This window comes from Haemaphysalis longicornis, unplaced genomic scaffold (assembly GCF_048455015.1).
Source record: "Haemaphysalis longicornis isolate Haplotype H1 unplaced genomic scaffold, Haemaphysalis longicornis Haplotype H1 scaffold_3, whole genome shotgun sequence".
In the NCBI taxonomy this organism is placed as follows: Eukaryota; Metazoa; Arthropoda; class Arachnida; order Ixodida; family Ixodidae; genus Haemaphysalis; species Haemaphysalis longicornis.
This window is the reverse complement of record NW_027526335.1, coordinates 212,964,367-213,025,314: the sequence shown is the minus strand read 5'-3', so window position 1 is coordinate 213,025,314 and position 60,948 is coordinate 212,964,367. Positions and strand designations below refer to the sequence as shown.

The following is a 60,948-nucleotide window of genomic DNA, read 5'->3' as shown; positions in this document are numbered from 1 at the left end:
AAATTCCTTACATCTTCTGGAGCATGCCTTTTCAACAATAAACAGCCTACATACCATAACATAGGACATAACACATACTCATGTCTTGACTTGGCTATTGGTTCTGCAATTCTCTTTCCATGTCTCGAATGGGGCGTGGGCACAGACCCATATGGTAGTGACCATTTCCCCACTTCATTAACGCATATAGGTACAGGCCCGAGCAGTCCATCTTCCCATAAAAGGTTTAATGAAGCAAGAGCTAACTGGAATACATTTACAGAGACATCCAAACTACACCACACATCCATAGGACACCTACACGTCGAAGAAGCTACCCAACTGCTCACCCCCGCAGGGGGCATCTGCTAAAGCAGATGTTTGCGTGTACTGTGCGACACCACGGACCCCGAGCACCCACGTCTAGCCGTACGTGGCAGCGCCGTGACCGGGGAAAAGAGGGTCCTGGTGGTTGAGCCGACGCCGAGTGCTTGGACCTTTAAGGCCCCTTGGCGAAGGCAACACACCACTTTGGCCTCCGCTTCTCGTAGACGGCACCTCCGGTCTGACCCGCCCGGGGGGAATCGGCAGTCGCCTTTTCCTGTCCTCCCCTTCAACCTTTCACTTTCCTATCTTCTCTCTAACAACTTTCCTGTCGTCTCGTTCTTTCTCAGTTTCCTTTTTTCCTGGCGGCTAGGGTTAACCTTGTGTGGCGGACAACCCTGTGTTCAGCCATATTTGGTTATAGTCGCGGTGTACAGCTGGCGTAGGCATGACTTGGTCACGAGTTCATGTCCCGTCCCCTTGTTGGGCTCCATGGTGGGTGGCTGGCACCATGGCCGAACAGTTTTTTCAATTTATGGCTTCCTTTTTTCGCCCATCTGATCCCTCTCGTAAAAGAGGAGGCACCGATGCAACCGCCCAGTTTTTCACGAAGAACGTTGCCAACTTTCCACGCTTCCACGTAATACACAGCAGTGACGAAGAGAAGACTGCCCGACTTGTATCGCCATTTCTAGTCGCAAAGACCCTAACTGCCACCATTGGGGAAGGCTATAAGATCAAGAAGCTTGCAAATGGAGACCTTCTACTCGAAGTACTTTACAAACATCAGCTCGACAAGCTCTCAGCGTTAACTTCTTTCGGAGAAATTCCTGTAACTGTCAGTGAGCACCGATCACTAAATACAGTCCGCGGAGTCATCTCAGATGACGACCTAAAGTATGTGTCCGAGGAAGAGCTTCTAGAAGGTCTGAAGGAACAAAATGTGACAAATGTCTACCGTATCAAAATCAAAAGAGAAAACAAACAAATTCAGACAAGGCATATCGTCCTCACCTTTGCATCAAGCATCCTCCCAGAATCTGTGGAGGTGGGCTATACCAAAATGAAACTTCGACCCTACATCCCCAACCCACGGCGATGCTACAAATGCCAACGCTATGGCCACGGCTCATTGAACTGCCGGGGCCAACAGACATGTGCGAAATGTGCCTCTCATGAACACCCTCCTGAAAACTGTCAAGCCCAAACATATCTTTGTGTTAACTGTGAGGGCAACCACGCAGCGTACTCACGTGTTTGCCCTGCATGGAAAAAAGAAAAAGAGATAATAACACTCAAAGTAACAGAGAACCTGACATTTCGCGAAGCACGGAGGCGACTCTCCTCGGCGCATACGCGACCCTACTCCGTTGTGGTGCAACAGGGCGCAGCATCACAGCGGTCTTCGGCGCTTGCTGAAGCCACACAGAGTGAGGTTCCAGCAAGGCACCCCGCGCCCCCGGTGGAAACAGCTAGCGCTGCGCCACCACCTCCAAAGCGGGCTGCACGGACCCCTGGTTCGGCAGTCTCCAAGGCCTCACCCCACACGGTGAGGTCAAACAGTTCGACACACGTGCGTTCTGCACGAACCTCCAGCGTCTCCGAAGAGACGATGGACACAACTGAAGGAGGTTCTGCGCCCTCTACGTCGGATGGGCGGCGGAACTCCTTAGACAACATAAAGAGAAACAAGCCCCGAATCACAGGACCGAAAACCTAGTTTTCACCCCACCAAAAAAAGCAGCATGGCATTCATTGTCCACTGGAATTGCAGAGGACTTTTAAATAATTTAAATGACATCAAAGACATCTTCGCCACACACTCTCCTGTAGCCGTTTGTGTTCAGGAAACAAACTTAGGTCCTAAACACCATAATATACTCAAAGGTTACCAGGTCTTTCGCTGCGACCGAGAGCAGGCGAGTAGGCTCTCGGGCGGAGTGGCAATAATTGTCCGAAATGGCATAGCAACTCGTGAAGACAAACTTAAAACTAGGCTAGAAGCAGTGGCGGTCACCCTGCTTGCATTTAAAACAATTACAGTGTGCTGCGTGTACATTGAACCACACCTCACAGTAACACTGCAAGATTTTGAAGACTTGGTAAACCAACTACAGGAGCCTTTTTTAATAGTTGGCGATTTTAATGCCCACTCTTCTTTTTGGGGGAGCGAAAAAACTGACGCAAGGGGGCAGATTTTAGAGGATTTTATTTTATCCAATAATGTTTGTCTTTTAAACACCGGAAAACCTACATACTGCTCTCCAAGCTCAGGGAAAATGAGCTGCATAGATTTATCCTTTAGTTCACCGAGTGTTTTTAGCGATATTAAGTGGGATGTCATTGATAACCCATACGGGAGCGATCATCTACCTGTAATCATTAGCGTAACATCATCATCACCAACCATTATCCCGACAAAACCACGCAGGTGGAAACTTCAGTTTGCCGACTGGGGTCTTTTTACTTCCGAAGCTACTTTAGACCAAGTTTTTTCGGACACACTGAGCATCGACGAATTGAATGAAAGGTTTACATCTTGCATTCTTAAGGCTGCACGCTTAGCTATTCCACAGTCCTCGGGAATGGTGAGACAAAACAACAAAGTATGGTGGACACAAGAGTGTAAGGAAGCCAAAAAGCAGCAAAACAAAGCATGGGGAGTCTTGCGAAGATATCCAACGCAAGAAAATTTATTAGAGTTTAAAAGGAAACGAGCTAAAGCCCGATACATTCGGCGGAATGCCGAGAAAGATTCATGGAAAAATTACGTCTCGTCTATAAACAGCTCAGTCACATCAAAAAAAATGTGGGAGCAAGTTCGGAAACTCAATGGCACGTACTCCCCTTTTACAGTTCCTCTTCTAACAGCACCTGGTGTACAAAGTAGCCTAGAAGAGCAGGCGGATATACTGGGTGAACATTTCTCCAGCGTCTCCAGTTCTGTGCATTATGCAGAAGCATTTTTAAAATACAAACACACTGTAGAGAAACAAAAACTTCCAACACACGGTGGTATAAACGAACCTTATAATAGTTTAATAACGCTCCAAGAATTGAAGAGAGCTCTATCGGCCGGTAAGCAGACTGCACCCGGCCCAGATGATATACATTATGAAATGCTCGCACATCTTTCGGGTCCTTCTGTAGAAGTACTTCTGAAGTTTTTTAATAAAGTTTGGGTATCGGGAAGGATGCCGGTAGCCTGGAAAAAAGCATTCATTGTAGCTTTACTCAAACCCGGAAAGCCGCCAACCTCCCCAAGTAGTTATAGACCAGTAGCCCTCACGAGCTGTCTAGCCAAAACGTTTGAACTTGTCGTGAATACCAGGCTAAGTTTTGTACTACAATCAAACGAACTTCTTGACATTCACCAGTGCGGGTTTAAAAAGGCGTGCTCAACAACTGATCATCTTGTCCGCCTCGAAAATACCGTACGAGAAGCATTCATACACAAACAACACTGTCTTGCTGTCTTTTTTGATCTGGAGAAGGCTTATGACACTACGTGGAGGTTTGGAATAATGCGGGATTTAGTAGAGTTAGGCATCCGTGGAAGAATGTTGAATTGCCTGAATGACTTCATGGCAAACCGTTCATTTCAAGTACGCCTGGGCTCAACCCTCTCGAGAACATTTGTACAGGAGAACGGGGTCCCTCAAGGGTGTATTCTAAGCACAACACTGTTCGTTGTAAAAATGAACTCCATATGCAAAATAATTCCAAAGTCGATTATGTACTCTGTCTATGTTGATGATCTTCAAATTGCTTGTACATCTTCCAATGTAGCAACATGCGAGAGACAAGTACAGTTGACTATAAACAAACTGACAACATGGGCAGACAGAAATGGTTTCCAGTTTTCAGCACGCAAAACAGTGGCTATTCTCTTCTCTCTCAAAAGAGGCTTACAGACCAATCCGACCCTACACCTCAAGGAAACCGACTTACCCATACAAAACGAACACAAATTTCTAGGCATAATGTTCGACAAAAAACTCACTTTCCTGCCCCACATCAATATGCTTAAAAAGAAAGCTTCGCGAGCTGTAAATATACTTAAGGTTCTGTCACGGAAACACTGGGGTTCCGACAGATCATGCCTTCTACAAGTTTATCGCTCCGTTGTTCGCTCCTGCCTAGACAATGGTAGCATTGTTTATGGCTCCGCGAGACAGTCCTACTTGAAACGATTGGATCCCGTTCACAATTTAGGTTTACGTCTCTCGTCTGGGGCGTATAGGACATCCCCAATAAACAGCCTCTACGTAGAAACAAATGAACCACCACTCACATATAGAAGAACAATGCTCACATGCTCATACGTACTAAAGATCCGTTCACTGCCGAAACATCTGTGTTACCCCATAGTTACAAAATGCCCATCTAGAACACTGTTCAATAATAAACCCCAAGCTATCAGACCATTGCTTCTTCGGTTTGAAGAGAGATGCCAAGAATTCACTACGCTGCACACATTACCTCAAATTTCCCATAGACAGAACGAACTACCCCCTTGGTATAGTTTTCCTACAACATGTGACTTCACACTAACACGCCTTCAAAAAAAGCAGACACCGCAAGAACATATTTTGCAGGAATTTTTGGCACTAAACGAAAAATACAAAGACTACACCTCATTTTACACAGACGGTTCCAAAACATCATACTATGTTGGGAGTGCAGTAGTGCAAGGGAAATGGGAAAAGGTGATCAGGCTACCCCAGTGCGCTTCGGTTTACACAGCTGAATGTTATGCCATTGCTGTGGCGGTAGAAAGGATAATGAGGAATAAAATTAAACGCAGTATTATATATACAGACTCTCTCAGCGCAGTCACAGCAGTGCAATACAAAAATGCAGCTCAACCTCTAGTAGGAGAAATAATACACAATTTGGTAACAATCACAACACAAGCACAGGAAATTAAGTTGTGCTGGGTCCCTAGCCATGTGGGAATCAAAGGAAATGAGAGAGCCGACGTATGTGCCGCACAGGCGGGTAATGGAACAATAGAGACAGTACAGATTCCTCACAGCGACTGCATGAAATTTATACAGAGCAAATTGAGGGAAACTTGGCAGTCCTCATGGGATAAAGAAATCGACAACAAACTCCACCTGGTTAAACCCACGATAGAAGAGTGGGAATCAAGCAGACATGAAGAACGCCTCAAAGAAGTGATTTTATGCCGTCTCCGCATTGGACACACACATCTTACACATAACTTTCTTCTTATGAAACAAGACAAACCGAGATGTGAAGATTGTGACCAGGAACTTACAGTAAATCACATCTTATTCTCATGTACGAAATTCGAGGCCTTGAGGAAAAAACATTTTAGGCTGTTCTACAGCGAGCAAATTCCATTTCACCCCAGCCTACTTCTAGGAGAGAATGCTGTTGTCAAACTTCCCTCTGTCTTTAGTTTTTTAAAAGAAGCTACACTTCTAAACAAGCTATAACAAGATAAAGCAATCGGTTATTATCCACAAAAAACACAAAACCTTTTGTTTGGCGCATGATAGCCTTAGTTGCTTATGCGCCATAAAACACAACACAACACAACAACAACTGCTCACGGCGCACATCCTCGACGCCGCCGAAAGGTCCATTCCCCACACCTCTGGTGCCCCGCGCAACCAGCGGAGGCCGTGGTGGAATGAGAACTGTAGGCGGGCACGAGAGGCCCAGAACAAGGCGTGGGGTATCCTTCGTCGGTACCCCACGTCGAGTAACCTCCTCTTGTTCAAACGGGCCAAGGCGTTCGGAAAACGTGTGCGCCGTGAGGCAAAACGCGATAGTTGGCGTACATTCATAACATCAATTAACTCCTACACAGACACACGGAAAGTATGGACACGTATACGCAAGCTAAAAGGACAACAGACACACAGCCTGCCCCTGGTTAGCACAACAGGGGACACTCTGGAAGACCAGGCTGACACACTCGCACAACACTTCCAGCACGTGTCCAGTTCAGCACACTACACGAACACTTTCCTGAAACATAAAGCCTCTTGTGAAAAGAAGTCCCTACACGACAACAACAAATCACAGACTTCTTACAACTCTCTGTTTTCACTACATGAGCTGAGGGCTGCTCTGAGCACGTGTAAACCCTCAGCTCCAGGCCCAGACAACTTTACATATACAATGATACAACACCTGCACGCAGACACTCTTCTAACACTCTTACACCTCTATAACAAGATTTGGCTTTCGGGGCACATTCCAAACTCTTGGAAGGAGGCTATAGTTGTAGCTTTCCTGAAGGAGGGAAAGGACCCGTCGTCCCCCTCAAGTTACCGTCCTATTGCCTTGACGAGCTGCCTGTGCAAGCTCTTCGAGAAGATGATAAACCGCAGGCTCGTGTACTTCCTTGAGTACAACGGTCTTCTCGAGAGCTGCCAGGCAGGCTTCAGGGCGGGGCGATCCACGAATGATCAACTCGTAGCTCTTGAATCTTACATTAAGGATGCCTTCGTGCATAAACAGTATGTCGTGACTGTGTTTTTTGACCTCGAGAAGGCCTACGACACCGCTTGGCGCTACGGGATCCTCAGTGACCTGAAGTCTTTCGGTGTTTCGGGCCATATGCTCAACACTCTGGCTAGTTATCTGTCCCACAGAACGTTTCGCGTGAGAGTTGGTAGCGCACTGTCAAGGATTCATGTGCAAGAAAACGGCGTGCCCCAAGGTGGAGTTTTAAGCTGTACTCTTTTTATAATTAAAATGAACTCTCTTGGGAAGGCATTGCCACCTACCATTTCTTACTCTATGTATGTAGACGACGTACAGATATCTTTTAAATCTTGTAATATGTCAATCTGTGAACGTCAGGTCCAGCTTGGTGTTAAAAAACTTGCCGGCTGGGCAGACAAGAATGGTTTTAAAATTAATCCCGGAAAGAGCTCTTGTGTTGTATTCTCCAGGAAGCGTGGGGTCCACCCGGACCCAGACATCACTCTTGCGAATGTGCCTATTCCTGTGAACAAGGAGCACAAGTTTTTAGGCATTTTATTCGATGAAAAACTTACATTCATCCCTCATATCAAACATCTCAAATGTAAATGCCTAAAATCAATGAACATTCTTAAGGTTCTCTCACATCAATCTTATGGGGCCGACAAACAACTCCTGCTGCGCCTGTACACGGCGTTGGTGGGGTCTCGGCTCGACTACGGCAGCGTCGTGTATGGGTCGGCGACAAAGACCGCACTGAGAATGCTCGACCCAGTGCTGCATCTTGGCCTTCGCCTCTCATGCGGCGCTTTCCGCACTAGCCCTGTCGAAAGCCTTTATGTCGAGTGCGACAAGTGGTGTCTAGGGCATCAGCGGGAGTATGTTGATCTGCTATATGCATCTAAGATTGTATCCCTTACCAACCATCCTTTTAATCCTATCATGAACAATACATCAAACTTGCAACTCTTTTTAAACAGGCCATCCATTTCGTTACCTTTCTCTCTCAGAGTTAGGGAGGAGGCTTCTGCACTCACGGTCCCTCTTTCAGACACGCACAAGACACCCATCCATAATTTAATTCCACCATGGCATCTACATCCTATATCATGCGACTTATCATTCACATTAGTAGAAAAAAATAGGGCACCCAGAAGTGCAATTCTGCAGCACTTCCTGTTCCTGCAGGACAAGTACAGGTGCGCAGAATTCTATAGCGACGCGTCGAAAACTGGTTTTACTGTATCTTGTGCAGCGCACGGACCAAATTTTACCGTAACTAAAACAATGAATTTTCATAGCAGTATTTACACGGCAGAAGCCTATGGCATTTTACTCGTTTCAAACCACATCCTCGAACATAAAATTCCAAAGTCCATCATCTACACAGATTCTCTAAGCGTTGTACAGGCACTGTCATCCGGAAAGTCATCTAAAAACTATGTCATAAATGCTCTTTTCAAGGTACTAATGTCTGCATATGCCTCAAATCTTGAAATAACTATATGCTGGGTACCAGGGCATTGTGGAATCCCTGGCAATGAGGCCGCCGACCAAATGGCTGGTGATGCTGCTCTCATGACTACAGTTGACGTTACAACAGTACCTTACACCGACCTAAAGACACACATCAGACGACAGCTTCGTAACACATGGCAATTACACTGGAGTCAACAAACAGACAACAAACTACACGTAATAAAACCACAACTTGGACGCTACATAACTGACTCACACAACAGATACACTGAAGTCGCCCTGGCTAGGCTGCGGATAGGCCACACACATGCTACGCACTCCCACCTGCTCACTGGAACTTCGGGACCCACGTGTAGCAGGTGTGGAAAGGGCCTATCCGTAGTCCACATACTAATCACATGCAAGGCACTTGACACAACACGACACAAACATTTCCCTGAATTATACAGACGACACATTCCTTTGCACCCATCATACTTTTTAGCCGACGAACCAATGTTTTCTAGTCAACGTGTTTTTAAGTTTTTAGCTGAGGTAAACTTTCTGCAGCTCTTGTCATATCATGTGTAATCACCCTGGCCCTATACACCAGCCATCTCCATTGTCTTTTGTTTTGCATCACCTTTACTTTTAGTCACATGTTTTAGTACTTATGGTCTCATCATAATTCAGTAACTTCTTCTTTGGCGCTCTTTGCCCATAGTCGGCCTTGCGCCAATAAAACCCAACTATCATCATTGAAGGTGTCATCGGCGAATCATATAAAGCCAAAAAACAAAGAACCGGTGAAATCCTTGTTGAAGTCAGTAGCCAGGATCAGGCTGATAAACTACTTGCACAAACCCGCATCGCCGATCTGGCCATCCGAGTCACGCCCCACCGCAGCCTAAACAGCTCCCAGGGCGTGATTTCCGAATATGACCTAATCAATGAATCTGAAGCTGACCTGCTGGAGGGCCTTCGTAGTCAGGGCGTAACAGCGGTCAGGCGCATAACCATCCGTAGAGACGATAAACAAATACCGACAAAGCACCTCATCCTAACCTTCGACAAGGCGACCCTTCCTGAATTCATCAACGCAGGTTACATCCGTTGTTCAGTCCGGCCTTACATCCCGAACCCACGGCGCTGCTTCAAGTGCCAACGGTTCGGGCACGGCACAAACACCTGTCGCGGCCGACTTACCTGCGCAAAATGCGCCCAGCACGATCACCCGGCCGAAAACTGCAACGTGCAACAACTTCTTTGTGTAAACTGCCAGGGTCCACATGCGGCCTACTCCAGAAAATGCGAAAAGTTTCAATTAGAAAAGAAAATCATTAACATCACGGTCACTGAAAACATCACTTTCCCAGAGGCGCGGAAGAGGTTCGCCTCTTTCCCCGCACGGGGCACCTTGAGCAATCTTGGTGACGGTACTGGCGATACCGCGGACCCCGAGCCCCCAAACATAAGCTGGATCCAACCGTGGCGATGTGTTTATAGGTGGAGGGTTAGAAACCACGAACGGTGGCCGTCGGAGCCCAGGTCAAGCTCCGGCGGATGGGCTCCCTGTCTGTTCACCAGGCAGGGAGCTCCGGGACCTCTTTGGCTACCAGGGTAAGGTCAAAGAAGAAAGTACCCCAGTCTCCCTGCTTTTATAGTATGCCCTATGGTACTTACAAACCCCCCCCCCCCAAACGTGATCGGTCCCTGAAAAGGGGCCGCACCGAAGTATCTTTTCCTTCATTGCCATCTTTGACATTTCCAGAACCGGATAATTTCTCTCGATTTCTTGTGATGGAATCGCTCAATCCAACCCACCCTCTAGCATCTCAGTCAGTCTTCTTGATTGCAAAATATCTTGAAGCCATAGTAGGAAAATCATATAAGTGCAAAAAACAAAGGTCTGGTGAACTACTAATCGAGGTAAATGACAAGCAGCACTCCACGAAGCTTCTAGCTCAGACTAGACTGGCTGATCTAGACATCAGGGTCACACCCCATCGGAGCCTCAACAGCTCGCAGGGTGTGATATCCGAGACAGATCTCTTGAATGAAACGGATGCGGATCTCCTTGCCGGCTTGAAGGATCAGGGCGTCACTGCCGTGAGACGCATCACTATTCGCAGAGACGACAAGGAGATTCCCACCAAGCACATTGTCCTCACTTTTGACCGCGCAGTTCTTCCACAACACATACATGCAGGTTTTATCCGTTGCTCCATCCGTCCGTACATCCCGAATCCGCGGCGCTGTTTTAAGTGCCAGCGGTTCGGGCATGGTACAAACTCTTGCCGTGGCCGAACGACGTGTGCAAAATGCGCGGCGCACGATCATCCGACTGACAACTGTCCATCCGACACCCTCTCTTGTGTTAACTGCGGGGGGGCGCATGCAGCCTACTCCCGCAAGTGCGAAAAATTTCAAACTGAAAAAAAGATAATCAACATCAAGGTAACTGAGAACATCACCTTCCCAGAGGCGCGGAAGAGGTTCGCCTCTTTCCCCCTGGGGAGGTACGCCGACGCAGCTCGCCGGGGGGCGGAGCGACGTCTGGTTTCCACAGGGACCCAGTTCAGCGAGTCTGACCTGGTCCCGCCCCCGCCCCCCGCTGGGCTGCCTCACGCAGCCCAACCCGGCACCACGCCGCTTGCTGAGGCAGCAGCGGTTGTGGTGCAAACCACTTCTGTTGGGACCGGTGCCGCTCCCGCCTCTGTCTCCCCGCCCTCCAGTGCGTTGGAGGGTACCGAGGTGATGGACACCACGGGCCCCGCACCGGCTTTCACTGTCACCGCACCGCCCGCGCCACCTCTGGCGCCCACGACGGTGGCGGTGGTGGCGGCTCAAACGAAGGGCTCCCGAAGTGGGGCCAAGTCCGGGGGACCCGGTTCGACGGGCACCCCTCGGACATCCGACGACGATATGGACGTCGCGCCGTTCCTGCCTGCAACGCAGCGCAAGGAGCGGCCTCCGACGGCCAAGCCTACAGATAGGCCGCCCAAAAAGCCCAATCCAAGAGTAACAGCCCCGAAAGACGACACATGAACACACACACACACACTCCAGTCATTCTTAAAAATAAATAATGGGAACAGAAAACATAATTCGATGATGATGATGATGGTTGGGTTTTATTGGCGCAAGGCCGACTACGGGCAAAGAGCGCCAAAGAAGAAGTTACTGAATTGTGATGAGACCGTACATACTAAAACATTTGACTAAAAGTAAAAGTGATGCTAAACAATAGACAATGGAGATGGCTGGTGTATAGGGCCAGGGTGATTATACGTGATATGACAAGAGCTGCAGAAAGTTCACCTCAGCTAAAAACTTAAAAACACGCTGACTAGAAAACATGGGTTCGTCGGCTAAAAAATGTGATGGGTGCAAAGGGATGTGTCGTCTGTATAATTCAGGGAAATGTTTGTGTCGTGTTGTGTCAAGTGCCTTGCATGTGATTAGTATGTGGACTACGGATAGGCCCTTTCCACACCTGCTACACGTGGGTCCCGAAGTTCCAGTGAGCAGGTGGGAGTGCGTCGCATGTGTGTGGCCTATCCGCAGCCTAGCCAGGGCGACTTCAGTGTATCTGTTGTGTGAGTCAGTTATGTAGCGTCCCAGTTGTGGTTTTATTACGTGTAGTTTGTTGTCTGTTTGTTGACTCCAGTGTGATTGCCATGTGTTACGAAGCTGTCGTCTGATGTGTGTCTTTAGGTCGGTGTAAGGTACTGTTGTAATGTCAACCGTAGTCATGAGAGCAGCATCACCAGCCATTTGGTCGGCGGCCTCATTACCAGGGATTCCACAATGCCCTGGTACCCAGCATATAGTTATTTCAAGATTTGAGGCATATGCAGACATTAGTACCTTGAAAAGAGCATTTATAACATAGTTTTTAGATGACCTTCCTAATGACAGTGCCCGTACAACGCTTTGAGAGTCTGTGTACACAATGGACTTGGGAATTTTGTGTCTGATGATGTGGTTTGAAACGAGTAAAATGCCATATGCTTCTGCCGTGTAAATACTGTTATGAAAATTCATTGTTTTGCTGACTCTAAAATTTGGTCCGTGCGCTGCACAAGATACTGTAGAACCAGTTTTCGACGCGTCGCTATAGAATTCTGCACACCTGTACTTGTCCTGCAGGAACAGGAAGTGCTGCAGAATTGCATTCCTGGGTACCCTATTTTTTTCTACAAGAGTGAATGACAAGTCGCATGATACAGAACGAAGATGCCATGGTGCGATGAAATTATGAATGGGTGTCTTGTGCGTGTCAGAAAGGGGGACATTGAGTGCAGAAGCCTCCTCCCTAACTCTGAGAGAGAACGGTAAGGGAATCGATGGCCTGTTTAAAAAGAGTTGTAAATTTGAGATATCGTTCATGGTGGGATTAAAAGGATGGTTAGTCAGAGACACGATCTTGGATGCATACAACAGGTCAACATACTCCCGCTGATGCCCTAGGCACCATTTGTCGCACTCGACATAAAGACTTTCAACAGGGCTAGTGCGGAATGCGCCACATGAGAGGCGAAGGCCAAGATGCAGCACTGGGTCGAGCATTTTCAGTGCTGTTTTTGTAGCAGACCCATACACGACACTGCCATAGTCGAGCCGAGACCCCACCAAGGCCGTGTAAAGGCGCAGCAGGAGTTGTTTGTCGGCCCCATAAGATTGATGTGAGAGGACCTTAAGAATATTCATTGTTTTTAAGCATTTGCATTTGAGCTGTTTGATATGCGGGATGAATGTAAGCTTTTCGTCGAATAAAATGCCTAAAAACTTGTGTTCCTTGTGCACAGGAATCGACACGCTGTTAAGAGTAATGTCTGGGTCTATATGGACCCCGCGCTTCCTAGAGAACACAACGCAGGAGCTTTTTACAGGATTCAATTTAAAACCATTCTTGTCTGCCCAGCCGGCAAGCTTCTTGACGCCGAGCTGGACTTGACGTTCGCAGATGGACATATTACATGATTTAAAAGATATCTGCACGTCATCTACATACATGGAGTAAGAAATTGTAGGCGGCAGTGCCTTCCCAAGGGAGTTCATTTTTACTATGAAGAGAGTGCAGCTTAGAACTCCGCCTTGCGGCACGCCATTTTCTTGCACGTGTACCTTTGACAGTGCAGAACCAACTCTGACGCGAAAGGTTCTCTCCGACAAATAGCTAGCAAGGGTGTTAAACATACTACCAGAAACACCGAATGACTTCAGGTCAGTAAGGATCCCATAACGCCAAGCGGTGTCATAGGCCTTTTCTAGGTCGAAAAACACAGTTAAACAGAACTGTTTATGCACGAAGGCATCCTTAATATACGACTCTAGTGCCACAAGTTGATCATTCGTGGATCGCCCCGCCCTGAAGCCTGCCTGGCAGCTCTCGAGAAGGCCGTTATACTCCAAAAAGTACACGAGCCTCCGGTTTATCATCTTCTCGAGAAGCTTGCACAGGCAGCTGGTGAGGGCAATGGGTCGATAGCTAGCGGGAGAAGAAGGGTCCTTCCCTTCTTTCAAGAATGCTACAACTATGGCATCCCTCCAAGACTTTGGAATGTGCCCCGAAAGCCATATCTTGTTGAAAAGGTGAAGAAGTGTTACAAGAGTGTCTGTGTGTAAGTTCTGTATCATTGTATATGTAATGTTGTCTGGGCCTGGAGCTGAGGGTTTACACGTGCTCAGAGCACCCCTCAGCTCATGAATTGTGAACTCCGAGTTATAAGAAGTGGCTGACGTGTCATTGTCACGTAAAGGCTTCTTTTCGGCCACGAGTTTGTGTTTCATGAAAGTGTTTGTGTAGTGTGCTGAACTCGAAACGTGTTGGAAGTGTTGTGCGAGTGTGTCAGCCTGGTCTTCGAGTGTGTCCCCTGTTGTACTGACCAGAGGCAGGCTGTGTGTTTGATGTCCCTTCAGTTTGCGTATTCGGGTCCATACTTTCCGTGTGTCTGTGTAGGAGTTAATTGATGTTATGAATGTACGCCAACTATCGCGTTTTGCCTCACGGCGCACACGTTTTCCGAACGCCTTGGCCCGTTTGAACAAGAGGAGGTTACTCGACGTGGGGTAACGACGCAGGATACCCCACGCCTTGTTCTGGGCCTCCCGCGCCCGCCTACAGTCCTCATTCCACCACGGCCTCCGCTGGTTGCGCGGGGCACCAGAGGCGTGGGGAATGGACTTTTCGGCGGCGTCGAGGATGTGCGCCGTGAGGAGTTGGGTAGCTTCTTCAACGTGTAGGTGTCCTATGGATGTGTGGTGTAGTTTGGATGTCTCCGTAAATGTATTCCAGTTAGCTCGTGCTTCATTGAACCTATTATGGGAAGATGGACTGCATGGGCCTTTACCTATGTATGTGAGTGAGGTGGGGAAGTGGTCACTACCGTATGGGTCAGTGCCCACACCCCACTCGAGGAGAGGAAAGAGAACTGCGGAGCCAATCGCCAAGTCAAGACATGAGTATGTGTTGTGTCCTATGTTATGGTATGTAGGCTGTTTACTGTTGAAAAGGCATGCTCCTGAAGATGTTAGGAATTTCTCTATAAGGCAACCTCGGGCATCCGTGCGAGAAGAGCCCCAAAGAGTGTTGTGAGCATTAAGGTCGCCTGTCAGGATGTATGGTTCGGGCAGCTGGTCAACCAGCGCCTCGAAGTCAGAGTTTAAAAGTGAAACATCAGGAGGAATGTATATGGAGCATATTGTTATCAACCTATTAAATATTATCGTTCGAATTGCCACAGCCTCAAGGATAGTGTTCAAGGTGACAGGGTGGCATGCTAAGGATTTGCAGGCGATTATGGCCACACCGCCAGAAGAGTGTGTGCAGCCAACCCTGTCCTTTCTGTATACCAGGTAACTATTCAAGAAATTTGTGTTCTTGGAATTCAGGTGCGTTTCCTGAACACACATTACACTTGGCTGATTAGCATGCAGAATCTCATAGACGTCGTCAAGATTATTTAGAAGGCCTCTGCAGTTCCATTGAACGATATTTTCTCTTCCCATTATTATGTATTAGAGCTACTGGAGTGTGACTATTTATGTAGGGTCTTTCGGGGCTTGGACTCTTGGACGGGGTTTCTTTACCTCCTCTGGAGGTTTAGATGGAGGGACCCGTTCCTTCCGCTGCGAAGCAGACAGGAAGGGTCCCACATCCAAGTCATCATCTGATTTGGAAGGGGTACCCGGCGTACCGGACCCCCCGGACCTGGCACCCTTTGCGGTGCCCTTCGTTTTGGCCGCGACCGCCGAGGGCGTCAGGAGCGCCCCAGGTGGCACAGGCGGTGCGGCGGAGGTGGGAACTGCTGCGGTTTCCTCCAGCTCCATCTCCTCCGGGCCCTCGCATGTGCTTCGGGCCGGTGGAGAGGAGGAAACAGAGGGTGCAGCAGCATCCCCAACGGACGTGGATGCCACCACAGCCGCTGCTGACTTAGCAGGCGGTGCGATGGCAGGTTGGGTCGCCAGAGGCAACCCAGGGGGGGGCGGAGGTGGGACCAAGTCCGACTCGTGGTACTGGGTCCCCGCCGAAACAAGACGCCGCTCCGCCCCCCGGCGAGCTGCGTCGGCGTACCTCCCCAAGGGGAAAGAGGCGAACCTCTTTCGCGCCTCGGGGAAGGAGATGTTCTCAGTTACTTTCACGTGGATGATCTTTTTTTCTTGGTGAAACTTCTCACAGCTACGGGAGTATGCCGCGTGCGGCCCCTGACAGTTTGCGCAGGTGAAGGTGGTGGAATCACATTTTTCAGTGGGGTGGTCGTGTGCGGCGCATTTTGCGCAGGTCTGTTTGCCGCGGCAAGAAGTCGTAGCGTGCCCGAACCGCTGGCACTTGTAGCAGCGGCGCGGGTTAGGTATGTACGGACGTACACCACACCTAATGAAACCAGCATTGATGTGATCAGGAAGTTTTGAACTGCTGAATGTTAGGATTATGTGCTTTGTGGGTATTTCTACATTGTCGCGACGGATGGTGATTCTCCTGACAGCTGTTACGCCCTGATCCTTCAGACCTTCTAGAAGATCGGCCTCTGTTTCACTTAGCAGATCTGGTTGAGATATCACCCCCTGCGAGCTGTTGAGGCTGCGGTGGGGTGTGACAGTGATGTCCAGATCTGCCATGCGGGTTTGGGTCAGGAGATTTGTGGCTTGCTGCTGCGCCTTGACTTCAACCAACACTTCGCCTGTTCGTAGTTTTTTTGCCTCGAACGATTTGCCAACAATTCCTTCAAGGAACTTGGAGACGAGGAATACAGATTGGGAGGAGACGGGTTTGGATTTGTCGATTGATTCAAGGACCAAAAAACGGGGATAGTTGTCATGTTTGGGAACGTTGATAGTTGGTAGGGGTGGAAAGGAAACTTCGGTGCGGCCCCTTTTCGGGGGCCGATCACGTCTGGGGGGGGGTTTTGAAAATTCCATATGATACATTGGAAAGCAGGGAGACGGGGGTACTTTCTCCTTTGACCTTACCCTGGTAGTCAAAGAGGTCCCGGAGCTCCCTGCCTGGTAGACAGGCAGGGAGCCCATCGGCCGGAGCTTGACCAAGGTTCCGACGGCCACCGTTTACGGCTTCTACCCTTCACCTTAAAAACACCTCGCCACGGTTGGACACGGCTTATGTTGGGAGCTCGGGGTCCGCGGTGTCGCTGCTCACCGTCACCATGAATACTCAAGGTGCCCCGTGCGGGGAGAAAACATAATTCAATGGAACTGCAGAGGCCTCCTTAAAAATCTTGACGGTGTGTATGAGATTCTGCATGCCAGTCAGCCAAATATCATGTGCCTGCAGGAAACCCACCTCAATTCTAAACAAACAAATTTCTTAAATAGGTACATGGTATTCAGAAAGGACAGGGTTGGCTGCACCCACTCTTCAGGAGGTGTGGCCATATCGCCCGGAAATCATTAGCATGCCATCCTCTCTCTTTAAACACTGTCCTCGAGGCTGTAGCGATCCGTACGATAATATTTAATAGGTTGGTAACGGTATGCTCCATCTACATTCCTCCTGATTTTGCACTTCTGAGCTCTGATTTCGAGGCGCTGGTCGACCAGCTGCCCGAACCGTACATCCTAACAGGCGACCTTAATGCACACAACTCTCTTTGGGGCTCCTCCAGAACGGATGCCCGAGGTCGCCTGATAGAGACATTTCTTACATCTTCAGGAGCATGCCTTTTCAACCAAAAACAGCCTACATACCATAACTTAGGACATAATACGTACTCACATCTCGACTTGGCTATTGGTTCTGCAATTCTCTTTCCATGTCTTGAGTGGGGCGTGGGCACGGACCCATATGGTAGTGACCACTTCCCCACATCCCTAACGTACATAGGTAAAGGCCCATGCAGTCCATCTTCCCATAACAGGTTTAATGAATCAAAAGCAAACTGGAGTACATTCACAGAAACATCTAAACTACACCACACAACCATAAAACACCTACACGTTGAGGAAGCAGCCCAACTCGTCACGGCGCACATAGTCGACGCTGCCGAAAAGTCCATTCCCCAGGCCTACACTGGGTCTCGCACCCCAAGGAGGCCCTGGTGGAACGAGGACTGCAGGCGGGCGCGAAAGGCCCCAAACAAGGCGTGGGGTGTCCTTCGCCGGTACCCCACGTCGGATAACCTCATTTCTTTTAAACGGGCAAAGGCTTTTGGGAAGCGAGTGCGTCGTGAGGCGAAAAGGGAGAGTTGGCGCTCCTTCCTCACTTCCATCAATTCGTACACAGACACACACAAAGTCTGGACACGAATACGAAAACTAAAAGGACAACGGACACACAGCCTGCCCCTGGTTAGTACAACAGGGGACACACTGGAAGACCAGGCTAACACACTCGCACAACACTTCCAACACGTGTCCAGCTCAGCACACTACACTAATACTTTCATGCAACACAAAACTAATGCAGAAAAGAAGCCCTTACGAGACAAGAACAAGTCGAATTCTGCTTACAACTCTGAATTCACACTTCATGAGCTGAAGGTTGCTCTTTCCACCTGTAAGCCCTCAGCTCCAGGGGCAGACAGCATTACATACACCATGATACAACACCTATACACAGACACTCTTGAGACACTCCTACACCTCTACAACATAATATGGCTTTCGGGGCAGCTTCCAAGGTCTTGGAAGGAGGCTATAGTTGTGGCCTTTCTGAAGGAGGGGAAGGACCCTTCCTCTCCCGCAAGTTATCGTCCCATCGCCCTGACAAGCTGCCTGTGTAAGCTCCACGAGAAGATGATAAACCGTAGGCTAGTGTACTTTCTGGAGTACAACGGTCTTCTCGAGGGCTGCCAGGCAGGCTTCAGGGTGGGGCGATCTACCAATGATCAACTTCTTGCACTGGAATCCTACATAAAAGATGCATTTGTCCATAACCAGTTCTGCCTTACTGTATTTTTTGATATTGAAAAAGCTTATGATACAGCCTGGCGCTACGGCATCCTCAGGGACCTTAAGTCATTTGGTGTCTCTGGCAACATGATGAACACTCTTTGTAGTTATTTGGCCGAGCGAACCTTTCGAGTGAGGGTTGGCGGTGCACTCTCCACTGTATATTTGCAGGAAAATGGTGTGCCGCAAGGTGGAGTTCTAAGCTGCACCTTGTTTATAGTTAAGATGAACTCCCTCCGAAAGTCATTGCCGCCGACCATTTCCTGTTCCATCTATGTAGACGATGTGCAAATATCTTTTAAATCCTGTAACCTGTCAATATGCGAACGTCAAGTACAACTTGGTGTTAAGAAACTAGCTGGCTGGGCGGACCTTAACGGGTTTAAACTGAACCCGGCCAAGAGTACTTGTGTTGTATTTTCCCGCAAGCGCGGGATTAACGCCGACCCTGAGATTACGCTTAACCGTGCACCTATTCCTGTTAAACGGGAGCACAAGTTTTTAGGTGTCATATTTGACAACAAGCTCACGTTCATACCTCACGTCAAAACACTTAAACATAAATGCCTCAAAACACTAAACATTCTCAAGGTCCTCTCCCACCAATCCTATGGTGCAGACAAAGAACTGCTTCTCCGGGTCTTTACCGCGTTAGTCGGGTCTCGATTAGACTATGGCAGTGTCGTGTATGGGTCGGCATCGAAAACAACGCTAAAAAGTCTTGATCCAGTACTGCACCTGGGTCTGCGCCTTGTGTCGGGTGCGTTCCGCACTAGCCCGGCCCAGAGTCTATATGTTGAATGTAATAAGTGGTGCCTTGAGTACCAACGAACGTATGTGGACTTTCTGTACGCTTTTAAAATTTCATCTTTGAATGACCATCCTTTTAAACGTGTTCTTAATGATACATCCACATCGCCACTGTTTGTAAATCGCCCGTCTGTTCCTTTGCCGTTCTCACTTAGAGTGAGACAGGGAGCTTCAAATTTCGACATCTCCTTTTTAGACATTCACACATCTTCTTTTACTGACGTCTTACCACCCTGGCAGCTTCAACCTGTGTGTTGTGACTTGTCTTTCACGAATATTGATAAAACCAGGGTACCACAAACTGCAATTTTGCAGCACTTCTTGTCCCTCCAGTACAAGTATCAATATGCAGAGTTTTATAGTGATGCATCAAAACCTGCAACCATAGTGTCTTGCGCTGCTCATGGACCAAACTTTGATGCATGCAGAACCATGAGCACATACACCACAATTTACTCAGCTGAAGCATATGGCATATTACTCGTTGCACAACATGTTCTTGAACACAAAATCTCGAAGTCCATCATATATACAGATTCTTTGAGCGTTGTACGCGCATTGGCATCGTACAAGCCATGCAAAAACAGAATTGTCCATATGGTTTTCAACACTATTATGTCTATATATGCCCAAAAACTTGTTCTGGTGTTGTGCTGGGTTCCAGGCCATGCTGGGATTGCTGGCAATGAGGTTGCGGATCAGAACGCCGCAGTTGCTGCACAAAGGAACACAGTAGATATAACAATGCTACCACAGAGTGACCTTAAGCCACAAATTCGACAACACCTTCGTAGGAAATGGCAAGCACAGTGGAATGAACAGACAGATAACAAACTACACGTAATAAAGCCACACTTGGGACGATACACAACTGACTCACACAACAGACACACGGAAGTCGCCTTGGGTAGGCTGCGGATAGGGCACACCCATGCGACGCACTCGTATCTGCTGACGGGATCATCTAGACCCCAGTGCAGCAGGTGCGGAGAGGCCCTATCCGTAGTGCACATACTAATCACATGCAAGGCACTTCACACAACACGACACAAACACTTCAGAGAACTCTACAGACAACATATTCCCCTACATCCGTCGTTTTTTCTAGGTGATGATGCCATACACCAGCCATGCTCATTGCCGTTTTGTAATTTCACTTTTGTTTTTGCTGACTTTACTTAGTTTTTAAGGTTTCACCCCTCATATATGACTATTGTTTTGGCGCTCTTTGCCCCAGTTGGCCTTGCGCCATAAACATCCAACCATCATCAGTACGGTTACAGCAAGAGCAATATTTTCTTTCTAGCATGTTATTTATACACAAAGCGGTTTTGCGTTCACTACCGTTTCAACAAGCCATGACGGAGAATAACTGGGAATCCTCTGAGAATAACTGGGAAACCATAACCATAAGGCTTTCACTGTTATCGTTACTGTCCTCCGAGAGTCCGTGCACAATAATTTTATGGCGTCTCGATCGATTTTCCAAGTCGTCTACTTTAGAAATGAGTTTTCTTACGGTTTGATCAGTTGGCGCAACTTGAGAACGCCTACTATCGCTCGTGGATTCAGTGTCCCTTCCGAATGATGTAGATTCTAATGCTGCTACACAAGTGGGTGAAAGCGAGCATTGAACTGTATCTTGAACCGGCTATATCGCGAGCTTCTTGTTTTTGACTAGTAAGTGATTGCTCAAAGATCGAGGTTACGGAGGGGCTATCACAGTTATCTTGCGCATTTGGTTGTACCGTCAGGGTCTGCATAGTGGGAGCAGTGCCTGTGTTCGAGCGGGTTTGAGGGTTTTCGTTCGGGGGACCTGGGTTTTGCTCGACATCACCACACAATATTAGGCCGTTAAAACAATACAGTGCATTAGAAAACGGTACCGCAAGATTAGGTGGGCAAATCAGCAGTAGCGAAAAAATTACACCATCTTCCCGTAGGTGAACCCTGAGTAGTATGCGAAGCAGGTATAAGGTCGATTCATGTGACCATTAGATTTCAGTTCGTCGTTTTTGCGAGGTTGAGGTACGTAGCTACCGTTATATTTACCATTTGCTTTCCATGGTAATTACCACACTTTTCACTTACCAGAACTACAAAATGGGAAATTGCGTTGACCCCATGGATGTTTCGCATACTACTCAGGGTTGCCCTACAGGAAGATGGTGTAACTTTACTGGAGGGGGTTGGAGAGTGTTAGAGTGGAGAGGCATTAAATAGAGAGAGAGGGGGGGGGAGAGGGAGACGTTGTACGTGGTTTGAGTTTGTCTTTATTTAAACATTATCATCATCATGTTCAACGTAGGTGACGTCGAGCTGCGGTTTGTGTTACGCTTTGATTATGACCGCCGTACGCTCTGTGAAATGTAAATTCAAGGGCTGTTGTAGTGAATGAACCCTAAAGTTGCTGAAGATGAGGTCGATGCACATTCCCCGGATGGTTGTGGACTGCTTGTAATCACGGCCCGCCGAGACTCGCCGGCGCACGCCGCTGCCGACGACGATGAAACGTCGAAGGCGCGTGAAGCGTGCTCGTCTCGCGCCGGCCGAGGAAGACACCGGCAACGCTGTCGATCCAGGAGCCATAGAAGGGACCGGGGCTCAGCAAGCCGAGCATGCGCAGTGGGGACGTGGACGGCGCAACGACAACGACAAGGGAGGGACATAGCCCCGACCATGAGATGCTTCGCATCTAAAAACGATTGCCAGACCTGACGCAGTACGCATTGTTCAGATAACATACGTGCGTAAAAGGTAAGAAGAGCCTGAGCATGCTGCTGTTGCCGCTGCCACATTGCCCACTGGATGAGAACGCCATGGCCGGGACCTTTATACTGTCGCTTGTTGAAGTCGCATGTCGATGGGGCTTGATGATTGGACAGTCCAAATTTATGGTAGGCAGGCAGGGAGCTTGCAAGCCATCAGTGCACGCGCTGATGTACACATCAGTTCCAGCGCCATAGAGACGGTAATAAAGCTCCATCAGCTCCATCTCCATAGAGATGGTAATAAAACTCTATCCAACAACGTTCTGCCATTGCACCAGCTGCACATCGTGAATGTGAATCAGGGAAAACAGAATGCCTCCTCCTGTGGAAGAAAAGACACGCAACTATGCCCGCTTACCCTATTGACTGACGTCTACCGCAGCAGAGCTGCTCACGCCGTTAGAAACCTGAAACCTGCGTTGAAGTCAGTGCCGGGACACTAACGCGATATGCCAGAATTCGTCGATATATTCTTGAAGTACTTGTTTTGAACAGGGCATTGAAATGGCCGCTGCAACATGAGAAGTTTGCGTCTATTATTTACAGTAGCGAAACAAAGAAACATGAATGGGAAATCATCTACTCGAACGGCAAAGTGCTGAAGCGGGTGTGGGGTCTTAGCGGCGTAGAATTTAGCACTAGGGACATGGATATTGTGAGGCAAGTTAAAAGACCATAAAATAATAAGTGCCTCAGCCTGCACCACTAGGTATAGCAGGCTTAAACCAATAGTAAAATAAAAGAAAGTGGGAAAAGTTAATTTTTGGGGGGAAAAAAAGAGAAAAAAAGGGGGGGGGGATACCATCAGCGAAACCGGCCAAGGGAACGGGGGGAAAAAGGCGGTGTTTATTTTCTTTCGAAAAAGTGAGTGGTCTTCGACTTCAGTCTTCAATCTTCAATCGAAGTCTTAATTGTTGTGGTGAAGTAGATTGGCTTGTCTTGATCTTTTACTATGTAGGAGAAATATCAGGTTGCTTCTGGTTTTCCTGCTAAAATAAAGAAAATATTAGTACCCTTCCAAAGAATTTCAAGGTTACATATAACATATATATATGTGTTTAGTTGATTAAAAAAGTGAAAGTATAATTAAAGTTTAAGTGGTTTCCTATGAATAGTACTGACTGAAATGATTAGGAGTAGCGAAAGATGAATGTTGAAGTCTGTAAGCCTCCAGAACCCTTTTTTTGGGGGGGAGGGGCATGTGGTTGATTATCTCTCCTTCGCTCTTAATGTTCCTTTATTATTTTTTTTCATGGCAAAACTAATTGCTAGAAGTTCGTCCGTTTAACTTATCTTATAAGTGGTGTTCTCTTGTTTGGCTTTCACTTTATAATGCTGTTAAATATTCAGTTGAGTATGTTATCTGTGACTATATTTTAGTGCGAAGAATGGTGAGAGAGTTGTGATTTTTTTTTACCGAAGAGATATAGTTTGTTGACTCAGTGAAATATGTAATGTGATAAGATTGGGAGAAAGAGGTTTAGGTTTGATTTTTACTTTATTTTTTTTCTAATTCCATTGAAATTCCTTGCTCCAATGGAGGTTTTATCTAGAATGTGTACTTTAGACTGCTTTTGTTACCTTACTGGCGAACATGCCGCAGGGGGTGGTATCTCATTGCGTTCTCAGGTGCTGTTCCCTCCTGGGGACCCTTGGGGAAGCAGCTTTAGTACTCTTCATTTGATACAGAAGAAGTACTTTTTGTTTTTCAAGCTGGAGAAGGTCCGGTTGTACAGAGCCCAATTTAAGTGGATGACAAGTAGGTTTGGTGGCGGGCCACCACTTGGCTTCTCTCGATTGAGAAGGAACCATTTTGGTTGCTTGTCAAAATGAGGGCAGGTAGGACCAAAGACCCAGCTGACTGGAGCATCCTGTGGGAATGGTAACGTTCCCAAAGTGAAGGTTGTTGCTCTCTTCTCCCTTTTTTTTTCAACGCTGATAGCGTGCGAACCTGCCTCGTGGGCGGTGGTTCTGCGAGTAGATGGAAGGTGATGTAGTTGCTTTTGAGAGGCAGTTTGGGCCTCTGATTAGGTTGCCTCCAAGGTTGCTTAGTGCTTCATTGGGCCACTGGTCCAGGGGGTCACCCACAAGAAATGATTTTCTTGGGGTCCTAGCTCGGCCTCTGCAAACCTTTTCCCCTCCCTTAGTTCCGACGGAATCGTCAGGAAGGTATTTTTTGTGGAATTTCATCGTTTATTTTTTCAACCATATTTTCTAATATCTTCAAGAGTTTAGGGTTTTTTATAATATCGGCCTTGGAGCTCGGAATTTCTTTCTTTTTAGTATTTCTTTAAGTTTTTTTCTATATTAAAAAGGTTATTGAACATGATGTAAGATAATGATCAAAGTCTTGCGCTTGTTCGCCACATTTGCATAAGTCTGAGTTTGAAATTTTAAATCGTTTGAGGTAAAATGGGAATCTCCATGTCCTGTCAAAGCTTGCGTAGAAAAATAATTTGTTGGAAGATTGTCTATTGATTCCCTTACATTGTTTATCCATTTATAAGTTTGTTATTTTTTGCCTTCTTTCTGCCAATCTATATTCCAATTCTTTATAGCTGTGTTGTAAAGTTCTTTTTTGATAAATCTTTTAGTTATCGGGTGATCTATTTCGTTTCCGTTAGTTCTGGCCTTGTTTGCTAATTCATCAGCTATCTCATTGCCTAATATTCGTGAGTGTCCTTTAACGTATGTCACTGTTAATTTATGTGAGCTATTGAGATTTTTTATTTCTTGTTTAAGGTTTACTTTAAAAGAATTTGTTGATGTAGGATTGTTGAGACCTTGTAATGTTGAAAGACTGTCGGTTAGTATTTGATAGTGAAAGTTGGACCCATTTTGTTTAATGTATTGAAGTGCTCTAGCAATCGCTGTCAGCTCGGCAATAAAGTTGTTGCTGTGTTCTGGGAGTTTGTACATCTCTTGGTGCACTATTTTATTTGACTTGTTTAATACAACGAAAGATGTTCCAACTTGGGTGTTCCCCGCACGGGGCACCTTGAGCAATCTTGGTGACGGTACTGGCGATACCGCGGATCCCGAGCCCCCAAACATACGCTGGATCCAACCGTGGCAATGTGTTTATAGGTGGAGGGTTAGAAACCACGAACGGTGGCCGTCGGAGCCCAGGTCAAGCTCCGGCGGATGGGCTCCCTGTCTGTTCACCAGGCAGGGAGCTCCGGGACCTCCTCAGCTATCAGGGTAAGGTTGTGGAAGAAAGTACCCCCGTCCCCTGCTTTCCAATGTATCATATGGCATTTTCACACCCCCCCTCCAAACGTGATCGGTCCCTGAAAAGGGGCCGCACCGAAGTATCTTTTCCTCCTTTGTCTTCGATCTCCATTCCAAAGCCCGATAATTTCTCGGGCTTCCTGGTAATGGAATCCCTGGATAAATCAAACCCCATCACTTCCCAGTCTGTCTTTATCATCTCCAAGTTCCTTGAAAGCCTTGTAGGCAAATCGTACAAAGCTAAAAAGCTCACAACGGGAGAAGTCCTAATTGAAGTTCAAAACAAGCAACAATCTTGTAACCTCTTGAAGCAAACGCGCATGGTCGATGTCGACATCAAGATCACGCCCCATCGCAGTCTTAATAGCTGCCAGGGCGTGATCTCTGATAGAGATCTAATAAATGAGACTGAAGCAGATCTGCTGGAAGGGCTTAGCGATCAGGGCGTAACAGCTGTGCGGCGAATCATGATACGCCGAAATGACCAAATAATACCTACTAAACACATAATCTTGACATTTGACCGCTCAACACTTCCCGAATCGGTCAGCGCAGGTTTCCTGAGATGTCCGGTCCGACCCTACGTGCCGAACCCACGCCGCTGCTACAAGTGTCAGCGGTTTGGACATGGCACTAATGCTTGTCGTGGTCGACTAACATGCGCCAAGTGTGCACAACATGATCACGCATCTGACAACTGCCCATCACAAACCCTCATCTGTGCTAACTGCAAGGGACCCCACGGGGCCTACTCTAGAACATGTGAGAAATTCAAACAGGAGAAGGAGATCATCAAGGTAAAAGTGACTGAGAATCTTACCTTCCCAGAGGCGCGAAAGAGGTTCGCCTCTTTCCCCCTGGGGAGGTATGCAGACGCAGCTCGCCGGGGGGCGGAGCGGCGTCTGGTTTCGGCGGGGACCCAGTACCGCGAGTCGGACTTGGTCCCGCCCCCGCCCCCCCTGGGTTGCCTCTGGCAGCCCTGCCCGCCTCCACGCCGCTCGCTGAGCCAGCAGCGGTTGTGGTGGCAACCTCTTCCGTCGGGACCGGTGCCGCTCCCGTCCGTGCCTCCCCATCGTCCAGTGCGTTGGAGGGTGCCATGGACACCACGGGCCCCGGACCGGCTCCCACCACCACCGCACCGCCCGTGCCACTTCTGGTGCCCCCGACACCAGCGGCGGTGGCGGGTCAAACGAAGGGCCCCCGAAGGGGGGCCAAGTCCGGGGGGCCCGGTTCGACGGGCACACCCAGGACATCGGACGACGAGATGGACGTCATGCCGTTCTTGCCTGCAACGCAGCGCAAGGAGCGGCCTCCGTCGTCCAAGCCTACAGATAGGCCGCCCAAAAAGCCCAATCCAAGAGTCACAGCCCCGAAAGGCGACACATAAACATACACACTCCAGTAGCTCTCACACTAAATAATGGGAAGAGAAAATATTGTTCAATGGAACTGCAGAGGCCTTATGAATAATCTTGACGACGTGTATGAGATTCTGCATACCAATCAGCCAAGTGTAATGTGTGTTCAGGAAACACATTTGAATTTTAAACACACAAATTTCTTGAATAGTTACCTGGTATACAGGAAAGACAGGGATGGCTGCACACACTCTTCTGGGGGTGTGGCCATAATCACCCGGAAATCTTTAGCATGCCACCCTGTCACTCTGAACACTATCCTTGAGGCTGTAGCAATACGCTTGATAATATTTAATAGGTTGACAACGGTATGCTCCATATACATTCCTCCTGATGTTTCACTTTTAAGCTCTGACTTCGAGGCGCTGGTTGACCAGCTGCCCGAACCATACATCCTGACAGGCGACCTTAATGCTCACAACACTCTTTGGGGCTCTTCTCGCACGGATGCCCGAGGTCGCCTTATAGAGAAATTCCTTACATCTTCAGGAGCATGCCTTTTCAACAATAAACAGCCTACATATCATAACATCGGACACAACACATACTCATGTCTTGACTTGGCTATTGGCTCCGCAGTTCTCTTTCCTCTTCTCGAGTGGGGTGTGGGAACTGACCCATACGGTAGTGACAACTTCCCCACCTCACTTACATACATAGGTAAAGGCCCATGCAGTCCATCTTCCCATAATAGGTTCAATGAATCACGAGCTAACTGGAATACATTTACAGAGACATCCAAACTACTCCACACATCCATAGGACACCTACACGTAGATGAAGCCGCACAACTCCTCACGGCGCACATCCTCGACGCCGCCGAAAGGTCCATTCCCCACGCCTCTGGTGCCCCGCGCAACCAGCGGAGGCCGTGGTGGAATGAGGACTGTAGGCGGGCGCGAGAGGCCCAGAACAAGGCGTGGGGTATCCTCCGTCGGTACCCCACGTCGGGAAACCTCTTGTTCAAACGGGCCAAGGCGTTAGGAAAACGTATGCGCCGTGGGGCAAAACGAGAGAGTTGGCGTACATTCATAACATCAATAAACTCTTACACAGACACAAGGAAAGTATGGACACGAATACGTAAACTCAAGGGACAACAAACACACAGCCTGCCTCTGGTCAGCACTACAGGGGACACACTCGAAGACCAGGCTGACACACTCGCACAACACTTCCAACACGTGTCCAGTTCAGCACACTACACAAACACTTTCCTGAAACATAAAGCCTGTTGTGAAAAGAAGTCCCTACGCGACAGCAACAAATCACAGACTTCTTACAACTCCCTGTTTTCACTACATGAGCTGAGGGCTGCTCTAAGCACGTGTAAACCCTCAGCTCCAGGCCCAGACAACATCACATACACAATGATACAACACCTGCATGCAGACACACTTCTAACACTCTTACACCTCTATAACAAGATCTGGCTTTCGGGGCACATTCCAAACTCTTATGAAGGAGGCTATAGTTGTAGCTTTCCTGAAGGAGGGAAAGGACCCGTCGTCCCCCTCAAGCTACCGTCCTATAGCCCTGACGAGCTGCCTGTGCAAGCTCTTCGAGAAGATGGTAAATCGCAGGCTCGTGTACTTCCTTGAGTACAACGGTCTTCTCGAGAGCTGCCAGGCAGGCTTTAGGATGGCGCGATCGACGAACGATCAACTGGTAGCTCTTGACTCGTACATCAAGGATGCCTTCGCGCATAAGCAGTATTGTTTAACTGTCTTCTTCGACCTTGAAAAGGCATACGACACCGCTTGGCGTTATGGGATCCTTAGGGACCTCAAGTCATTCGGTGTATCGGGTAACATGTTAAACACTCTTGTTAGTTACTTGTCAGACAGAACGTTTCGAATAAGAGTTGGTTGTGCACTCTCAAACGTTTACGTGCAAGAAAATGGCGTGCCACAGGGTGGCGTGTTGAGCTGCACTCTCTTCATAGTAAAAATGAACTCTCTTGGTAAGGCACTGCCACCCACAATCTCTTATTCCATGTATGTAGATGACGTGCAGATATCCTATAAATCATGCAATCTGTCAATCTGCGAACGTCAAGTCCAGCTTGGTGTAAAGAAACTTGCCGGCTGGGCAGACAAGAATGGTTTTAAATTAAATCCTGTAAAAAGCTCCTGCGTTGTGTTCTCCAGGAAGCGCGGGGTCCATATGGACCCAGACATTACTCTTAATGGCGTGTCGCTTCCTGTGAACAAGGAGCACAAGTTCTTAGGTGTTGTGTTTGACCAGAAACTCACATTCATTCCACACATCAAGGAACTTAAACATAAATGTCTGAAAACAATGAATATACTTAAGGTTCTCTCCCATCAATCTTATGGTTCCGACAAAGAACTCCTACTACGGCTCTATACTGCTTTGGTTGGGTCTCGTTTGGACTATGGCAGTGTGGTGTATGGGTCGGCGACTAAGACAGCCTTGCGAATTCTTGACCCAGTTCTACACCTGGGCCTTCGTCTTTCGTCGGGTGCTTTCCGCACAAGCCCTGCTGAGAGTCTTTATGTTGAGTGTAATAAGTGGAGCCTTGAGAACCAACGAACATACATGGACTTGCTTTATGCTTTTAAAATTTCATCGCTCAATAATCATCCTTTTTATCCTGTCTTTAACGACACATCCACATCTCTGCTCTTTGTAAATCGCCCATCCGTTCCTCTGCCCTTTTCACTTAGAGTGAAAGAGCGAGCCTCGGATCTCAGTGCTTTGTTTTTGGATGTGTACAGGTCATCCTTTTCAAACAGTTTACCGCCTTGGCAAGTTCGTCCTGTGTCGTGCGACCTTTCTTTTATGAAACTTGACAAAAATCGGGTACCGCAGGCTGCAATACTGCAGCACTTTCTGTCTCTGCAGTTTAAATACCCACGTGCTGAATTCTACAGTGACGCTTCTAAAACCTCCACTATGGTGTCGTGCGCTGCTCATGGTCCGAATTTCAATGCAGCCAGAACCATGAGCGTGCACACAACAATTTTTTCAGCAGAAGCGTACGGAATTTTACTGATTGTACGACATATCCTTGAAAATCAAATTCCCAATTCTATCATCTACACAGATTCTTTGAGTGTTGTTCGCGCACTGTCATCGCATAAACCCCCCAAAAACCACATAGTTAATCTTGTATTTAACACTATCATGTCCGTGTATGCACAAAAGCATAAGCTGGTCCTCTGCTGGGTCCCAGGACACGCTGGGATCGCTGGGAATGAGTTGGCAGACGAGAGGGCAGCTGCTGCTGCACTGAGGAACACTGTAGACGTAACAACTGTACCGTACACAGACCTCAAGCCACACATAAGACAACACCTGCGCAGAACATGGCAAACACACTGGGACGAACAGACAGACAACAAACTACATGTAATAAAGCCACACTTGGGACGGTACACAGCTGACTCACGCAACAGACACACGGAAGTCGCCTTGGGTAGGCTACGGATAGGGCACACGCATGCAACTCACTCGTATCTGCTGACGGGATCTCCTAGACCCCAGTGCAGCAGGTGCGGAGAGGCCCTATCCGTAGTACACATACTAATCACATGCAAGGCACTTCACACAACACGACACAAACACTTCAGAGAACTCTACAGACAACATATTCCCCTACATCCATCGTTTTTCCTAGGTGATGATGCCATTGTTTCCGTGAAACGTGTGTTTGAGTATTTGTCCGACGTCAAGTTTTTAAACCTCATTTCCTATCACGCATCATGAAATCTGGCCCTATACACCAGCCATGCTCATTGTCGTGTTGTGATTTTACTTTTGTTTTTGCTGATTTTAGTTAGTGTTTAAGGTTTCACCCCTATCATCGACTATTGTTTTGGCGCTCTTTGCCCCAGTTGGCCTTGCGCCATAAACATCCAACGATCATCATCATCTTTCTAATCCGTGAATATATATATCTCTTAGTTGTTTGGGAGAAATACCCCATGTAATTCCAGAGAATTTTGTCAAGTTAAAAGTCAGTTTTTCTATTTTGTTTTTGATATAATCTAAGTGCTCCATGAAGGATAACTTCTGATCAAATGTTATTCCTAAAAGTTTCAATTGTTTTACAAGAATTACCTTGTGTGTTTCATGTTTAATTACTGGAGGTCTTTTTTTGATAATGTTTACCTATTAATTATGCTTCACTTTTATCAGGGTTAAATGGGACTTTGTTTGAGTTAGACCATTGTAGAAGGGTTTTCAGTGCTTCTTGGGCGTTCAGCTCAATGTCCTTCATCGTTGGCCCTCCAGTTGTTAATGTAATATCGTCTGGGAATGCTTGTAGTTCAGTTTGATTTGGCATTTTTAAGTTTAATAATTCTGATATGGTTACATTCCATAGCAAAGGGCTCAATGGAAATCCCTGGGGGGATCTTTTAGGTAGTTTTGTTTCTATTTTGTTATTTCCTAAGTCATACGTTATACTTCTGCCTTTTAGTGTGTCTAATGTAAGTTGTGCGAGATTTCCTGGAATCTTTAGTTTGTTAAAAATGCTCGTCATATTGTTTAATTGAATGTTGTTGAATGCATTTTTTATATCAAGAGAAATAATTACGAATTTGTTTCCACGGTTTGTTTGTTCCAAAACATTCTTCTTGAGGTTGTGTAGTGCCATGATAGCCGATGTTCCATGTACAAATCCATATTGGTTTTCCTTTAGTAGGTTATTTTTCACCAGGTATTGATATATGCCGTTCATCAGTTTTTCAAGGACCTTACCTAATATAGAGTTAAGTGCTATCGGTCTGAAGTGTTCATGTTTGTCTGGTTGCGTGAACTTAGCTTTCGGAATTAAGATTCCTTTAGATATCTTCCATTTGCTTGGGAAGTGGCCTAACTTCAAACAGGTATTGAAGATGTTTAAGAAGAACTTATTATGTTTTGTATATAGTTTTTGGACAATTGTAGTGGACAACTTATCATATCCTGGAGCTATATGTTTCTTGATATTTTTTACTACAATATCCACTTCCTGTTCTGTGAACTCAATGTCGTTTTCACTTGGGTCTAACTGTAATTCTCCGTTATTTTCAATTTGATCTGTACCATCTTCCTTAAAAATGTCACAATTTTTCAAGAAGATACGTTACAGACTCTCTTTCCGAAATTGTCATTTCACCGTCATCTCTGACAATACTTGGGATAATGGTATTTTTCTTTATTTTGTTTGCCGCTAGCTTATATGGCAAAGAAAATGGATTCTTGTTCCTAATTTTGCTACAAAATTGCTTCCAGCTTTCCTCCTTTGCTTTATTGATATTTACATGGTATATTCTAAGTGCTTCTATATAACTTCCTTTAAATTTCTCTCTTAACTGTCCTTTGGTTCTTTGATACCTCCGTCTGTGTGCCCTTACTTTCTTCCTTTCTATCTCAAGGTCAGCATTCCACCATGGATTTTGTCGATTGCTTTTCGCATTTATTACTTTTGATTGTTTGGAAATCAGCTTCTGAAGTTTTGTATGAAATTGTCCCACAATTATTTCTAATTGATTGCTGTTTGCTATATTATATTGAGCAGTTTCATACATCTACCGATCGTTTTCTAATTCGTCAATGACTCTTTTCTCGCCTTTTATTGTAAGGCGTTTTTCTTTCAAAGGTTGCACGTCAAACATTTCTATTTCAATGTATCTGTGATCACTTTCACTTTTCTCCTCTTAAACAGACCAGCTGTTTATTTGTGTGCTTAATTGCTGTGATGCAAATGTAGTATCTATCCAGCTTCTTCCGTTTACGGTATCAAAAGTAGGTAAAGAGTTATTGTTGTTAAGAAGTTCAAAATTATTTGTTATAGTATATTCAAGAAGAGCTCTTCCTCTTTTGTCACTTTTATTGCCACCCCATGAGTCGCTTTTAGCATTGAAATCTCCTGCTAATAATGTGTAACCACTGTCTGGTATAAAATTGATGTTTTCTAGTATTTCTAACATATCGGTTATTTCTTCTTTAGGCTATACATAGCAGTTTATTACAGTTAGTGTTTTGTTTCTCCAGGTTATGTTGCAGATTATCAGGTTTTGTTCAATGTTTATGGTAAAAAGAGTTATTTCTTCATTATGACAGACTATTGCTGTCTTAGGCTTGACTCTATATGCTAGAACTCTATCTTTTAATGGGAAACCTATTACTTTATATCAAGGTAATAAGGTTCTTGTATAATGCTTAAATCATTTTGAAATTCTTGCTGGTTAATAACTAATGTTTTTGTTGCATTGAATGCTCTTGCTAGATTAATCTAGATAATTTTTAAGGAATGTGCCATAGTTGCCCGAGTTTAAGAATGGTAGTTTTTCCTGAAATTGATCATTTCCGGATTTTTATTTAGGGACATATCAAAATTCTTTACTCCACATTCATCTCTTTTCATCTCTCCATTTTCCTGTCATTGTGCGCTTGAGATTGCTGTTAATAATAGTTGATATTTTGCCGCATTCTTTCCTGGTATAGCCTGAAAGTGGGACATGACGAAGCCATTGTTTCCGTGAAACGTGTGTTTGAGTATTTGTCAGAAGTCAAGTTTTTAAACCTCATTTCCTATCACGCATCATGAAACTGGCCCTATACACCAGCCATGCTCATTGTCGTTTTGTGATTTTACTTTTGTTTTTTGCTGATTTTACGTAGTGTTTAAGGTATCACCTCTCATATACGACTATTGTATTGGCGCTCTTTGCCCCAGTTGGCCTTGCGCCATAAACATCATACCATCATCATCATGAAAGTGGGACAGTTCTTGTCCTTCATGGAGTGCCGAATGTCCACCAACTCCCCTCGCGTCGATTTGTTGAAGATGTCGCACTCCTTACAGAAAAATTCTGTAGCTCGACAGTCCTTATGACTGTGAGAGCCAGCGCAATCTGTGCAGGTTGTTTTGTCTTGGATTCTGCAAGCTGTAGTTGGGTGTCGAAACCTAGCACACTTTTCGCATTTTGGTACGAAAAGATTTTCATCCGCTCGGCACATCGTCCATCCTATTCGCACTCGTTTTGCGTCCATGATTTTTTTGAAGGCACTTCCTGGTAACTGCACGATAGCCGTTCTTCCAAATTTCTGGGAATCCATGACTTTTGATTCTTAACTGCTCTTTGGATAATTCAACTTGCTCTGCTATTTCTTCTTGAAGTTCTTGCTGAGTGACATCGCTTGGGACGTCCAAAACCCGAATTTCTGGTTGTCGGGGCTCCAGCGTCTCGGCCGCGAGTTTTTTGTTCAGTTGCTCATTCTTTTGGATTTCAGCTTTGAGCCTTTCCAAGCCGTCTTTCTGTTGTGACAAGACTATCACACCTTGACTGGTTTTCCGAAGAGACACATTGCTGAGCCCTAGCTGTGCCGGGTCGAAGTTTTTCTTGAGAGTTTCTTCTACAACTTTTGCTGCCTCAAGTGGTTTACAATGTGGTGCTTTAACATGAAGGGCTTCCTGCCTTTTCCTTGCTGTTGGGATCTTAGACTCTTGTGGCTCTCTAGAGCTCATCGCTTTTGTGGTCTCAGCAAAAGTTCTGAACTGGGTTTCTTTGAGGGCACTTAGTTCACCTTCCAGGGAGCCGACTCTTGTGGACAGATCAAGAATTAGGCCTCTCAATGCTTGGAATTCTTGTGCAAGTTCGTTAACTGCTTGCTCATCATCTGTGGTTCGTCCTACTTTCAGTAGAGCGCTCAGGATCTTTGAGTCGGTGTCCTTGATCCTGTCTAACAAACTCTTGTTAGCGTCTGGTAGCTCAAGATTTTCGGTTTGATGTAATGGTGGAAAATCTTCGTCCACGTCCTCTTTGTGGCTCTTCTTCTTTTTCTTCTTCTTCTAAGATCTATATTCGTCATCCATTGTTCTCTCTTTCTTTTTCTGTTATTTTCCATAGCAATTTCTGCTTTTTTTACATTTTATTGTTTGGATTGTACTTGTGGAGTTATTCTAGAGCGCCTTAAATACTTCTAGACCGTTTGGAATACGAGTCGAGATGCAAGCTTTCAAAAACAAAAACAATTTTTTTTCTTTTTTTCTCTGTTTTTCCCGCTATTTTTTTTCTCTTTTTTTTTACTATAACATGGATACTACCTTCGTCTATTCCCGCTTGTGTCGGTTAAAATGAGTGGTCATACGTTTTTGTACGTGCAAGGGTTGCAGAGTTATGACCAGTTTTATTTTACCTCATTTTATGTTCCTGTCACTCCACCAAGATGGGCGCAGTCCAATGACTCTTTGTTTACTGCTTGCTCCCTATGTGTTCGTAGATTTTAGTTTTGGATTTTTGACCAAATCTACCTGTTATCCACTATAACAGGGTTGCTCCTAACAGTAAAACTATTGGGTGAACAATGTCTTACGTTGTCTAAACCTTTAGATACGAGAATTATTTTCTTTTTAGAAGTTGATGCGAAAAAAATGAACAAGTTAGGGTTAGCTCGCTTCAATTTTTTAAAAGGTCATTTTAACTTTTTCTGGGAATTTACTAGTGCGAACCTGGTTTCTTTTAAGTGCGAATGCACTTTACAAGCGACCCCAAACCATCCACCGCCGGAGTCGGCGGCGGCGTCGGCGTCCGCAGTGCTCCTCTATATTTAAAAAAGAAACAGCATCCGGCGCCAGGTTTCGATCCGAGGACTTTGCGGCCGCAGCGCGACGCTCTACCGACCAAGCCACGGACACGACGGTGATATCAGTGTTAGTGACGCGCCTTATATCTTTAACGCATTCAAACTACGTCGTCAGCGGCGTGCGTTGGCGACTCAGTGGCGTTATAGCGGCTTGATAACTGCGTGGTGTACACGTGATACTACAAACCCGATGGAAGAGAAGGCGGCGAGGCGGTGGGCTGCGGGGGCCGAGCGCAAGGGCCGCAAGCGGGCCGACAACCGTGCATTCGCACTTTCACATTCTCCCCCTCGGGGAAATGCGGGGGAATTTTTTTGTTCACTAGTTTGTAAACTATTGTTTTTTAGATTACACCACTTCTATTTATGCATAATTATCGAAATATTGACCAAAAAGTAGGAGCTCACCAGGATGCCTCCCGCGCTGGCCTGCACAGTGGGAATCTCGTTAATCCATTCATGCGCGTCACTAATTAGATGACGAGGCATATGGCTATGTACGCTTTATTGTTTTCCCCCGACCACCATTTTCTTTGTCTCGGGGGGGGAGCGGTTGTGGCTGCCAGGCCGGTTTGCTGCCCCTGAAAGGCGGGTGCTCCAACGAAAAAGAAACGCCGCAGCACGATAGGTAAATCAGCACAGCTGAAATGGTCCGTCCGGTGGTCCTGAGCAGGCAAGTTCGTACTCCTCTGAAAAGAACGAAAAAAACCCGACACCAAAAGCAACAAGGAAAATAGAAAATAAACGCAAACACTGTAGAAAGAACACACAAAAAACACAGCAGCAAGGGCACATAAAAGGGTAAGGATAGGGCAGCACGCCATTTGCTGCTACCCGCAAAGATCTCAGGTCCGTCCGGTTCTCCTTGCCCGGAGCACAAGTGCTCCAAGAAATATTGCCAAGTGTATTGGCACAGGTAGACAGAGGAAAAAAAGCAGAGAAGGGAAAAAAAAACACCCCAAACGCACAAAGACCTAAGAGACATGAATAGAGAAATGTGCGGACCATGGGATGCAAAAGAAAAATGGGTAATACGAATAAAAAAACACAAAAACTGAATGCAAGTGATTGACACGTGTGTTTGAGGTGATGTCCTAGTGATGGTCCAAAGAAAGGGAGAGTTGCCAACTTGTCCCCTTGCTAGGAACAATTTTGGCAAATCGGTTGAGACAGATAATACTGCCAACCACTGTGCGGGCTGCCAACCAGCCCAACTCCCCATCTGTTAGTCCAATGACCTTGGCAGCTCTCCTAGTCTTGGGACCGACGAGGCCGCATGCATCGAAGGCCAGGCCATGAACCTCGACAGGCTTTGACGAGAAGACCGGCACCAGGGACCAGTACTTCTCTTTTTTGGCGGTGCACGCACCATCGACAGCAACCGGAGTGGCATCCCAGGTGACCGCAACATCTAGAATGAAGACCTTGTCGGCACGAGACACGACAATGTCGGGGCGGAAGGCCCTGCCCTCCCCGTCCCTGATGAGGCGTTCCGATGTCACCTGGGCTCCGGGATGGCGTGACTGCAGTTTAGTGATGATCTGGTGTTCGATGAAGTTATGCCTTGAGCAAAGAGGCTCGTGGACGGAGACGCACTTCTGGACGATATGGAAGGAAGTTTCTTTAGCTCCGCCACGCCTACGACAGAGGCGAGCCCCCGCATCGGCTGCATGCTTATGCGAGAGTGATCTCGTGGGGAACAGGTTTGTGCGCAGCCTGAGTGCTTTGATGCGATCGCTGTCACTCATTAGCCGCGCACGTGGCCGGAGCCAGCTGTTACCCACGGGGTCTCCCTCGAACGAAAAGAGAGACTTGTTAGTATACTGCTCCTTCCATCTCCTCCAGTGTTGCACTCGGGCAACCCCCAGGGCTTTAGTTAGTTCAACCACATCCGTGATGCCTACTGGGACGCCCAGCTGTTCACCAAGCTCCACCCAGGCATCACAGAGCGTGCCCTCCACCACCGCATCCACGATAGGGGACCCGAGACGTTGGAGTCTAGCGAGAGCTTTGAACTGGCACTCGGCCGTTACTCGTGTCAACTCCATTGCCCCTAAGCACCAGCTCGGTGATGGAAGTGGACCATGATGTCTGGAAATGGATGTGGCAGATGCAAAATACGCTTGATGACCTGTCGCATGTGAGTCTAGCTGCGTTGCCACACGAGAAGTTGTTAGGGTGCTGGAGGCTGCGTAGAGCAATTTCGGGGTCTGCGAAGATGGGGTCAAATGCCTCGTGGATGTCCCCAAGGGACACTGGCCCCAGCCCCCCCACCAATTCTTCAAGCAAGACTTTTGCACCCAGCGAGAATAGCCTCTGATGCTCTTTATACAGACGGCGCTTGTAATCTCGGGACTTTTCTCCCCGCCTCTGTGGTTGCAGCTTAGGCCCTTCCCTCTTCTTCCCACACCGTGGCCTAAGCTTTACCCCGTAATGGCGGTAAATGGCGTGCAAATCGCTCATCGTGACGGGTACATTAAAGATATTTCCGGCCAGACCGGGTATTGCAATTTCGTGGTCTCCAAGTATGGCCGCCACCTCCTCTTCGAGCAGGGTCGGATGAGCGTGTGTCGTGTGGGCAGTGTAGTACTGTCTTCGGCTGTGACAAACACGGGGTCTGGTTCTCGCACTACTTCCTCCAAAACTTGCCCGGTAAGCCTCCGACTTGCGAACTGCCTTGATTGCATCGTACAAACGAGAGGTATAAACCTCTGCTAGAGCCCTATTCTTTAACTTCGTGCCGGGTGGAAGCTGCGTTTCTTTGTGCGCGAGCAGCCGCATGTCGCTCTCCGTCCACCGTCGATAGCTGCTGGCGCATGGTACCGCTGGACCCCGCCGCGCCTCCCCAGTACTGCTATCGTGCTCTCCAGAAGTGGAGGGAGGAAAGAGACCCGGTGACCCGGCAGGAGCCTCGTCTATGTGGAAGTGGTGGACCGGCATCTCCTCCCCGCCAGACGACTACGATGAGTCCAGCATCCATGACACAGGGGGCCGCTGTACTTGTCCGCCATGCCGGGTGCTGCCCGGACTTATCCCTGGAGAATTGTCGGATGCACCCCCCAGCGGGGACAAAGCCTCGCTCTGTTGGAAGGTGCCCGGGGGGGGGGGGGGTCGCTGGGATGCTTTGCGGCGGCGGCCCACTCGCCAGAGAGCGACTCTTCACCGGCACTGCTGAGGCAACCTTGACGGGCCCTCCCCGTAAAGCTCCCTGCACGCATTCTGCCACTCCTAGGTCCGTGGCAAGGGGAGCCTCGGCGTTACCCAGGGAAGGGTTGGCCGCCACAGATACGGACGGCGTCGGGGAGTCAACCGCTGCGGCGGGCGACTGAGGCGTAAAGCACTCACTTTCTCGGGCCCTCAACGGCAAAGCCCATGCGGCACGCACACTCCTGTACTGTTTAGGAATGGCTCCCCTGCTCTTGTCCACTGCAGGCGCAGGGAGGCATGGATTTCTGGACCCAGTCGCTGAGGGCAGAGACCCCCCCAGTATGGGTGCCAGCCACAGCAGCAGCGGCCCGCCTGTCATCAAGTGCGACCACATCCAGGGTACGAGTTGATACCTCAGAGGTCGTGATACCCTCAATGGTTATATTGTCTGCCCCTTCATTCATGGGAGGGCAAACGTCATCAGGGAAGGGCTTGGCTTTAGGCGGTAAATTGTCCAACCGACGTCGTGAGGCAAACGCAGCGCGCGGTGCCGGGTCTTCCGAAAAAGTCATAGTTACTTTCGCCGTTTCCCGTTCTCTTGGCTGTGGTTTCGCTAGATAGTAGATAGGGACAGTGGGAATCTCGTTAATCCATTCATGCGCGTCACTAATTAGATGACGAGGCATTTGGCTATTTTTTTTCCACCCTCCATTATACGGAGAGGGAGATTCCCACTTTGCATAGCGGGAAGTGGTTCCCAGGTTAAACAGGCAGCAGTTGGGGCCACTTGCCCATCAGCCACCGTAGGTGGTCGTCATGCGTTGGTGGGCACAGAAGCCCTGGTAGCCCCCTTGAAGGCAGCGTATTGTTAGTGTCTTGAAATCTCGGCGTATGAGGCCCAGGTCGCGCAACGTCTTAACACCTTCGGAAGCCCAAACACCCCGGTAGTTCATGGTGATCGTTGAGACCAGAGGTCGTTCGTTGCCCAACTGGTCTAAGAAGTCCTTGTTCATGTATTTCGCCGTTTTGGTTGCATGAAGTTCGGTCAGGGGGTGCAGAGTAGACACTACCTGTGCATCAAGTACGACGGTCTGGCTGCCCCTTGTGGCTACCAGGTCGGGCAGGAGTGCACCTCCAGGCACTCGGTAGTGCGGTTCCTCGAGCACCGTGAACTCGTTCTCCCTTAATCTTTTCGCCACGTAGGCAGCAATTACATTATGGCGGGAGATGTGGGTGTGATGTGTCCGCGGGCAGATCTGCAGTATGTGGCCCAAATTTTCTGCAGAATTGCAACCGGCTCGGCAGGTTTTTGCTACATCCCTTCCACGTTTGGTCCTTGCCAGATAGGGCATGGCGTTGATGTGGAATTTGCAGATATTTATATACTCTCGTCCGGTCAGGAAATGTGTCCCGTCGATCAGCCACGAGTGGGCTCCAGGGGTTAGACTCGCTTCCCGTAGGGCTTTGCCGTCAACACTGCTATGGAGCTCGCTTCTCCAGAATTTCACGCAAGCTTTGCTGGAGTCTAGTCTGGAATTCTTGTAAGTCAATAGTCTCTTCGTCTGTTCTAAGAAGTTGACCACGTAGGGCTTCTTGGACGATTCGACACATGTCTGGTAGGTGGACTCTTCAAGTTTTGCAAAACGGCTCAGCCGCATCCACGGAATGGCCGTACGCAAGCAGGGCACGCCAAGGCCTCCGTCTTTGTTCGGAGCGTGAAGGAAGGCTATTGGTACATCATGCGGAAGTCGGAGCCAATTGCGTACGTGAAGCCGGATAGCTCGGTCAATCTTGTTCAGATGCTTGCCAGAGATTGGCTCAAAGACAAGGCGGTAAAACAGCCTGGGAACTAAGTAGCTCCGGAGAACTACAATACGCTGTTGTAGCTTCAACGGGGCCTTCGACACCTTAGACAGGTATTCCTTCACCTGCTCCAAGACAGGGGTTGCTTGAATTCCCAAAGCATTGAAGTTGATGCCCAGGTACTTCCATGTAGTCGTGGTGTCAATACTTGGTATTATTTGTCGTCCCACAGAAAACTTCGCGTGAGTCAGAATCTTGGTCTTTTTCGCCTTCGCGTCTGGTTGCAAGGCCAGGGAAATACACTTGGCCGGATTGAGCAGTAGCCCTCTGGCCGCCAAGAAGACCTGAAGTCCTGAAAGGATTTCTGTTAGACCATCTGGCGTTTAGGCCGCTACAACCAAATCGTCGGCGAAGGCCATCGCGTTCCAAGAAAAATCTCCGCTCGAAAATCCCATCCTTGGGTCGAGTGAGGCCAGCCATTCGTCTATTACTAGGTTAAACAGTAGGGGCGACAAAGGGTCCCCCTGTCGCACACCTCTGGCTGGTCTTGTGAGAAGCGTGGTCCCCTCGAAGTTTAGAACTGTCGTTGAGGTCGCGTAAAAGTGTTCCAAGTATCTGATGAAGGCGGACGAAAGGCTTTTTCGGCAGGCTGCTCGGATGATGGCCTTAGTCGAGACGCTGTCGAATGCCTTGGAAATATCTAATGAGGGCATGTACAGCGGCTTGAACCTTGTTTTTGCCTCATGTAAGGTGGCGGAAAGAATGGCAATGTTTTCGCCGCAGCCGTCCACAGGAATAAATGCCCGCTGCCGCATGTCTAGGTCAACTTGGCTGAGAATTCTTCAGCTTAGAATCTTGTGAAAGAGTCGGACTAAAATTGAGGCCCCTGTGATTGGCCTGAAGTCTCCTACCGACGATGCCTCGTCTGTCTTGGGGATAAATGTGGTTCTTGCCCCCTGAAGAGAGGTTGGAATGCCGCCTTGTAAGATGAGAAGGTTCAATAACACCTGTAGAACGACCATGGGGCATGAGCGCAAGTCCTTTCCCGTGAAGCCGTCCGGGCCAGCCGAAGACCCTGCGGACGGCATCGCTGACCGTATGTCTTGCGCTGAAATGACCCAAAATGGGTCAACTTCGTGTGCACTGATGAAAAGCTCTCGTTCATTCCCCACATAAAACAACTTAAACATAAATGCTTAAAGGCCATGAATATACTCAAGGTTCTCTCCCACTCTTCATATGGGACTGACAAACAACTTCTTTTACGTGTTTTTACCAGCCTGATAGGTTCACGGTTAGACTATGGAAGCGTTGTTTATGGGTCAGCAAGTAAGACATCCCTCAAAATGCGGGACCCAGTGCTTCATCTGGGGCTGCGGTTGGCATGTGGCGCCTTCCGGACTAGCCCGGTCGAAAGCCTCTATGTGGAGTGTAATAAGTGGAACCTACAACGTCAGCGAGCATACACAGATCTCCTTTTTGCTTTTAAAATTTCATCTATGCCACACCATCCTTTTAAATCGGCTTTTTATGATACGTCTATGACTGCACTACTCCTAAACCGACCATCGTTCTCTGCGCCCTTCTCTTACAGAGTTAGAGAGGAAGCGTCAGAGCTTTCTGTCTCCTTTTTAGACACCATACAAAGTTCTCAAACAGATTTTATAGCACCATGGCATCTCCGCCCTGTATCATGCGACACATCCTTCACACATGTAGATAAAAACCGAGCTCCCACATGTGCAATTCTGCAGCACTTCTTGTATTTGCAGCAGAAGTATCAATTTTCTGAATTTTATACGGACGCCTCTAAAACTGCCACCTCTGTGTCCTGCGCGGCGCATGGGCCCGGCCTTAATGTCACTAAAACTCTTAACAGTAATACGAGTATCTTTACGGCAGAGGCTTATGGTGTACTTCTTGTTGTTAATCATATCCTTCAAAGTCACATCCCACAATCCATTATATATACAGACTCCCTCAGTGTCGTGCGGGCGTTGTCGTCAACAAAGTCTTCAAAAAATCACGTTGTAAATCTAATAGTCAAGGGTATTATGTCTGTGTATGTCCACAAATTTGAACTAGTCCTTTGCTGGGTCCCTGGCCACTGTGGTATAGCCGGGAACGAAGCAGCGGATCGAATGGCCGCTGCTGCTACACTCTCGAATACAGTAGACATAACCACATTACCCTACACCGACGTGAAACCACACATCAGACAACAACTTCGCAAAACATGGCAAACACACTGGAGCGAACAAACCGATAACAAGTTACACGTAATAAAACCACACTTGGGACCATACACCACCGACACACGCGATACACTGAAGTCGCCTTGGCTAGATTACGGATAGGGCACACTCACGCAACGCACTCGCACCTGCTCACTGGATCTCCAAGATCTCTGTGCAGCAGGTGCGGAGAGGCCCTATCCGTGATCCACATCCTCATAGAATGTAAGGCACTCGACACTACACGACGCAAACACTTCCCTCAACTACACACACGACATATTCCACCACACCCATCATACTTCTTAGGAGATGATGCCATGTTTTCTGTTCAGCGCACGTTTAAGTTCCTATCAGAAGTTCACTTTTTACAACTCATCTCATACCACCCATAGCTTTACCCCTGGTCCTATACACCAGCCACCTTATTTATTTTTTAACCACTCTTGTTCTTCACCCTGGCCCTTTACACCAGCCGTACTCATAGTTTTTAACTGATTTTATTTCGTGTTGTCTGCTCATCAAATAACTTTCTGTTTGGCGCTCTTTGCCCGTGTCGGCCTTGCGCCAATAAAATCAAACCATCATCAACTTCGTGTGCACTCTCAATGGGTGGTTCAGCCCAGGTTGTCATTGGGCCTGTTCGATTTTCCACTTCTGGATCCCCGCGGGCTGCCAGAGGCGAGAGCCGGTCGTTCGTTTTTCTCGGGGAGCGCGACGTCACTTCAGGCGCATGCCAGATTGTCTTCGATTTTCTCGGGTCGAGCAATCTCGGGCTCCCCGCGGGCCGCCAGAACCGCCAGGGCGTTTTTGGTCTGGCAGCCAGCGGGCCCCAATCTGTAAGCTAGCAGACGACGTTTGCTATACTCCGATACAAGTCAAGAAAATAGGGGCGTAGCCCAATCCCCCACTTCCCGCGAATGGTGTCGCTCTACCAACGTGACGTCGCGGCCGACCGCCTTGCACCTGCAGGCAGCGCTCGGAGCCAAGCTTTTCTGAGTGAGTCCGCACTGAAAAGTAGTTCTTCAGGACGCCTTCATTTTGGGCCGAGATAAGAACCTCAGCTAAAAATTTTTTATTTGCCGATATAATGCAACGCGTGAAAACTTATTCATCAGCCGGAGTAGTGAGTTTCAATTTTATTGCTGATGGTAAATTTCTGCTTTTCCGGGTTTTCCCTCAACCCCCTTGCTTCTGGTTTTATGCATTGCCTGTTTCCTTTTCCGGTTTGGAGCCCGAAGAAGAGGCGTCCGAGTCTGCGTTATCGTTCTTGTGGTGCGTTCTCATCCACGCTACGCCGGCTACGCCGATGGTACAAGAAAAACAAAAGCGTCGTGTCATCTTCAGCTGCGGGCGGGAGATGATCCGGAACGCGTACGTTCGCTTGCGGCATCTACACCCCGAAAGCAGCGTTCAAGAAACGGTCGCGACAATGAGCGATCTTCTTGGAATCCGCGTGAGTTTGGGGATGGACGTGAAGAAGGAGGTTAAAAATAACGATGGGAATCTTGCGACGCCCTCCCGAAAGTGCCCGCGAAGCGGTGGAAAGAGACGACGCACAGAAGTGTACGACGACTTCACGAAGTGCGCATTGCGGTCGTCCGTGCATCGCCCTTTTTGCCGCAATGGGATCCCGACAGTGACGGCAATTGCTGCGGATGTCAACGCTAGCGGCGATGTTACTCCTCTCAAGCCATGGACTGTGCGCCGGCTGCTGAATGACATCGGGTTCAGGTATGAGAAGAGGAGCTGGAACTCGCTGCTGATCGACCGGCACGACATTGCGCGTGGCAGCAGAAGTACCTCTACGACATCGCCAGGTACAGGATTGAAAATCGAAAAATATTCTACTTTGATGAAACCTGAGTGAATGCGGGACACAAAATATCGACTGTTTGACGGACACGACGGTTGCTTCCCACCACGACGCCTTCATGCGTGGTCTGACGACAGGTTTGAAGCACCCGTCAGGGAAAGGATAGCGCCTGATTGTAACGCACAGCGAGGGCGGCTTCGTCGGTGGGTGCCTGGACATCTTTGGAGGTACGAAGGCAGGCGACTACCACGAGGAGGCGGACGACACCCGCTTTGAAAGGTGGTTTGGTGCCGTTGTGCCACAACTGCCACTCGGTAGTGTAATTGTCATGGACAATACCTCGTACCACTCGTGGCTGGAAGAAGCAGTGCCTACGACGACTTTGCGCAAAAAATTTTGTTCAGGACGGGGTGACGTCCGAAGGACTTGCTTGGGATGAAAAACGCTTAAAACGGAGCTCCTCAGCCTTGTGGCCTCTGTTAAGACACGGTAAATCAGGTACCGCATTGACAGTGCAGCTGAAAGGACAGGATGTATTTGGGAGCCCTGCCATTGTGAGCTCAGTCCTATTGAGCGCATATGGGCACAGATGAAGCGAGGCGTCTCAGCAAGAAATGACACATTTAAGCTGGCAGATGTAGAGGTGCTCCTGAGGGAAGTTGCCAAGGTAACAGCTAAGCACAGGGCAAACACCTTTCAGCATGTGATCAGCATTGAAACAAAGTTCAGAGGAGACGGTGGAGCAAGTGCGCATGTTTAACCTAGTATAATAGATCTGGGTGAAGACGACATGGACTCCAACTGTGACCTATCTGCTATGGAGTCCTTTCAAGATGTGTTAGGCTGCGAACTATTCGCCAGTGCCGCCTTTGCCCCTTTCAGTTAGTGTGGAGTGCGGCGTTTAGCTTAAATACCTGTGTTTCCATAGCTGCAGAAGCAAGAAACTCTTTCAGACAGCAGAAAAGACCAGATATGCCGTTTGTGTGCTTTATTAAGACTTATTTCTGGAGCTAACTGAGCAGCCGGTGTGTGGTGCGTAACTTGCTCAGGGTTGATTGCTTTGACATGTAACTATGAGAATCAGAAGAGACCATTGCAATGTTTGGTTTGTAATCTCATTTGCCATTACTCAGTGTTGTCTGCTGTGTCGTAGACTCAACAGTGATCTTATAGTGTAACAGTGAGGGCGGCAGAAGCTATTTCAACAATCGGGTTATGATCTCATTTGCTGTAGTGAACGGAGCGGTGTGTTGTGTGGTGCTGGCTCATGGTTGATGGCCTTGATATGTATCTATGAGAATAAGAAAAGGCTGTTGCAGTGCTTAGTTTCTGATCTCATTTGTTATAAGTGTGGGGCAGGAATTAAGCCGAATTAGTTCAGTCGTTACAGGATACTGCGCGGCAGATGTATTCATAAAAGGAAATAGTACATCTCGAGCTAGAGAAGACCCGCACTGTTCCAAACTATTTTCTGGAAGTAAAGCCACGCTTAAATTGCACGAGGAGGGTGACTATTCGCATATATAGCATGAGGTATGTGCAAGCCGAGTCAAGCGAGTTCACAAATTCACTATAAGCGGAATCACTTCTGCGGTGTGTGGCGTTGGGGCTCCTTGTGCGACACTGTAAACGTGATAAAGGCAAGTTTCACCTACAGAACAAGACACTAGTTTGAATTTTCACTGCAAGTTTTTTACATTGTTTGGACACTTACGCACGTATGGGATGCAGAAACAGTTCCAAATAAAATGCCAACATGAAAGCTTGTAACTGTCTGCTTGTGTGGCTGGCTGAGCCAAGTTGTCTTCTGATAGAGTGTTAAGAACAAATGAATCTGCTTCGGTATCTTATTGCTCATTTCATTTGCTCTGCATAATTCAGCAGTGTGTCTATTTAGCTCTCTGAGCCAAATCTAACTTATGATAGCAGTGAGGACCAGAAAAGTTGCTTCGGTGTTTTATTTCTACTTTGATTCTGTTTAGCTCCTACCTGGCTCTCTGCAGTATTACGCAGTAATTAGGATAAATATGTTTTATCTGTTTTCTAAGCCACTGGATAAAATGCAGAAGCACAACGTCAATAAAAACAATTCCCAAAGCTTTGGGAAGAGGAAACAATGTTGGCGTCAATCGATCCTCCCACGTATGGGAATAATTTCATGTAGGGAATTTTTGGCAAGATAATAAATTTCTTCCTTAACATATGATCCGATTCTCGCTCTTGCGTAACAAGAAAAGTACGTAAGCATTGACCAGTTTCAGCGGAGCGATATGTGCCATATGTGTGTTTCCATGCGTTCACTCAACCGACATGTCATACATCAACCAGTGCAGATAACTTTCTATGGTACAGATCACTAAGTAACCCTTCAGACATACTTCATTGCCCGTGTTATGAATTTGGCATCAATTGATGTGCTGTCATTGTGATTTACACTCCTAATATATGCGTAGACATTGCACGAGTTGCATTGTGAACAGCGCCGCAGCAAGTAGCAGCTTAGCTGCATCCACGATGTTGAGCACTGACTTAGCATCCACGATGTTGAGCACTGCTGAGTGAGCTTCTTGCTCCAGCAGCCACTTGTGATGTGACAGGGTAAATGGGTGAAATGCTCACATGTTTTCCACCCTGAATCCTCTTTCTCGAATTTACAGCACATGCATGCAAATTACCATTACAGCAGCAGCTTCTTACTTAAGTGATATGAACACAAGGCGAGCAGTGCTTATATAGCTTCAATAATGCACATCTCTGATTCAAGAATTTGATTGGTGAAGGATATGCATGTGCATGTGTAGGAAAAGCTCAAAGTGGTTTATTTGATTTCAGTGCTGCATTTCATGTCTTCACATGCACTGTTGCAGCTGGTCATACCGGTGAAATCTAGCTCATGAAATTTCACTATCACGAAGCACAGCTCATTCGCGAAGCCTAAGCAAGATAATGAAATTGAACTTACAGTGGTAATACTCATGCATAATCTTTATTATCATAGACAATGCAAACTCAACGCAGATCCCTATTCGGATTTGATTCACAAATGTTTTTGTCCAAAACAACAACTAAAGCGCTCCAATATAAAACAGGCGACGAAAACATGCCAGCTGCAAATAACACAATTAACAATGGAATCTCAGCGTAACCGAGAATCAAAATGAAAAAGGTGGCATATTAAATCACACCACGCAGCTAAGCTACAGCTCATACGCGTTCACGTTAAAAAAAACGCGATAATTCAGCTTCTTGTATTTGGCGACTTGATCACAATTTGGCGGACTACGCTTGCGCCCTGCGTGGACTTGGGACACACGGCTCAACATATGCTCTAACGAAATGCAGCGCGCGACATCTTGCTGTTTGCGTTTCGCCCCGTGCATAGAGATAATATAGTGGCCCCGAGCATAACTCTCCATGGCGTTAACGTCGCGCGCTATGCACAGCAGTAATATTTAAGACTGGCGTAATCAACGAGAAATAAACAAGGAGTTATCGCCCTCTGTCGCAGTCACTGGGGTGATAACGTGGGTAGCACAGACACAGGAGGGACTAAACGGTAGAACGAGAAGCACTTCACGCACAAGACGAAACGCCCGCACAGGATGATGACGATCGATTTGTATTACGCAGCGTACACAGAATTCAGTACCGGCAGCGGCGGCTGTTTCCCGGCAACGCCGGTCGCTCACAAAGCAGAAAAAAAAAAAAAACACCATAGCGGTTGTCGTTACCGAGCATGGCAAGAACACTGCACACAACACGCAAACAAGGAATACGACTGAACGGCACTAAAATCATTCTCAGAGCCGGACGACGCCGATGGATTGACGCGAACAGCCATGCGAACAGCGGAGGTGGCCATTTTGGTAGAAGTCCGTAAGCGCGGAAGAACATGCTCTGTGATTTCTTCCGTGAACGCGGCGTAGAGGCAGTCTACCATGACGTCACGTTGATACGGTGATACCATTGGCTGGAGGGGGGTCCTTTGATGAGGAAAAGCCGCATTTATCTTGAGTTGTATCCGAGTATAGCAGACGACAAAGGACTCGTGCGGTGCGGCCAGTTTCAACATACCATTGCGGAGTTTTTCGTCCCTTCGTGTTTTAAAGCTTAAAGTTTCTGTAATTGATGTGAAACTTAACTTTAGTGCGAAACCTTTCACTTTATTAAAACTTTTGTTTGCGACGCAGCATTTTTTTTTCCACGAGATGACAGACGATTCAGTGGTCGCTCATTTTTGCTAGCGCTTGTGCTAAAATGGAAAGTGTATTCAGACTGGTAGGCGACGACGGCATGCCGGTGTTGGACGGTGGCTTACCTGTGTTCATAAATTCAGGTAAGTGCGTTCTTTCACAGGAGCATATTGGTTGTCCGTGACCTCCTTGAGTGAATGTATTTGTTTCATTTGTAGATGGTGTGCTCGTGTGAGTGGTGTCCGCTTCCACTGAAGGGACGACGTCGCAAAGCGGAGCAGCACTTTGGAATGAACCCCGCACGGGGCACCTTGAGCAATCTTGGTGACGGTACTGGCGATACCGCGGACCCCGAGCCCCCAAACATACGCTGGATCCAACCGTGGCAATGTGTTTATAGGTGAAGGGTTAGAAGCCGCTAACGGTGGCCGTCGGAGCCCAGGTCAAGCTCCGGCGGATGGGCTCCCTGTCTGTTCACCAGGCAGGGAGCTCCGGGACCTCTTTGACTACCAGGGTAAGGTCAAGGAAGAAAGTACCCCCGTCTCCCTGCTTTTTCCTATGCCATATGGATAAATCAAACCCCCCCCCAGACGTGATCGGCCCCCTAAAAGGGGCCGCACCGAAGTATCTTTTCCTTCTTTGCCTTCTATCTCGCTCCCAAAGCCAGATAACTACCCTCGTTTTTTGATCGTGGAATCTGTGGACAAATCGAAGCCGGTTTCCTCTCAATCGGTATTTCTTGTTTCTAAATACCTTGAAGGTATCATCGGCAAAACATATGACGCCAAAAACCTCAGAACTGGTGAAGTGCTAGTTGAAGTTAAAACCAAGCAGCAATCCACAATCCTCCTGAAACAAACCCGCATGGCAGATCTGGAGATCAGGGTCACACCCCACCGCAGCCTCAACAGTTGTCAAGGTGTGATCTCTGAGGCAGATCTCCTAACCGAGACAGAGACTGATCTGCTCGAAGGCCTAAAAGAACAAGGCGTGACAGCAGTAAGGCGCATCGTCATCAGGAGAGAGAACAAAGAAATAGCCACCAAACATCTGATCCTGACTTTTGACCGCTGCACACTGCCCGAGCATGTCAACGCAGGTTTCATCCGTTGTTCTGTCCGGCCGTACATCCCGAACCCGAGGCGCTGTTTCAAGTGCCAAAGGTTCGGGCATGGTACCAACTCCTGTCGAGGCAGAAAAACATGTGCCAAATGCGCCCAGCACGATCATCTCTCTGACAACTGCACTGCAACCAACTTCACCTGCCCGAATTGCCAGGGTCCACACGCAGCATACTCTCGCGCTTGTGAAAAGTTTCATCTTGAAAAAAAAATCATTAACCTTAAGATAACCGAAAACATCACCTTCCCAGAGGCGCGAAAGAGGTTCGCCTCCTTCCCTCTGGGCAGGTACGCCGACGCAGCTCGCCGGGGGGCGGAGCGGCGTTTGGTTTCGGTGGGGACCCAGTACCGCGAGTCGGACTTGGTCCCGCCCCCGCCCCCCCCCTGGGTTGCCTATGGCAGCCCAATCTGCCTCCGCACCGCTCGGTCACCCAGCAGCGGCTGTGGTGGCAACAACGTCTGTTGGGGATGCCGCTGCATCCACTGCTTCCTCTCCACCGGCCCAAAGCACATGCAAGGGCACGGAGATGGAGACGGAGGCAGTCGCAGCGACCCCCTCCTCCGCCTCACTGCCTGTGCCACCTGTGGTGCTCCCCACGCCTTCGGCACTGGCAGCGCAGGCAAAGAACACCCGAAAGGGTACCACGTCAAGGGGGCCCAGTCCGCTGGCCACCCCCTTGCCATCAGATGACGACATGGACGTCGAGCCCTTCCGGCTTTCATCGCAGCGGAAGGAACGGGCTGCGACGTCCAGGTCAGTAGAGAAGGTCAGAAAACCCCTTCCAAGAGTGCAAGCCCCGAAAGACCCTACATAAATAATCACACTCCAGTAGCTCTAACACATAATGGGAAGAGAAAACATTGTTCAATGGAACTGCAGAGGCCTTCTGAATAATCTTGACGACGTGCATGAGATTCTCCATGCCAATCAGCCAAGTTTAATGTGTGTCCAGGAAACATATCTTAATTCCAAACACACAAATTTCTTGAATAGTTACCTGGTATACAGGAAAGACAGGGATGGCTGCACACACTCTTCTGGCGGTGTGGCCATAATTGCCCGCAAATCCTTAGCATGTCACCCTGTCACCTTGAACACTGTCCTTGAGGCTGTAGCAATTCGAACAATAATATTTAATAGGTTGATAACGGTATGCTCCATATACATTCCTCCTGATGTCTCACTTTCGAGCTCTGATTTCGAAGCGCTGGTTGACCAGCTGCCCGAACCGTACATCCTTACAGGCGACCTTAATGCTCATAACTCTCTTTGGGGCTCTTCTCGCACGGATGCCCGAGGTCGCCTGATAGAGAAGTTTTTAACATCCTCTGGAGCATGCCTTTTCAACAAGAAACAGCCTACATACCATAACACAGGTCACAACACATACTCACATCTTGACTTGGCTATTGGTTCTGCAATTCTCTTTCCATGTCTTGAATGGGGCGTGGGCACAGACCCATATGGTAGTGACCACTTCCCCACTTCATTAACGCATATAGGTACAGGCCCGAGCAGTCCATCTTCCCATAAAAGGTTTAATGAAGCAACAGCTAACTGGAATACATTTACAGAGACATCCAAACTACACCACACATCCATAGGACACCTACACGTTGAAGAAGCTACCCAACTGCTCACGGCGCACATCCTCGACGCCGCCGAAAGGTCCATTCCCCACGCCTCTGGTGCCCCGCGCAACCAGCGGAGGCCGTGGTGGAATGAGAACTGTAGGCGGGCGCGAGAGGCCCAGAACAAGGCGTGGGGTATCCTTCGTCGATACCCCACGTCGAGTAACCTCCTCTTGTTCAAACGGGCCAAGGCGTTCGGAAAACGTGTGCGCCGTGAGGCAAAACGCGATAGTTGGCGTACATTCATAACATCAATTAACTCCTACACAGACACAAGGAAAGTATGGACACGAATACGCAAACTCAAGGGAAAACAAACACACAGCCTGCCTCTGGTCAGCACTACAGGGGACACACTCGAAGACCAGGCTGACACACTCGCACAACACTTCCAACACGTTTCCAGTTCAGCCCACTACACAAACACCTTCATGAAGCACAAACTCGTGGCCGAAAAGAAGCCTTTACATGACAATGACAGGTCAGCCACCTCTTATAACTCCGAGTTCACGCTTTATGAGCTGAGGGGTGCTCTGAGCACGTGTACACCCTCAGCTCCAGGCCCAGACAACATTACATATACAATGATACAGAACTTACACACAGATACTCTTGTAACACTTCTTTACCTGTTCAACAAGATATGGCTTTCGGGGTACATTCCAAAGTCTTGGAGGGATGCCATAGTTGTAGCATTCTTGAAAGAAGGGAAGGACCCTTCTTCTCCCGCTAGCTATCGACCCGTTGCCCTGACCAGCTGCCTGTGCAAGCTTCTCGAGAAGATGATAAACCGGAGGCTTGTGTACTTTTTGGAGTACAACGGCCTTCTCGAGAGCTTCCAGGCAGGCGTCAGGGCGGGGCGATCCACGAATGATCAACTCGTAGCTCTTGAATCGTATATTAAGGATGCCTTCGTGCATAAACAGTACTGCGTAACTGTGTTTTTCGACCTCGAAAAGGCTTATGATACCGCTTGGCGTTATGGAATCCTTACTGACCTCAAGTCATTCGGTGTTTCTGGTAATATGCTTAACACTCTTGCTAGTTATTTGTCGGAGAGAACCTTTCGCGTCAGAGTTGGTTCTACACTGTCAAAGGTACATGTGCAAGAAAATGGCGTGCCGCAAGGTGGAGTGTTGAGCTGCACGCTCTTCATAGTTAAGATGAACTCTCTTGGAAAGGCATTGCCACCCACAATCTCTTATTCCATGTATGTAGACGACGTCCAGATATCCTTTAAATCATGTAACATGTCCATCTGCGAACGTCAAGTCCAGCTCGGCGTCAAGAAGCTTGCCGGCTGGGCAGAAAAGAATGGTTTTAAAATTAATCCCGGAAAAAGCTCTTGTGTTGTATTCTCCAGGAAGCGTGGGGTCCACCCGGACCCAGACATCACTCTTGCGAATGTGCCAATTCCTGTGAACAAGGAGCACAAGTTTTTAGGCATTTTATTCGATGAAAAACTTTCATTCATCCCTCATATCAAACAGCTCAAATGTAAATGCCTAAAAACAATGAATATTCTTAAGGTTCTCTCACATCAATATTATGGGGCCGACAAACAACTCCTGCTGCGCCTGTACACAGCGTTGGTGGGGTCTCGGCTCGACTACGGCAGTGTCGTGTATGGGTCGGCGACAAAGACCGCACTGAGAATGCTCGACCCAATGCTGCATCTTGGCCTTCGCCTCTCATGCGGCGCTTTCCGCACTAGCCCTGTGGAAAGCCTTTATGTCGAGTGTGACAAGTGGTGTCTAGGGCATCAGCGGGAGTATGTTGACCTGCTATATGCATCTAAGATTGTATCCCTTACCAACCATCCTGTTAATCCCATCATGAACAATACATCAAACTTGCAACTCTTTTTAAACAGGCCATCCGTTTCCTTACCTTTCTCTCTCAGAGTTAGGGAGGAGGCTTCTGCACTCACGGTCCCTCTTTCAGACACGCACAAGACACCCATCCATAATTTAATTCCACCATGGCATCTACATCCTATATCATGCGACCTATCATTTACATTAGTAGAAAAAAATAGGGTACCCAGAAGTGCAATTCTGCAGCACTTCCTGTTCCTGCAGGACAAGTACAGGTGCGCAGAATTCTATAGCGACGCGTCGAAAACTGGTTCTACGGTATCTTGTGCAGCGCACGGACCAAATTTTAGAGTAAGCAAAACAATGAATTTTCATAACAGTATTTACACGGCAGAAGCATATGGCATTTTACTCGTTTCAAACCACATCATCAAATATATTGTGTACACAGACTCTGAAAGCGTTGTACAGGCACTGTCATTAGGAAGGTCATCTAAAAACTATGCCATAAATGCTCTCTTCAAGGTACTAATGTCTGCTTATGCCTCAAATCTTGAAATAACTATATGCTGGGTACCAGGGCATTGTGGAATCCCTGGCAATGAGGCCGCCGACCAAATGGCTGGTGATGCTGCTCTCATGACTACAGTTGACGTTACAACAGTACCTTACACCGACCTAAAGACACACATCAGACGACAGCTTCGTAACACATGGCAATTACACTGGAGTCAACAAACAGACAACAAACTACACATAATAAAACCACAACTGGGACGCTACATAACTGACTCACACAACAGATACACTGAAGTCGCCCTGGCTAGGCTGCGGATAGGCCACACACATGCGACGCACTCCCACCTGCTCACTAGAACTTCGGGACCCATGTGTAGCAGGTGTAGAAAGGGCCTATCCGTAGTCCACATACTAATCACATGCAAGGCACTTGACACAACACGACACAAACATTTCCCTGAATTATACAGACAACACATTCCTTTGCACCCATCATACTTTTTAGCCGACGAACCAATGTTTTCTAGTCAACGTGTTTTTAAGTTTTTAGCTGAGGTAAACTTTCTGCAGCTCTTGTCATATCATGTGTAATCACCCTGGCCCTATACACCAGCCATCTCCATTGTCTTTTGTTTTGCATCACCTTTACTTTTAGTCACATGTTTTAGTATGTACGGTCTCATCATAATTCAGTAACTTCTTCTTTGGCGCTCTTTGCCCATAGTCGGCCTTGCGCCAATAAAACCCAACTATCATCATCACTTTGGAATGAAGAAAAAACTATTTTTTTAATTGATGCCTACAAGTACCTACCGAACAACATGGGGAAAAGGATGCCGACGAAGCGGCAAATGTGGGAGTCCCTTGCGGACAAAGTAAACGACGTATTCCCAGGGACCGTTACGGCTTCCCAAGTAGAGAACAAATGGCGGGCCCTGGAGAAGCGCTACAAAAAGCTCGCCAGTTCGAGCAACGTGACTGGGCAAGGGCTGCAGAAGTGGGTGTTTGAAGAGTGAGCACATTTATCACAACCCTCCTTGCCATGACAACTGAATATAGATAATGCATGCATACATGCAGATATATACTGACTAGTAAAGCAGTAATGCCTATTATCAAAAGTACTCCTGCTGTGTAGCAAAAAATGTCCACTGCTTAATGATTTCCCAATTTGAAAAATTCGCAAAGGCTTGCGCGGGCATGGTTATTGGCGGAAATCAATGTGTTTTTGTGTTTCTTCAACAATGTTTGCACGCGCCTACGCCAGATACGCATTATCAGTTTTTTTTATCTGAGAAAAAGCATATTGCCTGAATACAGCTGTTATGAACTAACATCGTTTTTTTTTTCAAATGTGTATATTGGTGCGGCGGTGAAAACGTTCCTTCTTGAGCTGAAGGGGAGGGGAAAGGTGTATTGAGCAATATATTTGTTTCTACAGGCAACTTAGACCTTGCTGTAAAAGCCGCATTTCTTTATGCCAGGCGTAAGTTTGAAAAAAGAAAGTAGGCTCAGACGAATATGCATTGTATTTTGAATTGTACACGTACGTAATGCGCTCAACAAAAAATTAGACAAGTGTATGGAGCATAGGAAGTTGCTTTAGATGCTGCTATTAATGTACGTGTTAATAAAAGAGGAACATTAATTATCCTTTGCAGCTATACGGGTATGCAGCATAGAGCAGCGTTCTCAGAAAGGCTGTCTACCTGTCTAAGTTGTACGGCTATTTTATATGCTCAGGCCACTGGAAGAGATTTTCAAGACCATCCATGCTGTGAAACCGAAGTTCGTGATGTCGGCGGGTCCCAAGGTCCGAACCAATGAGGAGTAAGCTTTATCACCCGTTGATTGTTACACTAATGTACGTGCTATACACACGTACAGAAATAACTTCTAATTCAGCTAGTTAATTCAAACGTGTTGAGGTTAACGGGAGTTATATGTCAGCATTAATGCATGATTTTTGTACGTAACACATATTAGTAATTAAGCTATTCCGTAGTGGGTTCGTTTATTGTGTTACGCCCGGTACAGTACTTGAGATCGCAATGAATTACACATCTTGTTTTTAGTATATGTTAGCAAACAATGCCTGCCTTGAGTTATTTGTTCTCAATTAGTACTATAACGCAGAATTTTTTTTTGCGAATGGCGACTGCACGCTACTAAAGGCAACATAGTTGTGTATATATATCTTGCCGCGAAAACCGCACGCTTATTGCTGTGGCGCGGAAGACGCTTCCGTGAGCACGCAAAAGTAAATGTGCCTTATCCTCTTGCCAGAGCTGGCCCAAGCACAAAGCGGGCAGCAGAAGAGCCGGAATCAGAAGCTGCAGCGGCTAGTTCTCAGCTGCCTAGCCTGGCTCCATCCCCTGTGCCACCGCCAGATGTGCCTGCCGTCCCCACCGCAGAGGACCGTCCTCCAGCCAAGAAGCGACGTGTGGAGAACGTGCAAGAGCTTGTGGGGGGGTTTTTGGAGTACCTGAAGGAGGCCGAGGCCGACAGGGAAAGACGGCACAGGGAGCGCCTAGATGCAGAAGAGCGACAACACAGGGAGCGCAACGAAATCATTAGGAATGCGCTCACTGCAGCGCTCGGTGCAGGAGATGCCCGCCTCTCACCTATCTACCCCTCAACCCTCACCCCCCCACATCCTTTCTAAGCTCTAATGATCGAGCCAATTTGTTTTTATGTTTCGATATGCGGTCATACAGTGAAACGCTCACACACACACACGCACGCACACACCAACACACACACGCGCGCACACACACACACACACACACACACACACACACACACACACACAGACACACGTGTGTATGTGTGAAATTACCCCAAGTTCAAATACACGTCGTTATTCTCTGACCGAACATATCTATTTTATTTATTGCCTTGAGCGTTTACACTATAAACTACTACAGGATGAATTAACGCAAGCCACCCCAGCTATCAATTTATTAATAATTTCATGCCGGTTCGCATTTTTCTCTTATTCTCTTATTTCCGTTTTGGGGGTAGTACGAGCGTTTTGTACCTTTCCAGAGATTTATATATGTACATTATATATATATATATATATATATATATATATATATATATATATATATATATATATATATGTGTGTGTGTGTGTGTGTGTGTGTGTGTGTGTGTGTGTACACACCAATCCCCCAAGTGGGCTCATGTTTTTGTTCTGTTATTAAACACGCGTGTTTAATTACCATATTTATTGCAAATCTGCCTTTTGTTATCTTTCAGTCTTATTTGAATAGTATTATTGTATTTTAAATTGCTCGTTGCTTTCCACACGCGTTTGTAATTACTGTTTCGTGTTATTGCCGTTTTGGTCAACTCAAGTGTTTATACTACTGCAATAGAAATACATGTGGAATTATTTTATTGTCTGTGCTGCCTTTAGGCCGCTAATGGAGCCAAGAAGCGTATACAAGAGCATAAAAAGCAAAAACAGAATACAAACGGAAAGAAAATATAAAAATAATTGGGGAAATATCAATGAAAGCTCAGGTAACGGAACAATAAAACATGAAAACGTAGTTACAACAAAATGAACAAACCAGTGAAATAAACAAGTTTACATGTAATACATAAGCAAGCAGTAAATTATTCTTGTAGAAGGGGTCAAAATTGAGAGACATTCCAAGGCTAAAAAAAAAGCAAGAAACGAAAGTCCAGGCACGCTACAAGCCCTGCGCTACGCTGTCGCGCAGGGCACTAGCGACGACAGACGTCTCTCCAACGTCGCCAGGGTAGGTTGGCGACACATCCGTCCCGCTGGCGGTCTCCTGGAGGCTGTCTATTGTGTCGCAGCACCTTCTTGCAATGTTGTGGAGCACACACGCTGCGATAACAATTTCCACAACGTGCTCCACACTCGCCACGTCAATGTACTGGAGGCGCTGGAACCTAGCCTTCAGGATCCCGAAGGCCCCTTCCACCACCACTCGTTGCCTGCTGTGTGTGTTATTGAATCGTTCCATCCACGGCTGCAAAGCAGGAGACTGGCGGTATGGCGGCAACAACCATGGCAGAAGTGGGTACGCCGAGTCGCCCAGGATGTTACCACCTGCAAGTGAATTCGAATGTGATTAATAATGAGGCGTGAAAGGAAATACATCATGTTGCATAGCAGAACTGCAGGTCTCTACTAAGTTTGTTGCCTAGATCGAGAAACTTGATACGACTGCAGGTTATTATGACTACATGATCTATTATTTCTTGATAATCAAACAGAAATTATTAGTCTGAACACTTTGCGCCAGGTCTTGACGTTTCTGGCAACCCTATATATGATTTCATCGCAGTACGTAATAGCGAGAATTTCGGTGTATGCGTGGTCAACGACCTCACTGATTTCGCGCCGGCAGGCTGGTCATTTATTTCCTTACCTTCGCATCTCACAGCTGCATCCTCAAAGAAGAAACTCTCCCGCAGCACTCTGGCGTCGTGGGCGCTTCCTGGGAAGCCGGCGAAGACATCGATGAAAACCATGTCCGCATTGCAGACCCCCTGGAGAACAATCGAATGGAACTTTTTGCGGTTGTAGTAGCTCTCCGATGACTCCGAGGGTCTAGAAATGCGGACATGGCACCCATCAATCGCCCCAATCACGTCCGGCAGCCCTGGTTCTCGCCGAACGAGAGCTTGGAACGCCCGCTTGTTGCGCTCCCGCTCGTCTTGGTCGGGCCAGCGAATTTCCCGTCCGCTGATGGAAATCAAAAACGAGATGAAGCGGTAGACCGCGGCGTGAACAGACGACTCGCTCACGTCGAACTTGTCTGCTAACATGTACATCGTACACTGTGTGCCGATGTAAGATAGGGCAATCAACACCGTCTTCTCGGCCGTCATTCTGGGCCGCCGTCGCAGTCCTTCGGGGTAGAATTCAGACTGCTGGAATTTCGTGACAAGGGCTGCCACGGTGTGCCGCGACAAACGAAAAAGTTTCGTGAACTCGAAGTTCACGTACGTCTGCACGACGCTCTCAACGTACAGCGGTACCCTATGCCGTTGTTCCCGTTCAATCATCGCGAGAACGACGCACATAAGGAAAAGGTCGGTTTCGCCGTCATGCTCGCTTTCATCTTCACGAAAACGCCGGTCCGGACAGAGCGCTTCGACGAGACCGGCGAGCGCGCTTCTTTGGTTAACCGCCATTTCTGAACAGACGCTGCAGCAGACGACAGAAAGTTTCTCTGCGCGGCGCCCGGTCCTCGATTATCCGGTTTCCGGTGTACACCGAGACGTTTGAGCGACGTCACCATGACGCAACTTCCTGCCAGAGCGCCAACCTTCTGGAAGCCAGCAGGCTACCCGGACGCCGTAAATCGAAGAGGCCCATTGTAGGAGTCTCCATAATCTTTTTCCAATCTTGGAGGAATTCGGTGGGGTTCCTCCGAAAAACCCGGGAGGTTTTTCGGCCATCTAATACTTCACGGGCGCAGCTGGCCTGGTCTTTCATGAAGGAGTTTTGGACCCGGGCATATTCATGCCTCTTGAAGGCCTTCTTACTTCCTCTGAATACTTGGGGATGGTCTGGTCGTTTGTCTCTTGGATGTCTAGTCGGTGAGTCACGGTAGAAGTTGTCTCTTATGTAGTCGTTCAATTGCCTGCTAACTCCCTCGCCTTTGATGCTTCGCTTCGCGATCTCCCAAAGGCGTGCGCCTTGGAAGCCACCAGGTGGCTGCTTAAGGGTTAGTCGGGCAAGTTCGTCCGATACTTCTTGTCTGGTATCTCTCCTGGGTTCGGAGGGCTGACTCTTCAGGTTCGGGTCCGATGACAAAGGTGGGACCTCCTCACCGGGAGGGTGGATATCCTCATTTTCGTTGTCTGGGATAGTGGGAAGTTCCCTGGGGTTGGGCATAAGCTCTTGGACAAGTCTGCGGTAGGCCAACATCCTTCTGTGGGACTTGACTGAATCAAATGAGCGGCCCGGAAACTTCTTGTGTATCTCTTCATTCAAGAAGGTAACACCTTCTCTCCGCAGTCGGACCTCCTCAACCGCCATCATGTAGTCCTCCTCCTTAGTGCACCTGGGCTTAGTACGCGTTACAACTATGTCTGCGTTGTATTGTCCAAAGTGGACTCTTCGTCTGTGGAGACCGAGACCTATCTTAGTGGAAAAGGCCCTCCCACAGTCGGGGCATGTCGTGTGGGTCAAGGGCGGCCTCGACTCTGTACATTGCGTCTTGGGTTGCGGGCCTTCATCTTCTGAGTCACTGCTGGACAGTAGACCCGCAGCTCGGATAGAACTTAGACGGTGAGCCAGCGAGGTCGCTTGAGCTCGTCCAGTTGATACCAGACGCCGGGATTCAACTTGGGTGATTCCTGCCGGTCCGGCTTGCCGGATATTAAAGTCCGGGTCGCCACTGGAGTCGGTGGAGTTGGTAGGACCTCCACTGGGGGCCCCGCCTGGGAGCTTTCTTTTCCTGAGAGTCCGGGCGGAACCGACCGACGGAGCCTGAGGATCCCCCGCCAAGACTAACTCTCTTACCCCCCTTCTAGACGCTAAGTCTCCTACCCCTCTTACCCCCCTCTCTATCTCTCTCCCTCCCTCTCACACCTATCTCGTCCCCCTCCTCCCTCTGAAATCTGCTTGATCTACCACTCTCTCCATCACTCCCCCAGTCACCCTCACTGCCATCTACCCCCTCCCTCCCTTCGCCCTCCCTCCCTTTACCCCCTCCCCCGCGAGGTCCCTCCTCCTCTACACCGCCGTTATCCTTCTCTCCTACTGCGCTGCTATGTCTAAACTCTCCACTATCAGAAGGACCCCCCACGACAACCCACTCGGAAACCAACTCAACCTGTAAGCCCTGCGCTCTCTCCTCACTGCTAACTTCAAGCTTCCCTCGTACTTCCCCTCTAACTCTAAGGCTCCTGTCCTCCTCCTCTATCCTACTTCCCAGGACTGCAGTTCCTTTAAATCCTACTCCTTCCTCCTTCATGTCCTACTTCTCCGTGGTGACTTCTTCATGCCGCGACGAGTCTTCGTGAATGTCCCGAATGACAACTCTTAAAGTCTTCATTTGTGCCGAGGCAGACGTAGAACCGGTAGACCCTCGGACATCTGCCAAAACTTCTCTTGACGTCGTGGTCGGTTGAGCTATTTTCTTCTTCTCCTTGACTTCTTCTGTGTTAACTTCACCGCTCGAACTGTGGTGCTTCAAGGCCCTGTG

At 47.8% G+C, this 60,948-nt stretch overlaps 1 protein-coding gene across 1 annotated transcript; it reads left to right on the top strand.

Moving 5' to 3' along the window:
* The first annotated feature begins 332 nt into the window (after positions 1 to 332).
* Positions 333 to 39,021, top strand: LOC144175686 (uncharacterized). The gene is made up of 2 exons (XM_077704727.1): positions 333 to 1,733; positions 38,897 to 39,021. Exons 1-2 carry the CDS (start codon positions 752 to 754, stop codon positions 39,019 to 39,021), a joined length of 1,107 nt encoding a protein of 368 aa, XP_077560853.1. The 5' UTR covers positions 333 to 751.
* Positions 39,022 to 60,948: the final 21,927 nt, after the last annotated feature.

What these genes read in the sequence shown, in the direction of transcription:
- LOC144175686 (XM_077704727.1), top strand. Translation starts at nt 752, where the DNA reads ATGACTTGGTCACGAGTTCATGTCCCGTCCCCTTGTTGGGCTCCATGG. An exon ending in GCTTGCTGAAGCCACACAGA is followed by an intron (nt 1,734 to 38,896) that starts GTGAGGTTCCAG and finishes TGTCCACTGCAG; the next exon opens with GCGCAGGGAGGCATGGATTT.